The sequence below is a fragment of the Nicotiana tomentosiformis genome, chromosome 12, assembly GCF_000390325.3.
Source record: "Nicotiana tomentosiformis chromosome 12, ASM39032v3, whole genome shotgun sequence".
Taxonomy (NCBI): domain Eukaryota; kingdom Viridiplantae; phylum Streptophyta; class Magnoliopsida; order Solanales; family Solanaceae; genus Nicotiana; species Nicotiana tomentosiformis.
The window spans coordinates 81009575-81081663 of record NC_090823.1 but is presented as its reverse complement, the minus strand read 5'-3'; the positions used below and the strand labels follow the sequence as shown (position 1 = coordinate 81081663).

At 38.9% G+C, this 72089-nt stretch overlaps 1 protein-coding gene across 1 annotated transcript; it reads right to left on the bottom strand.

The window, feature by feature from the left end:
- Positions 1–36236: 36236 nt before the first annotated feature.
- LOC138902934 (uncharacterized) lies at positions 36237–59599 on the bottom strand. The gene is made up of 5 exons (XM_070190837.1): positions 59430–59599; positions 42041–42125; positions 41545–41938; positions 37633–38115; positions 36237–36562 (listed from the first exon to the last, which is right to left on the bottom strand). Exons 1-5 carry the CDS (start codon positions 59597–59599, stop codon positions 36237–36239), a joined length of 1458 nt encoding a protein of 485 aa, XP_070046938.1.
- Positions 59600–72089: the final 12490 nt, after the last annotated feature.

Here is a 72089-nt window from a genome sequence, read left to right as displayed (position 1 = left end):
AAAACTCGCATTTTGCAAACTTAGCATATAACTGACGGTCTCTCAGAGTCTGAAGAACGATCCGAAGGTGCTGCTCATGCCCCTCTCGACTGTGGGAGTAGATAAAGATATCATCAATAAACACAATCATAAAGAAATCCAAGTAGGGCTTGAACACCCAGTTCATCAAATCTATGAATGTTGCTGGGGCATTTGTCAGCCCAAATAACATCATTAGAAACTCATAATGCCCACACCGAGTCCGAAAAGCTATCTTAGGGACATCAGATGCCCTAATCCTCAACTGATGGTAGCCAGATCTCAAATCAATCTTCGAAAATACCTGGGTACCCTGAATCTGATCAAATAAATCATCAATCCTCGGCAACGGGTACTTATTCTTGATGGTGACTTTGTTCAACTACCGATAATCTATACACATCCTCATCGATCCATCCTTCTTCTTCATAAACAACATAGGTGCACCCCAGGGCGAGACACTAGGTCTAATGAAGCCCTTATCAAGCAAATCTTGCAACTGTTCCTTCAATTCTTTCAACTTGTGCGGGGCCATGCGGTATGGTGGAATGGAAATGGGCTGAGTGCTCGGAGCCAAATCAATGAAGAAATCAATATCCCTATCGGGTGACATCCCCGATAGGTCTATAGGAAACACCTCTAGAAACTCACGAACAACCGGCACTGAATCCATGGAAGGAACCTCCGCACTAGAATCGCGGACATAAGACAAGTAAGCTAGACACCCCTTCTCGACCATATGCCGAGCCTTTACATAAGAGATAACCCTGCTGGTAGAATGGCCAAGATCCCTTTACACTCTAATCGAGGCAACCCCTACAAGGCTAAGGTCACCGTCTTGGCATGACAATCTAATATAGCATGATAAGGTGACAGGCAATCCATACCCAGTATGACGTTAAAATCAATCATATCGAGAAGTAGAAGATCTACATGAGTTTGAAGACTCCCAATGGTGACCACACACGAACGATAAACACGATTTACAACAATAGCATCTCCCACTAGTATGGACACATACACAGGAGCACTCAAAGAATCACGGGGCACAACCAAATATGAAGCAAAATAGGATGACACATAGGAGTAAGTAGATCCCAGATCAAATAGAACTGAAGCATCTCTACTGTAAACTGAAACAGTACCTATGATAACACCGTCAGATGACTCAGCCTCAAGCATGGCTGGGAAAGCATAACACCGGGGGTGGGCCCTACCACCATGAACTACGTCCCCGGGACGGCCTCTAGCTGGCTGGTCTCCACCTTTAACAGCCTGACCTCCACCTCTAACAATCTCGTCTCTACCTCTGGCTGTCTGACCCTACCTCTGGCTGGTTGAGCAGGTGGTGCAACAACTGGTGCCAGAACCATGGAACGAGAACTCTGATACTGTGAGCTACCCGATGTCTGAGGGCAAAATCTAGCAATGTGCCTCGGATCACCACAAGTATAACATGACCTTGACTGCTGTGACTGCGTACCCTAAAACTGACCGTGTCGACCTGAGTAACCACCATGATAACTCTGGAGTGGAGGTGCACTAATAGGAGCTGGTAGTGCACTATAGGCTAGCTGGTCGGAATAAGGCATATGAGGATCACGACCACCGGAGGCACCATGGGATGCCTGGAGTGCTGAATGAAACGGCATGGGAGGATGTCCTCTATCAAAAGTACCCCTTCCTCTAGATGAGGCACCGCTGAACTCACCAGAATGACGAGGTCTCTTGTCAGACCCCTGACCTCCCTGAGTAAGAACCATCTCAACTCGTATGGTGACATTAGCAGCTGCCTGAAAAGAAATCTCACTCCCAGTCTCTTTAGCCATCTGCAATCTGATAGGCTGAGCAAGTCAGTCAATAAACCTCCTCACCCTCTCTCTCTCGGCGAGACATAGAAGAATAGCATGACAGGCCAAATCCACAAAACGGGTCTCATACTGAGTAACAGTCATACTGCCCTGCTGGAGATGCTCAAACTGACGGCGATGCTCCTCTCTCAATATGATGGGCAGAAACTTCTCTAGGAAGAGCTGAGAGAACTGGTCCCAGGTAATAGCAGGCGACCCAGCTGGTCTGGTCAACAAATAATCTCTCCACCATTTTTTGGCAGAACCAGTCATCTGAAATGCAGCAAAATCGTTCCCATTGGTCTCTACTATACCCATGTTTCATAGAACCTCATAACAACTATCAAGATACTCTTGGGGATCCTCTGAAGTAGCACCACTGAAGTGAATTGGGAAGAGCTTGGTAAACCTGTTTAATCTCCACAAAGCCTAAGAAGACATAGCTAACCCATCACCGGTCTGTGGCACAATAACCGGCTGAACTACTCTGTCTGGATGAGCTGTTGAAGCCTGATACTGGGGAGCTATTTGCTCCGGAGTGGGAGTAGTGGGAGTCTGGGCTCCTCCTCCAGCCTGAGAGACGGCTGGTGCCATTGGAAATGCACCAGTCTGGGCCACACTCTCCATAAGACCCACCAAACATACCAAAGCGTCCTAAAGTACTTGGGTGGCAATAAACCCCTCCGGAACCTAAGCTAGCCCGAGAGGAACAATCTGGGCTGGAACCTTCTCTTCAAGATCTATCTGAGGCTCCACTACTGGGGCTGCTGCTCGGGCTCTGGGCTGAGCCCTGCCCCTACCTCGGCCTCTGGCACGGCCTCGGCCTCGACCTCTGCCCCGCGTAGGAGCTGCCACTGGAGGCTCTGGCTGCTGCTCAGCTGAGGAAGCGGTACGTGTTCTCGCCATCTACGAGAGAATAGGAGTGGAAGAGTTCAATTAGTATTGAGAAAATAAAATCGCATGACAGAGAAGAATAGAAGTGAAATTTGTTCCTAAACTTCATAGCCTCTGGAAGATAAGCACAGACGTCTCCATACCGATCTTTCAGACTCTACTAAGCTTGCTCGTGAATCGTGAGACCTAGGCAACCTAGTGCTCTGATACAACTTTTCACGACCCGGAATTTCCACCGCCGGGACCGTGATGGCGCCTAACATTTCACTTGCTAGGCGAGCCAACGTTAGAGAATTATTTAAACCAATCCTTATTCCATTCAGTAAATAACAACAATTAGCTAAGATAAAATATAGTGAGTGCGAAATAATATAAAGACTGCATTCAATTACTACTACTCGGATCTGGAGTCACAATTCACGAGCATTCTAGAATTTACTACAAGTAATAGTTTGAGAAAAATACAATTGTTTGAATGAAAGAAACAGTACAACAGAAAAGATAGACAGGGACTTCAAGGTTTGTGAACGCCGACAGATCTACCTTGAGTCTCCAGATAGCTGGTCCAACAGCTAAAATCTCGATCAACCCGAGCCTGTACCAAAATATGCTCAGAAAGTACAGAGTACAATATCAGTACAACCGACCCCATGTACTGGTAAGTGTTGAGCCTAACCTCAATGAAGTAGTGACGAGGCTAAGGCAAGGCACCTACAAATCAACCTGTATAATTTAACAGTGTATATACAAATAACAGTAATGAAGAGCTAGACAGGAAATACCGGGAGGGAGAAACATGCTGAAGGAAATACGAGATAAAGAAGTACAACAGAATGATAACTAGAACAACCAATATACTATGAATCAACAGGAACAACGAATACAATAAAGAAAAAATGCACGGCATCACCCTTCATGCTTTTACTCTCAATCTCACCATAAAATCAATAGAAATGGCACAATATCACCCTTCATGCATTAACTCTCATAACATGGCACGACATCACCCTTTGTGCATTAACACTCATAATATGGCACGACATCACCCTTCGTGCTTTTACACTCACAATATGCAACGACATCACCCTTCGTGCTTTTACACTCACAATTTGGAATGGCATCACCCTTTATGCATTAACACTCTCCCTTACCATAATGCAATGAATAAATAACAATAGGGAGATAGAATAACAAGTACAAGCCTTACTTCAACATTTGGTTCCACAATATCAATCTTAACTTCGAAATAAAAACTCAATTATCACCAGAAGATACGTAAACATGATAAGAACGATTAATTTAACAACGCTAGTATAAACCCGTAGCCATTAAGCATGGGAAAGAGACAATATAAGAAAAATGAGAGAAACAGGGAAAACAAGTAAATTGGCCGCGCATAAGTACTCGTCACCTCATATATACGCAACTCACATGAATTTCATATAGCAAATAGTCTGAGGTTCCTAATTCCCTCAGGTCAGGGTTAACCAAGATACTTACCTCGTTCTGAAGGACACTCAATACTCAATCACAACTTTTCCTCTAGCATTCGTCTCCAAACTACTCGTATCTATTAAAAAATTGACTCAATAATATCAAATATTGCTAAAGGACTTAATTACATTGCATAAATTTAGATTTCCCAAACTTTACCATAAAAGGTCAAAAATCAACCTCGGACCCCGGCCCCGCTTGGTCAAAACCCGAGGTTCGGACCAAAATCTATTTACCCATTCACCCCCGAGCCCGGATTTATAATTGGTTTTGGAATCTGACCTCAATTTGAGATCTAAACCCCCAAATTTCCGAAATGCCTAGTTTCTACCCAAAACCCCTAATTCTACCATGAAAACTCTAGATTTTAGGTTGATAATTCATGAAATGTAATGGGTAATTGAAAGAAAATGGTTTAGAATCACTTACCAATACTTTGGGGAACAAAATGTATCTTGAAAATCGCCTCTAGCCCGTTTGGTTATTGAAAAAATGAATTAATGGCTTAAGTCCCGTTTTGGGACTGTTTTATGCACTGGGCGATAGTGTTCATCGCGTTCGTGAGGAAACTGTCGCGTTCGCGAAAAGCAGAATTGCCAAGCCTTCGCGTTCGCGAAGGCTACTTCCCCCTGGCCTTCGCGTTCGCGAGATCATGCTCGCGTTCGCGATGAAGGATTAGTGACTCCCTCCCCCAGGTCCCAAATGCTTTGAAGAAGAAATTTCAGCCTCACCAGTTTACTCTTCGCGTTCGCGAGAGTACCTTCGCGAACGCGAATAAGGACATACCAGAACACCTACTGCAGCAAAGTACCAGATTTTCTAAGTCCAAAACATCCCGTAGCCTTTCTGAAACTCACCCGAGCCCTCGGGGCTCTAAACCAAATATGCACACTAGTCTAAAAATATCATACGAACTTGCTCGCACGATCGAATCGCCAAAATAACACATAGAACTACGAATTTAGCACCAAATCAAATAAAATTTTCAAGAATACTTTAAAATTCCTATCTTCATATCCGGACGTCCGAATCACATCCAACCAACTTTGTTTCTCACCAAATTTCACAGATAAGTTATAAATATTATATTTGACCTATATCGGGCTCCGAAACTAAAATACGGACCCCATATCAACAAGGCCAAACGTTAACCAATTCTTAAAAACAATTAAATTTCAAACTTTTAATTTTCATCAAAAATTCATAACTCGTGTTGGGGACCTCCGAATTCAATTCCGGGCATACGCCCGGGTCCCATATTTCGATGCGGACCCATCGGAACCGTTAAAATATGGATCCGAGCCCGTTTACCAAAAATGTTGGCCGAAGTCAACTAAACTGAAATTTTTTAGCAAAAATTCTTATTTTTATCAGTTTTTAACATATAAGCCTTCCTGGCCAATACCCGGACTGCGTACACAAATCTAGAAGGGTAAAAATGAGATTTTTAAGGCTTAAGAGCATAGAATAGAGTTCTAAAATATAAGATGACCTTTTGGGTCATCACAAATAGCTAAATAATGATATGTCCTATTTAATTATAAATTATTGAAATACCATTTCAAATTTAAAAAAGATATAAGAAATCTTGACGCATGATTGTGGAAGAACAACGAGTTGATTGGCGCATTTCAATAATACTTGCCAAGAAAGTGATACAACTCATTATTAAAGAAAAATAAAAATGAGTGAATTTCATAGTACTATTAAATATTACATCTCATGAGAACATTCTAGATACTTTTTCTAAAATTAATTCTATATAAAGTCTTAAAAGTATATATAAAATTTATATATATTTATATGCCGGTTTGGTTCGATTTTTTTTCTCAATACCAAGCCAAATCAAACCAAACCTAGTCGGGTTTTTAATTGATTTGATTTTCTGTGGTTTGATGCGATTTTTCAGTTCGGTTTGAACACCCCTAATAAAACATAATAGTATAATTAGTAAATGTGTATGAATAATAGTTAAGATAAATAATCTTTCTTTATTGAATATTTACTCTATGTATGTGCAATTTTTATCTTCAAGAACAATTACTACTAAGGATAAAATGAGAAAAAAAATTTAATTATATCTTGTATTTCTAAAATAACAAATAATATGAGACATATATTTTTAGAAATCATGACTAATAATTTGAGACAAAAGGGATCTTACGAAAAGTGATTACATGAAATAACCTCATACTTTGTGCAAAGATTTGTTCAAAAGCCACGACAATGTTGGAAAAGAACACAGTATTATCCTTATAAATTTGTAGTTTCGGGAAGGCTAGTTCACCACACAAGAAGTAGGACACGAATTTCATAACCTGGATCAGTTTTCAAACTCCTTTTTTTTTAATACACATCAAACTCCTTAATCAAAAGCTTTATACATTATTTAATGGGTAAAAATATCACGACCCTAATTTTCCTCCTTAGGATGTCATGATGGCACCTAATCTTTACGACTAGGTAAGTATAACATGCATAAAGAAATAGCAAAAATAATAATAAGACTTCAAATTTAAACCATTTAAACTATTATATTGGAACTCAACAGTACAACTGTCAACAACTTCCCAAAATCAAGTGGAACAGAGTTATATACGAGTCCAACCATAAAGAAATTGTCCACTTCCGACCTTCAAATCCCCAATTTATTGTTTAGGAAGTTTCACAAAAATCCCAAATTTTTCCAACTCAAACACTAATTAAATGATAAAAATAATGATGGATTCAAGAATAATAAGCAAATTCGAGTCAAAAGCACTTACTCCGATCTAATCCTTGAAAATTTTCTCCAAAATCGCCTAAAACCAATCTCTCTAACTCAAGATATGGATAATGAAATAAAACCCTCGATTTCTTAATTTTTGCCCAGTGATATCCGCTTCTGCGGATGATTGGTCGCTTTTATGACGCCACTTCTGTGGTGGAAATCTCGCATATACGAGATTCACTCAAGTATTGACCTTCCACACCTGCAAAACCTGACATCGTACCTGCGGAGGCTCATCTGGGCAAAATCCTCCGCTTCTGCGGAACTTGCAGACCAACATAGGATCCGTTTCTGCGAACTCTTGGCCGTACCTACGATCACGCTCCTGCGCCTCCTTGACCACTTCTGCGGACTCGCAGATGCGGAGTCGATTCGCACTTGCGCTTCCCAGGCAGCCTCCTACCAGCTTTCACCCACACACAAAATGGCAGCTCCTGCCGCTCCGCACCTGCGGCCAAAACCTCGCATGTGCGGCTACACCAGAACTGAAAACCAACCGCACTTCTCTAAGTCCGAAACTCAATCCGATTTCAATCTGATTCATGCCCGAGGCCACCGAGACCCCATTCAAACATACCAACACATCCTAAAACGTGATACAAACTTAGATGAAGCTTCAAATCACATCAAATAACATCAAAATTATGAATCACACCCCAATTCAAGCCTAATGAAACTAATGAACTTTCGACTTCTAAAACTAATGCCGAATCATATCAAACCAACTCTGATTGACCTCAAATTTTGCACACAATTCATAAATGACACATCAGACCTATGACAACTCCCGAAACCAAAATACGAACTCGATATCAATAAAGTCAACTCTCGGTCAAACTTCTCAACCTTCCAAACCTTCAACTTTTCAACTTTGGCCAATTCAAGTCAAAATGACCTACAAACCTCCAAATCAATATCCAAGCATACTCCTAAGTCTAAAACAACCATACAAAGCTATCGGAACCATAAAAACCCCATTCCGTAGTCATCTACATAAAAGTCAAACTCTGACCAACTCTTTCAACTTAAACTTTCAAATTTGGGACTAAGTGTCCCTATTCACTCCGAAACGCACTCGGAACCCAACCAACCACCTCGACAAGTCACATAACCACAATTTAATATAATAGGCAATAAATTGGGGAACAAGGTTAAAATACTTAAAATGTCCGGCCGGGTCGTTACATCTTTCCCCTATGAAAATAAACGTTCGTCTTCGAACGAGTATAGAGACATACCTGAAGTGCTAAAAAGGTGAGGGTAATGGCTACACATATCATGCTCGTTCTCCCAAGTCGCCTCCTCGACTGGTTGACCCCTCCACTGAAACTTCTGAAGCAATGTTCTTTGACCTCAACCTTTTGACCTGGCTGTTCAAGATGGCCACCGGCTCCTCAATGTAAGTCAAATCCTTGTCCAATTAGACGGAGCTGAAATCTAAAATATAGGACGGATCGCTGGGATACTTCCGAAGAATGGAAACATGGAACACAGAGTGAACTGCAGATAAGCTGGGTGGAAATGCAAGCTTGTAGGACACCTCCCCCACTCTCTCAAGGATCCCAAAAGGACCAATATACCTAGGGCTCAACTTGCCCTTCTTCCCGAACCTCATCACACCCTTCATGGGTAAAACCCGGAGCAAAACCCTTTCTCTAACCATGAATGCAACATCACAAACGTTTCCATCGGCATAACTCTATTTCCAAGAATGTGATGTATGAAGCCGATCCTGGATCAACTCGACTTTATCCAAGGCATCTCGAATAAAATATGTGCCCAACAATCTAGCCTCACCCGGCTCAAACCATCCAATTGGAGAACAAAACTGTCTCCCATATAGGGCCTCATAAGGAGCCATCTGAATACTCGATTGTTAGCTGTTGTTGTAGGCGAACTCTGCAAGCGGCAAGAACTGATCCCAAGACCCCATCCCCCCCCCCAATGCATATCACAAGCACATAGCATATTCTATAAAATCTTAATAGTGCGCTCGGACAGCCCGTTCGTCTGGGGGGGAGGGGGTAAAATGATGTACTCAACTCAACCCATGTTCCTAACTCATATTGTACGACTCTCCAGAAGTGCAATGTAAACTGCGTGCCTTGGTTAGAGATAAAGGATACCGGCACGCCATGAAGTCGAATAATCTCACAGATATAGATCTGAGGCAACTGCTCCGAAGAATATGTAGTCATCACCAGAATGAAATGAGCCGACTTGGTCAACCTATCCATAATCACGCATACAACGTCAAATTTCTTCAAAGTCTGTGGGAGCCCAACAACGAAGTTCATGGTAACACGCTCCCACTTTCACTCAGGAATCTCAAGTCTCTGAAGCAAACCGCCCGGACTTTGATGCACATACTTCACTTGCTAACAGTTGAGGCACCGAGACACAAACTCTTATGTCTTTCTTTATTCTCGTCAAAACACTAATCCATGTCTGTTTGCTCAAAATGTTGACCAAAGTCAACCCAATTGAGTTTTAAAGCTCTATTTCACATTTTAATCAATTTTTTACATAAAAACTTTTCGAAAAAATTTATGCACTGCACACGCAAGTCGAGGAATGATGAATAGTGCTATTTGAGGTCTCAGAATACAAAAATAATTATTAAATTTAAAGATGATATTTTAGGTCATCACATTCTCCATCTCTAAAACAAACGTTCATCCTCGAACGAAATTAGAAAAGTACCTGAGCTTTGTGAAAATGTGTGTATATTTACTCTGCATATCCGAATTGGACTCCCAGGTAGCTGTATCAATTGATTGACCTTTCCATTGCACCCGAACTAAAGGATAACTCTTAAACCTCAACTGTCGGACCTGCCTGGCTAGAATAGCTACCGGCTCCTCTTCGTAAGTCAAATCCTTGTCTGATTGGACTGAGCTGAAATCTAAAACATAGGACGGATCATCATGATATTTCTGGAGCATAGACACATGGGATACTGGATGAACCGCTGATAAACTAGGTAGTAATGCAAGCTTGTAGGCTACTTTTCCCACCCTTTCAAGAATTTTGAAGGGTCCTATATACCTTGGGCTCAACTTGCCCTTCTTTCCGAACCTCATTACACATTTCATAGGTGAAACCCGGAGCAATCCTCTTTCTCCAACCATGAATGCAATATCACGAACTTTACGGTCAGCATAACACTTTTTCCTAGATTGAGCTGTGCGAAGTCGATCTTGAATAAATTTGACCTTATCCAAGGCATCCTGTACTAAATCGGTACCCAACGATCAAGCGTCTCCCGGTTTAAACGATCAAACGGGTGAACGACACTATCTCCTGTATAATGTTTCATATGGAGCCATCTGAATGCTCGACTGATAATTGTTATTATATGCAAACTCCGCAAGTGGCAAGAACTGATCCCAAGAACCTCCAAAGTCTATAACACAAGCGCGAAGCATATCTTCCAATATTTGAATAGTGCGCTCTGATTGTCTGTGTGTCTGAGGATGAAATGCTGTACTGAACTCAAACCGCATGCCTAACTCATGCTGTACAACCTTCCAAAAGTGTGAGGTAAACTGCGTACCTCGATCTGAAATAATAGACACGGGCACACCGTGATAGCGAACAATCTCACGAATGTAAATTTCAGCTAACCGCTCTGAAGAATAGGTAACTGCCACTGGAATGAAATGTGCTGACTTGGTCAACCTGTCCACAATGACCCAAACTGAATCGAATTTTCTCTGAGTCCGTAGGAGCCCAACAACAAAATCTATAGTGATACGCTCCCACTTCCACTTAGGAATTTCTAACTTCTGAAGCAAACCACCAAGTCTCTGATGCTTGTATTTGACTTGTTGACAGTTTAAACACCGAGCTACATATGCAACTATATCTTTCTTCATTATCCTCCACCAATAATATTGCCACAAATCTTGATACATTTTGGCGGCATCTGGATGAATATAATGCCGGGAACTGTGTGCCTCTTCAAGAATTAATTCACGAAGCCCATCCACATAAGGCACACAAATACGACCCTGCATCCGCAGAACTCCATCTTCCCCCACAACAACCTGTTTGGCATCACCGTGTCGCACCGTGTCCTTAAGGACAAGCAAATGAGGATCATCATATTGTCGCTCTCTGATATGCTCATATAAAGAAGACCGAGCGACTGTGCAAGTTAGAACCCGACTGGGTTCTGAAACATCTAACCTCACGAACTGATTAGCCAAAGTCTGAACATCTGCAGCTAACGGTCTCTCACCAACCGGAATATACGCAAGGTTGCCCATACTTACAGCCTTTCTACTCATAGCATCGGCCACCACATTGGCCTTTTTAGGGTGATACAAAATGGTGATATCATAGTCTTTCGACAGCTCTAACCATCTTCTCTGCCTCAAATTGAGATCTTTTTGTTTGAACAGATACTGAAGGCTATGATGATCAGTAAATATCTCACACGAGACACCGTAAAGGTAATGCCTCCAAATCTTCAGCGCATGAACAATGGCTGCCAATTCCAAGTCATGAACGAGATAATTCTTCTCGTGAATTTTCAACTGCCGCGACGTATATGCAATCACCCTGCTATCTTTCATCAATACTGCACCAAGCTCAATGCGAGATATATCACAATACACTGTATAAGATCCTGAGCCTATGGGTAGTACTAATACTGGTGTTGTAGTCAAAGCGGTCTTGAGCTTCTGAAAGCTCAACTTACACTCGTCTGACTATCTAAATGGGACACCCTTCTGGGTCCGAAGGGTGCAATTTGGTCAATGGAGATTCTATAGATGAAAACCCTTCCACAAACTGGTGATAATAACCTGCTAAACCCAGGAAACTCCGGATCTTTGTAGCTGAAGTAGGTTTAGGCCAATTCTGAACTGCCTCAATCTTCTTAGGATCCACTTTTATGCTTCACCAGATACTACATGCCTCAAAAGGCAAATCGAGTCTCACCAAAATTCACATTTTGAAAATTTAGCATATAATTATTTATTCTTCAAAGTCTGAAGCACAATCCGAAGGTTCTGCTCATGATCCTCTCGATAGCTGGAGTAAATCAAGATGTCATCAATGAACACAACCATAAAAGAGTCCAAATAAGGCTTGAACACCCGATTCATCAAACCCATAAATACTGCTGGGGCATTTGTCAGCCCAAATGACATCACTAGTAATTCGTAATGCCCACACCGAGTCCGAAAAGCTGTCTTAGGGACATCAAATGCCCTAATCTTCAACCGATGGTAACCAGACCTCAAGTCGATCTTTGAAAATACCTTGGCACCATGAAGCTGATCGAATAAGTCATCAATTTTTGGCAGCAGATACTTGTTCTTCATAGTGACCTTGTTCAACTGCCGATAATCTATACACATTCTCATCGACCCATCTTTCTTCTTCATGACAACACGGGCGCACCCCAGGGCGAGACACTAGGTCTAATGAAGCCCTTATCAAGCAATTCTTATAATTGATCCTTTAATTCTTTCAATACAGAAGCCAATATCTTTGTCGGGTAACATCCCCGGTAGATCTGCAGGAAATACATTTGGAAATTCACAGACAACTGGAACTGAATCCAAAGAAGGAACTTCCGCGCTGGGATCGCGAATATAAGCGAAATAAGCTAGACACCCATTCTCGACCATATGCTGAGCTTTCACATAAGAGATAACCTTGCTGATAGAATGGCTAAGAGCCCCTTTCAACTCTAGTTGAGGTAACCCTGGCATGGCTAAGGTCACCATTTTGGCGTGACAATCCAATATAGCATGATAAGGTAACAACCAATTCATACCCAAGATAACATCAAAATCTACCATGTAAAAAAGTAGAAGATCTACGCTAGTCTCAAGAGTCCCAATAGTAACCACACATGAACGATAGACATGATCTACTACAATAGAGTCTCCCACCCGTGTAGAGACAAACATAGAAGCACTAAAAGAATCACGAAGCACAATCAAATATGAAGCAAAATAGGAGGACACACAGGAATAAGTAGATCCTGGATCAAATAGAAGTGAAGCATCTCTATGGAAAACTGGAACAATACCTGTGATCACGACATCGGATGACTCGACCTCAGGCATAGATGGAAAAATATAAAATCGGGGTTGGGCCCCACCACTTTGAACCGCGTATTTGGGATGGCCTCTAACTGGCTGGCCTCCACCTATAATGGCCTGACCTCCACCTCTAATCGCCTGGCCTCCACCTCTAGCTGCCTGACCCCTACCTCTAGCTAGCTGAGCAGGTGGTGAAGCAACCAGTGCCGGTATGATGGCACGAGAATCCTGCCGAGATCTGTTGCTCGACAACCTAGGTCAATACCTCCTGATGTGACCAATGTTCCCACACTCATAACACTCATCCGGCTGCCGTGGCTGTTGAAGCTGACCTGAACGGGTCGAATAACCACTGTAGTGACTCTGGCATGGTGGTGCATTGATAGGAACTGAATGTACATTAAATGTTGGCGGCCCAGAGTAAGGCATAATAAGACCGTAACTCCCTAAAGCACCGTGAGATGCCTGAAGTGCTGAATGAAATGGACCGGGAGGATGACCCCTACCAAAATTACCCCTGCCTCCAGACGGGGCACCACTGAACCTACTGAACTAACGAGGCCTCTTATCAGAATCCTTCCCTCTCTCCTGTGCAAGAACCATCTCGATCCTCCTAACAACGTTAGCAGCCGTCTGAAAGGAAATCTCACTTTCGGTCTCCTTGGCCATCTGAAGCCTGATAGGGTGAGTGAGTCCATCAATAAACCTCCTCACTCTCTCTCCCTCAGTAGAAAGTAAAAGGAGAGCATGACAGGCTAGATCCACATAACGGGTCTCGTACTGAGTAACGGTCATACTGCCCTACTGGAGACATTCAAATTACCTGCGGTAATCCTCTCTCAATGTGATAGGGAGGAAATTATCTAGAAATAGCTGGGAGAACTGCTCCCAAGTCAGTGTAGGCGATCCAACTGGTCTGGTCAACGTATAATCTCTCAACCACTTCCTGGTGGATCCCGTCATCTGAAATAGAGTAAAATCGGCCCCATTGGTCTCAACTATACCCATGTTCCGCAACATCTCATGGAAGCTGTCAAGATAATCCTGTGGGTCCTAAGAAGGTGTACTACTGAAGTGAACTAGAAAGATTTTAGTAAACTTGTTCAACCTCCGTAAAACCTCAGAAGACATGGCGGGCCTATCACCAGCCTGTGCCGCAACAACTGGCTGAATTACCCCAACTGGCGGGGCTGCTGGAGCTATATTTTTGGGAGCCATCTGCTCCAAAGCAGGAGTATTGGGAGTTTATACTCCTCCCCCAGACTGTGAGACGGCTGGTGCTAATAGAAATGTACCATTCTGTGCCACGCCCTCCATAAGACTCACCAAACGGACTAGAGCGTCATGAAACACTGGAGTAGCTATGAATCCTTCCGGGACCTGAATTGGTCCAACTAATACAGTCTGAACTGGAACCTCCTCCTGAAGATCTACCCGAGGTTCTACAACGGGTGCTGCTGCTCGAGCTCTAGACTGAGCTCTACCTCTGCCTCTGCCTTGTCCTCTAGCGTGACCTCGACCTCGACCCCTACCCCTGGTCATAGTTACCACTGGGGGCTCTAGTTCCTGTCCATCGGTAAATGTATTACGTGTTCTCACCATCTGCGAGAGAATAGTAATAGAATGGTTCAATCATCGATGATAGAATAAAATTGCACGACAGGATAAGAAAGAAGTGATATTGTTCCTAAACTTCATAGCCTCTGAAAGATAAGTACAGACGTCTCCGTACCGATCCTTCAGACTCTAATAAGCTTGCTCGTGACTTGTGAGACCTAAGTAACCTAATACTCTGATACCAACTTCTCACGACTCGAAATTCCCACCTTCAGGATCGTGATGACGCCTAATATTTCACTTGCTAGGCAAGCCAATATTAAAATAATTTTTATCATTTTTTTAAAAATAAATAAATTAAACAGGAGTTCATTACTAAAATAAAGTGCGAAAGACCATAACAAACGAACCACCCAAATATCTCCCTGAATCTGGTGTCGCAAGTGCACGAGCTTCTAGAATAATACAAACAAGAGTCTGAATAAAATAAAGCTGTCTGAAAGAAAACACACAGCTAAAATAAAGTAGAAGGGGACTTCAGAACTGCGGACGCTGTGCAATTATACCTCAAGTCTCCTCTGGGTAGCTAAAATCCGAGCAAGTCTATGGTACACCGCTGGGACCAACTCCAAAATCTGCACAAGAAGTGTAGAGTATAGTATGAGTACAACCGACCCCATGTACTCTGTAAGTGCCGAGCCTAACCTCGACGATGTAGTGACGAGGCTAAGGCATGTCACTTACATTAACCTGTATGCAATAATAGTAATAATAACAATAATAGAAATAAAACAGGTAACTCATTTCAACAGTTGAAGCCAATTCGGCAGTCATAACTAATTATTAGTTCAATCAATTCCTGTTCCGGCGTGCAACCCGCTCCAACAATATAATTCTTCAATAAATTTTTATTGTGGCATGCAACCCGCTCCAAAAATATAAACTTAAAATATAATCCGTTGCGGCGTGCAACCCGATCCCCTAATATATTCCTTTTCATTTCCGTTGCGGTGTGCAATCCACTCCAACAATATAATTTTATAACTCTTAAATATAATAAAAATACTCTCATAAATACCATATTCAGTAAGAAATTATTAGGCAACAAGGCACACAATATTTATAAATTATTTAGGAAACAAGTAATGACAAGTAGTGAATAATTGTGGAAATTAGGGAAAAAATAGGCAATTTCATATTTAATACGCTAAATGTCAAGTAGCAATTAAGACACATAAATCAAATAAGCATTTAACAATTATTGCATGAATTCAAGAATTAATATTGACAAGGGATATGAGAGAAATAATTATTATAACAATTAATTCGTGTCTTAAAATAATTTATGATTTTTAAATAATTATGTAAATAATTAATTTGACGACGTATAGACACTCGTCACCTCGCATATACATCGTCCACATGAATTTCACATAATAAATATTGCAAGGGTTCTATTCCCTCAAGTCAAGGTTAACCACGACACTTACCTCGATTTGCAACCAAATTCAAGATTCCAATAAACCTTTGCCTCGCGAATTCGAGTCCGAAATCCTCAAATATAGTCATAAACAATTCAATATACTCAATACAAATCATAGAAATTAATTCCGAATGAAATTACTAATTTTTCGGACTTAAATCCGAAATTTATTTCAAAAATCAATAGTGGGACCCACGTCTTGAATCCCGAAAAAACTTACGAAATTCGAACATCTGTTCCGATACGAGTTCAACCATACAAAAATTATCGAATTCCGACATCAGATTGACATTCAAATCTTAATTTTACATTTTTTGAAGATTTTATAAAAATCTGATTTTTCTTCCATAAATTCACGATTTCATGATGTAAATGAGTTTGGAATCATAAAATATAATCAATACAGGATAAGGAACACTTACCTCAATATTTTCCCGTAAAAATCGTCCAAAATTTGTGTCACGACCCAAAAATCTCATCTATCGTGATGGCGCCTATCTCAATACTAGGCATGCCAACAATCTAAATAAACCACCATATCTTTCAAGTTTGAGAACAAAATACTTAAATTCAGCGGAAGAAACTCACAATTTCAAATATCACACTCCCAAAACCCGATGTCACTAAGTACATGAGCATCTAATATGAATACAATGTTTGACCGATAAAAATTACTATCCAAAAGTATAGAACAATACAATAATTGAACAGGAAAGAGAGATAAGGTCAGCAGACGCTAAGCAACTACCTTGATAGTCTCCACTGATCGTACTCTGAAATCTAACAGTCTCCGTATCCGGAAGCACCTGGATCTGCACACGAGGTGCATAGTGTAGTATGAGTACAACTAACTCAATAAGTAACAAGACTAACCTCTAGGCTGAAAGAAATGATGAACTCCGCAGGTACAGTCCAGTAAAACTAATGGTACAGAAATGTAGGTATATTTTCAAGTTCAACAGTTAAACTCAGTACAAGTGAAATAGATTAATACTCCATGATATGAGGAATATGACATCTCAGTAGCAAGACCTCATGTAGATACTGGTCACCAATTATTCGGTCACTCGGTACAGTTTATGGCCAGTCCAGTACCAGGGTGTTCCAACTCGTATATATATACACATCGACTGACAGTCAGTCATTCAGTACCGTATAAGGCCAATCCAGCCCTGGGGTAATTTATCCCCAAATGCAAATGATACAAACAAGATCCATGTACATGTAAATTCATTACAATATAAATAAGTAAGGCAAGTCCATCCCCTGGGAAAATCCATCCCATATATATATATATATATATATATATATATATATATATATATATATATATATATATATATATATAAGCAGTAAGTAAGGCGACTCCATGCCCTGGGAAGTCCATCCCGAATATATATGATTATCTACGCTCACTGGGGGTGTGTCCGGATGGGCTCTTCAACCCAAGCGCTATAAATCAACCGCGCTCACCGGGGATGTGTGAAGACTCTCGGAAGGGCTCCTTCAGCCCAAGCTCTATATAAAGCTGATATGGCCTACTGCAGGCGGGTAGTCCCGATCCGTATAATAATAAAACTAATAAGTCCTGTTGTAGGCGGGAAACCCCGATCCGTTTAATAATAAGCTAATAAGGTCTGCTGCAGGCGGGCAACCCCGATCCATAAAATAGTAAATCCAATAAGGCCTGCTACATGCGGGCAGCCCCGATCCATAAAATAGTAAAGCCAATAAGGCCTGCTGCAGGCGGGCAGCCTCTATCCACAACAATAATAATGTATAAATCCATTTTGGCCTGCTGTAGCCGGGTATCCTCGATCCATTTAATAATAACATATATATAGTAAATATGGCATGTTGCATTGCGCAGCTCAATCCCATAAATATCCTCACAATGGACAATTATTACTGAGTGTGAAATGTATATTTTCAAACAATTAATTCAACAACAACACGACCCCATGGGTCCCAAAATATTGGCACGTAGCCTAAACACGATCTTTAATAGGAGCCTCCGCTCAATTTCTCTAACACATAGAGAATGTTCAGATAATAACATGATTTATTAATTTTATAACTTCACAGGATTTATTCAAGACACAATTTCTGTGGTGTACGTCTACATGTTCGTTACCTATCGTGTGTGTCACCTGCAAACAATTCATATCATACCAAATTAGGTGATTCATACCCTCAAAACCAAGTTTAGAAATATTACTTAGCTCAAACTGTGTAATTCTTTACTCCAGTATACCTTTGCCCGTGAATTTACCCCCAAATGGCTCGAATCTAGCCACTATTAAATTGATTCAATCAGCACAAATTATTGAAATTAATTCCATATCAAAAATACTATTTTTTTCACAAAATCCAAAATTACACTCAAACAAATCTTGGAACCCGATAAAAGTTATAAAATATGAATGCTCATTCAACCACGAGTCCAATCATATAAATTTTACTCAAATCCGACATCAACTCGACCCTTAAATCTCCAAATTAAACCAAGAGGGTTTTCATAATTTTCCAACTTAATTCACTAATTAAATATTAAAAATAACCATGGATTCGGGTAATCTAACCAATATTAAGTTAAGAACACTTACCCCGTTATTTTTCTTGAAAATCTCCCAAAATTCGCCTCTTTCCGAGCTCAAATCCGTCAAAAATGGAAAATGGGATGAAGTCCTATTTTCAGAACTTAAATCTGCTGCCCAGTCATTTACCCTATGCGATCGCAGCAAAACACCCGCGATCGCGAAGCACAAAATTTTTCTAGCTCTTTTTTACTCTATGCGATCGCGGCCATTCTCCCGCGATCGCAAAGAACAAATTTTCCAACAGCCTTGTCCAACTTCTTCCGGATAGCCTCTAGTATAATGGTTATAACTTTTTGTACAAAACTCCAAATGACAAATGGTTTATATTTCAGAAAACTAGACACAAAGGACTACAATTTTTATTTTTAGATCATCTCCAAATTCCTTATAGATTACGAGATATAAGCTTCCAAAGTCGGGTCAGTGCAACAGAATATTTCCTCTACGCGATCGCGAAAGGTCATCCGCGATCGCGATTCACTGGCCATTTTTTCTCATTTTATGCTTCGCTATCGCGGCCAATTCCACGCGATCGCATAGCACACTGCTGTAGCAAAAAACTAGCAGCTTTAAATGGCCTAGAAATGGTCCGAAACCACCCCGAAACTCACCCGAGGCCCCCGGAACCTCAACCAAATACACCATCAAGTCCCAAAACATCATACGAACTTAGTCGAAGCCTCGAATCACATCAAACAATGCTAAAACCACGAATCGCACCTCAATTCAAGCCTAATGAACTTTGAACTTTCAAATTCTATATCTTGTGTCGAAATACATTGAATCAATCCAGAATGACTTCAAATTTTGCACACAAGTTATCAATGATATAATGACGCTATTCCAATTTTCAGAATCAGATTCTGACCTCGATATCAAAAAGTAAACCCCCCGGTCAAACTTTTCAAAAATTTAACTTTCGGCATTTTAAGCCTAATTCCACTACGGACCTCCAAATAATTTTTCGGACATACTCCTAAGTCCAAAATTACCATACAGAGCTATTGGAATCATCAAAACTCTATTCCGAGGTCATTTACACATAAGTCACTATCCGGTCAACTATTTCAACTTAAGTTTCCAACATGAAATTTATTCTTCCAAGCTAACTCCGAAATACTTTAAAATCAGAACCGACAATTCATGCAAGTCATAATACCTCGTAGAAAGTTATTCAAGACTTCAAATAGTTAAAATGAGTGTAAATGCTTAAAACGACCGGTTGAGTCGTTACATATCGCCTTACCAGAGCTCAAAATCATAAATGGTAGGAAATGCGGCAAAATCCCATTTTCAGAACTTAAGTTCTGTTTTCCCAGGTTTTTCCCTTATGCGATCGCGGACAATGTTTCGCAATCGCGAAGCACATTTTTAGGCTATCCAGCTTTTGCTCTACGTGAATGCGGCAGTGCTCTCGCGAACACGAAGCACAACTTCTTAACCTTTCGCGATCGCGGACTACCTTATGCGATCGCGTAGCATAAATTTTGTTCTTCAGCTTCTGCCTCATTCCTTCTTCGCGAACGCGGCTTGGCCCTCGCGTTCGCGGTGACTTAGTTATTGTAACTGTGCAATCACGGACCTCACTATACGATCGCATAGTACAAATTTCACCCGTGACCATTAAGTCTTCGCGATCGCGGACACAGTCACGCGGTCGCATAGAAGGAAACCAGTAGCAGCAGCTTCAGCAGTTTCATGGTTTCGAAATGCGCCGATCATGATCTGAATTACATCCGAGCCTTCAGGGTTCCAAACCATATATGCACACCAGTCCAAAAATTTAATACGAACTCGCTCGCGCAATCAAAATACCAAAATAACACCTAAAACTACGAATCAGACACCAAATTAAATAAAATTTTTAAGAAAAGCTTACAATTTTTATTTTAACAACCGGACGTCCGAATCATGTCAAACCAGCTCCGTTTCTCACCAAATTTGGCAGACAAGTCATAAATATAGTAATAGAGCTATACCGGGTCTGGAACAAAAATACGGGCCCGATATCAATAAATTCAAACATTAGTCAAATCTCTTAAGTCATTAAACCTTTGAACTTAAAAATTTTGGCAACATGTGATAACTCGAGTTAGGGACCTCCGAATTCAATTCTGGGCATATGCCCAAGTCCCAAATCACGATACAGACCTGTCGGAATCGTCAAAATACTAATCCGTATCCATTTGTTCAAAATATTGACCAAAGTCAACCTAATTGTGTTTTAAAGCTCTATTTCACATTTTAATCAATTTTTCACATAAAAATTTTCCGGAAAAATTTACGCACTGCACACGCAAGTCGAGGAACGATGAATAGTGCTATTTGATGTCTCAGAACATAAAAATAAATTTAAAGATGACCTTTTGGGTTATCACGCTTCTTACCTTTTCTAACCTTCAACTTTTTAACTTTTACCAATTCAAGCCAAAACGGCCTACGAACCACCAAATCAATATACAAACATACTCCTAAGTCCAAAATCACCATAGGAAGCTAATAGAACAATCAAAACTCGATTCCGGTATCGTCTACAAAAAAGTCAAACTCCGGTCAACTCTTTCAACTTAAGCTTCCAACTTTGGGACAAAGTGTCCCAATTCACTCTGAAACTCACCCGAAACCAAATCAACGATCCCGACAAGTCACATAACCACAATTTAACATAGAGGATGCAATAAATAGGGGAATGGGGCTAAATACTCAAAACGACATGCCGAGTCGTTACAAAATAATTATTTAATTCACCATTGCTTTAAAAATCAACCCCTCCCCCAACTTTGAATAATAGATATTCTCCCTCTTATTCTCAATTGGCTTTTTTCAAATACCTATTTTACTCTTTATATTATCACAATTTCTCTCTCTATATATATCTCTCTTTAATTATCATGATACTTTTCTCTTTTCTAAAATATATGTTTTGAAAAAAGAACCTATCCAATAACTAAAGCTCATTTTCAAAATATAAAATTAGATATAGTAATAAGCATATAATTTAATGATATGCTGATAGTAAAAATAATTAGCGGAATAAAAAAAATATATAAATATTTGCTCGTAGCAGTAATTTATTAAATATCAACTAAAACTCAAATACTATTTATACAATTGAGAATAAAAAATGGTGAGAATCTTACATATTCCCAATGTAGGTAATACAAAATTTTAGCTATTAAAATAAAGGTAAAGTTTATAATTTTTTTTAAATATTATCTATTTGTATTCTAAATAATTTTAAATTTTAAGTTTAGAAATTATTTCATTAGTGACAATTAAAACTCAAAATACTATATACAAAATAGAGATAAAGTGCAGGGGTGGAACTACAGGGAATTAAAAGGGTTCAATTGGACCCCTTTGCCAAAAAATTGAACTGCGCAAATAGGGAGAAGTGAACTTTTTAGTTATATATAAATTATTAAATATCCTTGACATTAGAGAAAATATAATATAATATTAAAGGGTGTCATAAGTTCAAATCCTCGATATGGTATTTTTTTAAATCCTCTTACAATTTTGGCTCTGCCAGTGAGATAATAATATATACATATATATACACACACTTAGTGCGTGTTATATTATACTAATAATTATAAAATAATTCTAGAGTTTGTAATAACGTTTCAAAATGAATATTCTATTTATTATTTGAACAAACTTAAATTATAATTTATAATACACCATGTGTCCTAATTTATGTGAAGGTATTTGATTGAGCGCAGAGTTTAAGAAATAAAGAAAGACTTTTGAAACTTGTGATTTAAAACAAACCATAGAAATTTATGTGTTTAGAAATTATCTCATTAAGGGTACAAAGAGAAATTTAAAGTTGAATCTTCTCTAAATATAGAAGGTGTCATTTTCTTTGACCTGACTAAAAAGAAAAAAATATCACATAAATCGGGACGGAGAGAGTAAGATATAACACAATTTAAATTATAGGAAAAATCATAAAAAAAGATATCATATATAATAAAATAGTATAACATAGAGGAGGGAACTAAAAATAGTATGGGCAAAATACGCATTGTGTAGGATATAAAAGGGAGATGTCAATTGTTCAAAGTTTGATGTTTGAAGTAAAGTTAGGGGCGTAAATAATTTTCACCTATTATTTAATATTTGCTGTCATAATACAAATGTTTATGTACTATGATTATTTTTTTCTGCACTTTAAATGCAAATCTCCTTTTCCTTCTGATTTTCTTCTTCCGTCAACTCTCCTTCTCTCTGGCCTTTCTTAGCTAAATTCAATTAAAACATTTCAAGATTGTTCACCATCCCGTTGGGGAACATGAAATAATGATGATTCATATTTTAAATTAAAAACATTACAAACATAACTTCAGTTCTTATGTTAGATATGCATGTAAGATGGAGTTCTTGAAATTAAGACTTATTTCAAAGGTCATGGGCTTCTTGTCCTTTTTCCAGGTTTGAACTTATAAAAATGAAATTCAAGATAATAATTTGAAGTTTGAATTTATTCAATTGACCTTAAACTTAGGAAACTTTGGACCGGTAAAAGTTCGACACCCCAACATCTTATGCTAGAGTTTTACAACTAGAGAGTATCGAAGTCAGTACATGGTCATAAACTTTTTTTTTTTTTCTATTTTAGCTACTTTATATTTGTTTATTTTTTTTTCCATAATAAAAAGTGACTAAATGTTGATCGAATTCAGAATTTCAGATGGTGATAATTTTTAATTACAGGTGCAGAAAATGACTATTTTGCCTATTTTTTCCCTTTAGTACCAGTTTCTTAATAAGATGAGCTTGACCATAAGCCCATGTATTCATGGTTTCGATATTAAGGAAGTTCTTGGACTTTATAATGCAATGAAAAATAATTAACCTATATAGTCGTATATATATCCATCCATTTAAATTAAAAAAGCCGGCGAATGATAATCAGTATATTGAACAAATTTTAGGTTCATGAAATTCTCATTTACTTGATGAATTCAGTAAGAAGGAGGAGAAATAACAAGCCTTGAGAAATTCCACATATCTTGAGTTAGGGCGTCTGAGTAAAGTTCTTTTTTTTGGGGGGTAATAAAGTAATGAATTTTCAGCTAAGATGAAAGTGAAAGAACATTCACTACTTTTTCTTAGTAGTGAATGTACGCAAACCTTACCCCAACTCTGGGGTAGAGAGACTGTTTCCGATAGACCCCCGACTCCCTCCCTCCAAGAACTCCCCACCTTGCTCTTGGGGTGACCCGAACTCACAACCTCTTGGTTGGAAGTGGAGGGTGCTTACCACTAGAGCAACCCACTTTTGTTTAGTAATGATACAATTAACACGATATGATATTGTATAAGAACCTGTAGTATCTTATAACTAATGTCAAAGGCTGTGAAGGTGTGTAGAACCTATTCCTTATGTTGCGAAGGTAGTAGGGGTATTTAATAAAGGGGAGAACCAGTTTAGAATGAGTTAGAATTGTTTAAGTGAAGTAAATAACTTTAGCCGTAGATGCCCTAATTTCAAATTGTCATAACTCCCAAGGTGTAATGAATTGAGCTATGAATCATATACCAAATGAAAGTTGTGACGCCCCGATTGGTCATTTTGAGTACTAGCCTTTATTTCCATATTGCGAGACCTCCATCAGCTTTATTTGATATTTCTTAATTGTGTGCGTGGTCCGCGTCTTTTTCCGAAAAGTTTTTATATAAAAATAGATATTTGACTTAAAATGGCATTTGAGTTGACTACGGTCAATATTCTTGGTAAACGGCCTCGGATCGATATTTTGACGATTTTGGTAGGTTCGTACTGTGATTTTGGATTTAGACGTATGTCCGAAATTGAATTCGGAGGTCCCTAGAATGATTTGGCTTGTTTTGCCAAAAGTTATCAATTTGAATGTTTGAAATTTTTTTAGGTTTGACCGTAGGTTGACTTTATGGTTATCGGGTTCGTATTTTGGTTTTAGAACTTAAAATAGGTCCGTATTGCTATTTAAAACTTGCCTACAAAATTTGGTACAATTTGGAATTGGTTTGATAGGATTCAGACACTTAGTTGTGATTTTAGAGGTTCTTGAGTTTTCCTTTAAATTTTATGCGTTTTGATGTCCGGTTTGTGGTTTTAAATGTTGTTTTGGTATTTTGATTGCGCGAGTGAGTTCATATGATATTTTTAGACTTGTGTGCATGTTTGGTTTGGAGTTCGAGGGGCTCGGGTGAGTTTCAGAGGTGCTACAGAATGAGTTTGGATAGTTTAAGGACTATTGGTGCAATGTTTGCTTCTGGTGTCTGCTCGCTTTTGTGAATAGAAGTTCGCATTTGCGAGCAAGGCCTGGGATGGGTGACCTTGCATTTGTGAGTAAAAGGTTTGTTTTTGCAAACTGTCACTCATATTTGCGATCACAGGCGATCAATTTTTCTTAAATTCGCGTGTACACCAACAAGAAGGAACATGATAGGGTGGGCCTAAGGGGATAAATCCATATCCATATGTAGCACGGCCAATTTAACGTGCTACCACCACGGCGTAGTCACATGCTCAATATCATAATATGCCCGGTGTGGTCAAAGGTATAACAACGCAATCCGCCTGGTGTGGTCACACACATAACAACACAATCCATCTGGAGTGGTCACAGACATAACAACACCGTCCGCCTGGCGTGGTTAGTGGCATCCAGTCCAAATCATATCACATAAGAAATTATACGAGAATACATGTATATGATGAATGAATATCAGATTTCATGCTCCTGGACTAGTATAAATAGCATGCTAAAGTGTAGGCATGTATAAAGTGTGCTATCATAGCTCAAATTGGGAAATTTCATGAAAAAAAAAAGCAATTGTCGAGTTCATTCCGGGAATTAGCCTCTACGTGACCTCAAACATGGATCAAATAGTTTACAACAAGGTTACAAACAAGAGAAATATCACGCCTTAAAGCTTAATAGTCAATACAACAAAAGTCAATCTCGGCCCTGCTTGGTCAAAACCCGAGACTCGGAAAAAATTCTGATTACCCATTCACCCCTGAATCTGGTTATGTGATTTGTTTCCAAATCTGACCTCAATTTGAGGTCTAAATCTCAATTTTACAAAATCTCTAAATTCTACCCAAATCTCAAATTTCTATTATGGAAATCCTAGATTAAAGGTTAAAATCAATGGGTGATTATGAAAAAATATCAAAACTAGTTAAAAATTACTAACCAATGAATTTGAGATGAAAAACCTCCTCAAAATTGCCTCTATGCTGAGCTCTAGCTTTCAAATATGGTGAAAAGTTGTCAAATCCCGTCTCTTGACACTTTAAATATCTGAGCGTTAGGTGTTCTTCGCGTTCGTGAAGCACCTGATGCGTTCGCGAAGAGTAGTAGCCCTTTGGCCTTCGCATTTGCGAGGCTATCTTCGCGTTCGCGAAGGCTTCTCCCCAGCCAGGAATTCGCATTCACGACCCATGGTTTGCGTTCGCGAAGAAGAGCAAACAGTCGTCCCCCCGCAATCCCTAAGGCATTGCGTTCGCGAGATGCCTGTCGCATTCACGAAGGGCAAGCCCCCCCACTGCTTTGTGGTTGTGATTGGCCTCTTGCGTTCGTGAAGAGAAACTATCCCCCAACCCCAGTTTCCCCTTCGCGATCGCGAAGCACAAAGCAACAGACACCAGAAAAAATAATTTTACAAGTCCAAAACGATCCAAGAACTATCCGAAGCACACTCGAGCCCCTCAGAATCCAATCTAAATATGCACACAAGTGTCATAGCATCATACAAACTCACTCGCATGATCAAAACACAAAAATAACATCTATATCTACGAATCGGATATCAAAACACATGCAATTTCAAAGAAAACTCAAGAGCCTTTAAAATCACAACCAGGCATCCGAATCCTATCAAACTAACTCCGCATTGCACCGAATTTTTCACACAAGTTTCAAATACCAAAACAAATCTATACCAAGTCCCAAAACCAAAATCGAACCTGTTAACTATAAAGTCAACCTACAGTCAAACCTAAGAAATTTTCAAACATTCAAATTGCTAACTTTCGAGCAAAACAAGTCAAATCAACCTAGGGACCTCCGAACTCAATACCAAGCATATGCCAAAGTCCAAAAATCACAATACAAATCTACCAGAATCGTCAAAACACTGATTCGTGGTCGTTTACCCAAACTATTGACCGTATCAACTCACGTTATTTTTAAAGCCAAAATATCACATTATTTTAAAATTTTTATGTAAAACTTTTTGGAAAAAGACACGGACCATGCACGCAAATCAAGAATCACCAAATGAAGCTAGTGGAGGTATCGAAACACGAAAATAAGGGGGGTTAGTATTCAAAATGACCTATCGGGTCGTCACACTTTATTTTACTTTTAAAGTATTCCTTTAATAAAATACTAAAGCCAACAACAATGGAAGCATCCAAGACAAGTTTGCGTGAGCTATTTAGTATTATGTGATATAATATTTAATTTAGAATTAATGAACTGTACATGTGATTAGTGAGTATCATTTACAATTCTTACTTCTATTACCTTGCTGAGGTTAGTTATGATACTTGTTGAGTACATGGGATCGGTTGTACTCATACTGCATTCTGCACTTAATTGTGCAGATCCAGGTGTTGGATCGAGCCACTAGTAGCTGAGACTTATTGTTGAATTATCTTGGAGAGACGAGGTAGAACTTCCTCTCGTCCGCGGTCTTAGCGTCTCTTTTCATTTTGTATTGTTGTCTTTCATTCATACAGTATTGTTATTTGGGTATTTTAGACTTGTATTTTCGTTTTAGAGCTCATGACTCTGTATTTACCAGTTATGGGGGATTTATTATGTATCGATGCTCTTATGTTATATTGAAAGCTTTAGACTTGTATCATTTTCGTCATTTCTGTTATCATGATTCGTTATTTTTATGTTTGACTTGCCCAGCAAATGCGTTAGGCGCCATTTGCGACCGATTGGTCATTTTGGATCGTGACATTCCCACAAGTTGCAAATATCAAAGCAACCTGTGAGAAGCATCAAATTAGGAAATATGATTCTGAAACTCATAAGGACCGGTCGGGTCATTATAGAAAAGAGGGTGAATGACAGGAATGACCTCATAAGGGGATGGTCTTAGTCAAATGTCTCCAAAATTGGTATATTGTAATACTCCACTGTCCCATTTTATGTGATGTTCTTTCCGTTTTAAGCTGTGCCAAAAAGAATGACGATTTTTTATATTTATAAAAAAAGTTAACTTTAAACTTTTCGTTTCACTATTAATGAGATGATTTATAGCTACACAAGAGAAAATCAAGTATAGACACAAATTACATTCGCTCTTCATAAACAAACTTGGGATTTGAGATCCTAGGTAAGATCGATTCAGGATCATGGGACTATAACACAAAATGTACTTCTAAGTAATTGCGCTAGGGATCTTATATAATCACTACTAGAAATTTGGCAAAAACCGACCAAGGTCGACCGACCAACTTTGGTCTATCAAAAAATCGACCAAAGTTGGTCGATTTTTCAAAATATTTTTTTTTAATTTTTTTTTTTACGAAGCCGACCAACTTTGGTCGGTTTTCTTTAGCGCAAAAATGCGGGAAACTATTTTTGAGTCCCGCAAAATTTATATTTCAAGAAACCGACCAACTTTGGTCGGTTTTTCAATTAAAATAAATAAAAATTGATATTAAAAAAACCGACCAAAATTGGTCGGTTAATTCGGCGGGTCATTTAAAAAAACCGACCAACTTTGGTCGGTAATTTTACTTTTTAATAAAACCGACCAACTTTGGTCGGTTATTTTTGTACGAAAATATAATTAAAGAGTATAAATCAAATAAAAGACAGTCTTAAAACAAAATGTACCAATGGTCTAGTGGTAAAATAGTATCTTGCCACAGTACAGACCCTGGTTCGATTCCCAGATGGTGAATCTTTTTATTACATAATTAAAATACTGACCAACTTTGGTCGTTTTTTTTGCAATATTTTTTTTTGAATTTAATTGACCGACCAAAGTTGGTCGGTAATTTCCGACCAACTTTGGTCGGTATTCCTTTCCGACCACAAAAATATCGTCCATACGTAAATGGTCGCGTTTTGGTCGGTTTTTTGCCATTACCAACCAACGTTGGTCGATTTTTTTGATTGGTTTTTACCGGGTTTCTAGTAGTGAATGAAGATTAATCATATAAAGAAGGGGATTCTTATTTGTACAAATGGTACTTCGAGCTTGGAACGAGCATGAAGATGAAGAGATTAATTATACTTCTATTTATGACTTATTTCAGATCAATAGTATCAAATTTTTCTCTTTCTTGAATTTCTAGTGTAGTCCAACAACATCACATGACATGGGACAAAGGAAGTAAGTTGTAATGGGGATATAAGGCGTGATGCTACTTCCCCAATTTATTTATTTTTAGTTCTTTCAGTGATGAAACTTATAGGGTTGGGGGCTGTTATTTTGAAAGAAAGAAAACAAAAAAATCTGCATTATGTCTACTTGACAACCTAGCTGGAATCTATCAACCCATTATAATGACCAGACCAATTCACAAACCAAAGCTTCAGAACATAAAACGTACATTTTTCTATTAAATTTGGAAGAACTTATGTCCCCGTTCAATTGTCTGTTCTAATATTTACAAATTGAATCCTATAAATGTACATCTTAGATTAGAATATGCATAATAAACACCAAAACACTCCTAGCAGTTCTCATAGCAATATCAAATCAAGTACTAGAATATGTTGAGCCATCTTCAAATGATCAAGAGACTCAAAAAAAGAGCAATGTGTGAGACCATTTGGAGCCATAGCGACAATTGGAGGCAAAGTAGTGTTTGTCACCGGTGCATCTGGCGGTCTTGGCCGTGAATTCTGCCTTGACCTAGCTAGGGCAGGCTATAGTGTCATGTCGGGTGGACCGGTTGGAGTCCCTTTTCAAATACTCATCTCGTTAGAGCTGTTGCTATTGAACTTGATGTTGCTGCTGATGGTCCAACTATTGAAGTATCTGTAAAGAAAGCTTGGTATGCTTTTGGCCATATTTTGTACTCTCATTAACAGTACTGGTGCTAAAGGTACGTACAGAAGCAGACCTAGAGTTTTAGGAGTGAGTTCAATTAAATTTATATACACACACACATATATATATATATATATATATATATATATATATATTTTGAACCCCATATTATAAATCTTAAATTTTGAACCCTTTTCAAAGAACTAAAAACTTTAAATCCACTAAGTTTAAATCCTAGAATCCGTCTCAACAGGTTATTTCTAGATGTCCAAAGAATTGAAGGAAATGCAATACTTCTTCATACATAACCCAACTCATGATAAAGAATGACTAGTGAACTTACAAATTAGAGTTCATGGTTAAAAACAAGTGTTCCTTTTCTGAATGTTTGGATAATCTAATATTCATCCCAAAAAGAACTATGGAATTTGGTAAAGCTCCTTTTAACTCCATCTTTTGAATCTACTTTTGTGTTTAATTATCTATATTATTATAAAGGTGAAAACCTTAAAAGTTAAAAGTTAAATTACTAAAATATCCTTTTAAATAACCTAAATTCCCCGCCTATAAAATTATTTATTTATTACTAAATAATAGTATTAATTAAGAAGAAGAAAATTAAGTGTCTTTTATAAAAGGTTGTGTCCTTTTAATGAGTAACAATCCAACCGTTGGCCAACAAAAAGAAAGTAGCAAAGCCAAATCGAAAGTCCAGGAAGCGGGATTATGTTTCAAGAGTTAAATCATTTTGCCGCCATTGGGAAAATTGTTCTCGTGTCATTCCATTGGTATAGAGAACCTTATTCGCGTTAAGATTCCCATGATTTTCTCCTGGACTCTTCACATACAAAATTGGTCGGTGTCCACTGTCAAATTCTTGGGGTATCTCAACGCTGCCAAAGGAAACATATTATCAACTTTTTAGATTTTCGTGCATATACATACACTAGGATTGATGTTCACAATTTTTACACTTCAATTTCTGTATTCACGTCAACTTGAACCTGTGGCAAAAGTAAGTTTACTAGATACTCTTAATCTTATGCTTTTTTATGCGGGTTTGTTTCGACGTATGTTTTTTTTTTCTGTTTGTTAAAAAGAAAATTCTAAGTTTTTAAACATATTAAATATAACCTTTTATGTTTTAAGGCTCGAGGGGTGCTTCAATTCTTTCTTTGTGAACTGTATATGGTTATAAGGACGTGTATTCAATTAAGTACTATTGCCAAAACTGATATTTATGTCAAACATAGTGTTTAGGACATTCACATAATATATTTTATTTATTCTTCATCATAAAAGACTGAGCACCGACAAGACTAGAGGTCATAAATGAACTACTTAAGCATGAACTCAATTAAACAAAAGCATGTAATGTGTTAATGTTTTAATCATGCTCTCCAATAAATTTTAAACGCTACAAAGGCATGATCAAGTGGAGATCAGGATATCTAATATCATTCTCAATTTACACAAGCTTGAATATATTTCAATTGTTTAAGGTAAATTTAATATCCAATAACCAATGAGTTGTATGACGAAATAGTCTTCCGCAATATAAATAGCTCTAGAATATAAATGAAATTGGATGAAAGATATCGTCATATAACTTGTAACTCAACTATTCTCTTCTTCTTTCTCTTGCAGTCAAGATTCTTATTATATTTGAGAAAGATGAAATTACACATATATCTTCGTTAATTCTGTAAGTCCCTATTCTATCGCTTTTACTTTGTTACATTCCTCAAGTAAAATTAATGTAGGTAATATACTTCTTACAAATTGGGACAATACATTTTTATTATATTTGGATCGTTTTAGAAAAATAAAGGGACAATGCAACACTAAAATCTCTCATTTTAATAAATATATTAATTCCTTCTACGCTTTTTTCTTATCTAATAATTATCAAATTTTAATTCATTTTTCACCTCTTATAAGTATTTGTTTGTTGAGTTTGTGTTTGTATTATCTAAGTCCAATGTAGTTAAATGGGGGAGAGGAAGGAGAGTTCCTTGTCGTGATAAACTTTATGTGAAGAAAGTATTATCGTTATATGAGGAAGATATCAAGCTCTAAAAATTTATTAAAATATTAAAAATAAATCATTTGAATAGTAAATGTGATATATGGATCTTTTCCTTAACTCTATTTATTTGATTTCCTAATTTTCATAACTAGACTAAAAAGACTCACTATGCAATTCAATCTTTCATTTCCACTTATGCGATTTGGACTATAACACTTAGATGTATAATAAAATATCACTTATATGTGTATATGATAGAAGTTAAAAATTATGTGCATCACATGTACATTAAAATAGAAAAGGAGAGACTTGGATATATTAGAAAAGAACAATCAATTCTGAATAGACAATTATGCCAAAGCACAATTGATAATTCTATGTGGTTAAAGGATATAGAGAAGATAAAAGTTGATCAAAGAATGTTGCTTCTGATATTGTCTGTTCGAGAAATCAAATTTCAAAAGGGAGATGTACCAAAATTTAATTGATAGCGTGATGACTAGAAAATAGAGTTAGAGTTTGTCAAAGAGTATGCCTTTTGACTTATTCATAAAAGTTCTAAAGGTTACGCGAGAATGCTAGCTTATCTATTTAAATTTGTTACATATAACTAAGTAAATATTTTTCGAACATGCACTTACAATTTTTAGTATATATATTTTGTAATAAATGATCTGGAATACACGTGCAACGCACGTGCAGCGAGACTAGTAGGTGGAAAAAAACCACCACTCGATATGTAACGATCCGACTGGTCGTTTTGAGCTTTTGCATTCCATTCAGTGGTTTGAGACTTTGAGTAGTTTCATATTATGTAATATGACTTGCGTGAATGGTTGATTTCGATTTTCGAGCGATTCGAGATTTATTTGGAAGAATGTTTCTCATTTTAGAAGCTCTAAGTTGGAAAATAATTCATGATTTAATCCGTTGCGGAGTGCAACCCGCTCCAACAATATAAACTTAACATAAATTCGTTGAGGCGTGCAACCCGCTCCAACAATATAAGTTAACAATTCTTAAATGTAAAAATACTCCAATAAATAACACATTAATAAGAAATTATTATACAACAAGACATATAAAAATTATGATTTATTTAGGATACAAGTAATGACAAGTAGAAATTAATTGTGAAAATCAGGGAGAAAATAAGCAATTTGATATTTAATATGCTAAATGTCAAGTAGCAATTAAGACACATAAGTCAAATAAGTATGTAACAATTATAGCATGAATTCAAGACATAATATTGGACAAGAAATAAGAGAGAAATAATTAATATAATAATTAATTCATAATTTAAAATAATTTATGATTTTCAGATAAATATGCAAACAATCAATTTGACGACGTATAGACACTCGTCACCTCGCCTATACGCCATTACACATGAAATTCACGTAACAAATAATTCAAGGGTTCTATTCCCTCAAGTCAAGGTTAACCACAACACCTACCTTATTTTGTAATTTCAATTGATCACTCAACCACGACTTTCCTTTCGAATTATTTTCCAAACCAATCAAACCTAACAAATTATTTACCAACAATTCAATTTGAGCTCTAGAAATTATTCACAATTCAAAAGAGACTTAATTTAAGTCATTTTCGAAAAAGTCAATGTATGGCCCACTTTTTGGAACCCGGCAAAAAATAAAGAAATCCGGACACCCTTTCCGATACGAATTCAACCATATTAAAATTATCGAATTCCGACATCGGATTGTCTTTCAAATCCTAAATTTTCGTTTTTTCGAAAGTTTTACAAAAACTCCAATTTTTTTCATCTAAATCCGAAATAAACGATAAATATAAATATGGATTTATGATATATAATCACTTTTGGACATAGAACACTTACCCAAGTCGAAGTCGTGAAAAACCCCTTTGGAATCGCCCAAATCCGAGACTCAAAACTCAAAAATGAGTAAAAATGGCTAACACCCGATTTTATGTGTTCTGTCCAGCATTTCCGCATCTGCGGATAAATTTTCGCATTTGCGAGACAAGGCTCGTATATACGGAACAGGGTAGCCAAGCAGAAGACCGCATCTGCTGACCTTCACATCGCAGAAGCAACTGCGCAGATGCGTGAAGGGAACCGTAAAAGCGCGAAAGATCGCATCTGTGATCATGGCACCGCAGAAGCGGGCATCACACTTGAGTCCCAAGCTTCGCAGAAGCGAAAATTCTCCCCTGGCCTAAAAGTCACAAAAGCGACATTGCCTCATAAGAGATCACACACCTGCGGCCAAAATTGTGAAGGTGTGACATACCAGAACCAGGCCTGTGTTCTTGAACAAAAATGGTCTGAAACTCGTCGGAAACTCACCTGAGCACCTCGAGATCTCGTCCAAATATTTCAACAAGTCCTGTAACATAATACAGACTTACTCGGGGTCTCAAATCACATCAAATAACATCGAAATTATAATTCACACATCGATTCAGAAAGTTTCAGTTTACAAAACCCGTGCCGAAACGTATTAAATGAATCCGGAATGATTTCAAATTTGGCACACAAGTCATGAATGGCATAACAGAGCTATTCCAACTCTCAGAATCTCAATCCGAGTCCAATATCGATAAAGTCAAATTCACGGTCAAACTTGATAATCTTTAAGCTTTCAAATTTTTAATTTTTAATAAATGACGATAACTCGAGCTAGAAACCTCCAAATTAAATTCCAGGCATACACCTAAGTCCCAAATTACGATACGGAACTACCGGAACTTTGAAAATACTGATTCGGGTCTGTTTGCTCAAAATGTTGACCGAAGTCAACTTAAGTTAGTTTTAAAGCACAAATTCATATTTTTATCAATTTTTCACAAAAAAACTACCCAAAATATTATACAGAGTGTGCACGCAAGTCGAGGAAATCTGAGTTGTGCTATTTGAAGTCTCAAAACACAGAAGTGAATATTAAATTTTAGATGACCTATCAGGTCATCACATTCACCACCTCTAAAACAAATGTTTGTCCTCGAACGGAATTAGAAAATTACCTGAGCTGGTGAAAAAGTGTGGATATCTAGTGCGCATGTTACACTCGGACTCTCAGGTAGCTGCCTCAATCGACTGACCTCTCCATTGGACCCGAACTTAAGGATAACTCCTAGACCTCAACTGTCGGACCTGTCGGGATAAAATAACTACTGGTTCCTCTTCATAAGTCAAACTTTGTCCAATTGGACTGAGCTGAAATCTAACACATGGGGCGGATTACCATAATATTTTTGGAGCATAGACACATGGAACATCGGATGAACTGCTGATAAACTAGGTGGTAGTACAAGCTTGTAGGCTACTTCACCCACCCTTTCAAGAATTTCAAAGGGTCTGATATACCTAGGGCTCAACTTGCCCTTCTTTCCAAATCTCATTACACCTTTCATAGGTGAAACCCGAAGTAATACTCTTTCTCCTGCCATGAATGCAACATCACGAACTTTACGATCGGCATAACTCTTTTTCCTAGATTGATCTGTGCGAAGTCAATCCTGAATAACCTTGACCTTCTCCAAGGCATCCTGTACCAAATCAGTACCCAATAATTGTGCCTCTCCCAGTTCAAACCAGCCAACTGGCGAGCGATATCGCCTCCCGTATAATGCTTCATACGGAGCCAATTGAATGCTTGACTGATAGCTGTTATTATAGTCAAACTCCACAAGTGGCAAGAACTGATCCCAAGAACCTCCAAAATCTATAACACAAGCGCGAAGCATATCTTCCAATATCTGAATAGTGCTGACTATCCGTCTGTCTGTGGATGAAATGCTGTACTCAACTCAGCCCGCGTGCCTAACTCACGTTGTACAGCTCTCCAGAAGTGCGAGGTGAACTGCGTACCTTGATCAGAAATAATAGACACGGGTACACCGTGAAGGCGGACAATCTCGCGAATGTAAATCTCAGCTAACCGCTCTAAAGAATAGGTGACTACTACTGGAATGAAATGTGCTGACTTGGTCAACCTTCCCACAATGACCCATACTGCATCGAATTTCTTATGAGTCTGTGGGAGCCCAACAACAAAATCCATAGTGATACGCTCCCATTTCTACTCAGGAATTTCTAATTTCTGAAGCAAACCACCAAGTCTCTGATGCCCGCACTTGACTTGATGACAATTTAAACACCAAGCTACATATGCAACTATATCCTTCTTCATTCTCCTCCACCAATAATGTTGCCGCAAATCTTGATACATTTTGGCGGTACCCGGATAAATTGAATACCGAGAACTGTGAGCCTCTTCAAGAATTAATTGACGAAGCCCATCCATATTAGGCACACAAATACGACCCTGCATCTGCAAAACTCCATCATCTCCGTGCCGCACCGTGTACTTAAGGACAAGCAAATGAGGATCATCATACTATCGCTCTCTGATACACTCATACAAGGAAGACTGAGCGACTGTGCAAGCTAGAATCGGACTAGACTATGAAACATCTAACCTCACGAACTGATTGGCCAAAGTCTGAACATCTGCAGCTAAAGGCCTCTCACCAACCGGAATATACGCAAGGTTGTCCATACTCACAGCCTTTCTACTCAAAGCATCGACCACCAGATTGGCCTTTTTGGGGTGATATAAAATGGCGATATCATAGTCTTTCAACAGCTCCAACCATCTTCTCTGCCTCAAATTGAGGTCTTTTTGTTTGAATAGATATTGTAGACTTCGCTGATCAGTGAATACCTCAAATGAGACATCGTAAAGGTAATGCCTCCAAATCTTCAGCGCATGAACAATGACTGCCAATTCTAAGTCATGAACAGGGTAATTCTTCTCATGAACTTTCAACTACCACGATGCATATGCAATCACTCTGCCATCTTGCATTAATACTGCACCAAGCCTAATGCGAGATGCATCACAATAAACCATATAAGATCCTGAACATGTGGGTAATACCAACATTGGTGTTGTAGTCAAAACAGTCTTGAGCTTCTGAAAACTCAATTTACACTCGTCTGACCATATGAATGGGGCATCCTTCTGGGTCAATTTGGTCAGTAGGGATGCTATGGATGAAAACCCCTCAACAAACCGGCGATAATAACCTGCCAAACCTAAGAAACGCCGGATCTCTATAGTTGTAGTAGGTCTAGGCCAATTTTAAATGGCCTCAATCTTCTTTAGATCCACTTTTATGCCTTCTACCGATACAACATGCCCCAGAAATGCAACTAAGTCTAACCAAAATTTACATTTTGAAAATTTGGCATATAACTGGTTATTCTTCAAAGTCTGAGCATAATCCAAAGATGCTGCTCATGCTCCTCTCGACTACTAGAGTAAATCAAGATATCATCAATGAATACAACCACAAAAGAATCCAAATAGGGCTTGAATACCCGGTTCATAAAATCCATAAATGTATTTGGGGCATTTGTCAGCCCAAATGACATCACTAGGAATTCGTAATGCCCATACCGAGTCCGAAACGATGTCTTAGGGACATCGGATGCCCTAATATTCAACTGATGGTAACCAGACCTCAAATCGATCTTTCAAAATACCTTTTCACCCTGAAGCTGATCGAATAAGTCATCAATTCTTGGCAACAGATACTTGTTCTTGATAGTAACCTTGTTCAACTACCGATAATCTATACATATCCGCATTGAACCATATTTCTTCTTTACAAATAACACTGGTGCGCCCCAGGGCGAGACTCTAGGTCTAATGAATCCCTGGTCAAGCAAGTCTTGTAACTACTCCTTCAATTCTTTTAGCTCCGGTGGGGCCATACGGTATGGTGGAATAGAAATGGGCTGGGTGCCCGGAGCCAAATCAATACATAAGTCAATATCTCTGTTGGGTGGCATACCCGGCAAATCCGTAAGAAATACATCAGGAAACTCACGGACAACTGGGATTGAATCCATAGAAGTAATATCCGCACTGTGATCGCGAATATAAACCAAATAAGTTAGACACCCCTTCTCGGCCATATGCCGAGCCTTCACGTAAGAGATAACCTTGTTGGTGGAATGGCCAGGAGTGCCTTTCCACTCTATTCGAGGTAACCCCAGCATGGATAAGGTCACTATTTTGGTGTGACAATCCAATATAGCATGAGAAGCTGAGAGCCAATCCATACCCAATATGACATCAAAATCAATCATATCAAGAAGTAGAAGATCTATGCTAGTCTCAAGACTACCAATAGTAACCACACACGAATGATAGACATGATCTACATCGATAGAATCCCCCAATGGTATGGACACATACACAAAAGCACTCAGAGAATCACGAGGCACAACCAAATATGAAGCAAAGTAGGAGGACATATAGGAAATAGTAGATCCTGGATCAAATAAAACTGCAGCATCTTTATGGAAAACTGGAACAATAACTATGATCACGACATCTAATGACTCGGCCTCATGCCTAGTAAGAAAAACACAAAATCGGGGCTGGGCCCTACCACTCGGAGCTACATCTCTGTAACACGACCCAAAATCTAACCATGGTCGTGATGGAGCCTATCGTGTTACAAGGCAAGCCTACTTCCCAAAATATTACTACTAACCCGATTATAGGGATTTAATAAAACATTTCCAACATTTGAATTTTTCTTAAACTAAATCAACTCTAAATATAATTAGAAATACGGAAACGAGCCCCAAACATCGGGGTGTCACTAAGTCATGAGCGTCTAAACTTATAAATTAAGATATATAAACTGTCTAACTGTCCAAAAGAAGAAATGACAAAAGGAGTAACAAGGTCCTGCGGACGCTAGTAGCTACCTTGCAATCTCCACAGATAGCCGGCCTGAACTCAACGATCACCGCGCTGTAACTCACATGGATCTGCATATAAAGTGCAGGGTGTAGTATGATTACAACCACCTCAGCAAGTAACATAAATAACTAAGAAAATGAGCAATAGTGACGAGCTAAGTAAAACAGTCCAATTATTCATTTTTATAATTTAAAAATAAACAGAAAATAAACAGGTAAATTCCATAACTCAGTAAATGCCACAAAGAAGTTTAACAGATAAATGTAGCAACAACACAAATAAATATAACCTCACAGCAGTGTCACTTCATCACTTATCACTCGCACTCAGCACTCAACATTCAAAACACTCTGCGCTTACTGGGGGTGTGTACAGACTCCAGAGGGGCTCCCAAATCCCAAGCGCTAAGCACATACAACTCACGTGCCATCATATCAATACCTGGATCCGCACGGTCAACTCACGTGCTACACGGACAACCCACGCGCTATGGTATCAATACCTGAACCCGCATGGTCAACTCACGCGCTACGCGGATAACTCACGCACTATGCTATTAATATCCTCACAACTAGGTCCTCGGCCTCACTCAATCATTTACCTCACTAGCCTCACCATCATCAACAAATAAGGGAACACAGCCCACATCAAGTATCACAGCATATTAGCAAATAATAGAGACTGAGGTAAACATGTACAATAATTTCTATGACTGAGTACAAATAATGTGAGCATGAATAAAGCCTAAGCATGATCTCTAACATGAAGGCAGATAATTTCAACAACAAGTAACTACGTAAACACAGATGATGGCCATGAGGCCTCACGGGACGGACCAAGTCTTAATCCCTCGAGGTATACACCCACACGCCCGTCACCTAGCGTGGGTATCACCTCCAAACAGTCACACGATATCAAATTCTCGGGATTTATACCCTCAAAGCCAGAATTAAAACTGTTACTTACCTTAGCAGCATAGAAATCCTACTCCGGGATGCCCTCGTCTCTAGACTCGGTCTCCAAATACTCCGAATCTATTCACAATCAGTACAATACCATCAATACGCGCTAATGGAATGAATTTCATAAGAAAAGCTACAAAATTATATCACAATCCGAAATTGGCTCAAACCCGGCCCCCAGTCCCACATCTCGAAATTAGATAAATTTTACAAAACTAGAAAGCTCATTCACTCACGAGTCTAACCATACCAAATTCATCAAAATCCGACATCGTTTGGTCCTTCAAATCCTTAAATTACTCTCCAAAAATTCCAAGCCCTAACCCCTCATTTTCACTAATTACAATGACTAAATAACGGAAAATCATCATATATATACAAGTATTAGGTCTCAAGCAACTTACCTCACTGATAGCCCTTGAATCACCCTTCAAAAATCACTCCAAAAGCTCCATAAACCGACTTGAAAATGGTGGAAATGAACCAAATTCGCGAAGGGTTCTATTTATGGTTTCTGCCCAGGTTTTTCGCACCTGTGGGCTCTTTTTCCGTGCCTGTGGGAACGCACCTGCGGTCAAGGTGCCGCATCCGCGAACTCCACTTAATTCCCCAACTTTCGCACCTGCGCTCCAGGCCTCGCACATGCGGGCTCACATGTGCGGCCAAATCCTTCGCGCCTGCGCTCCAGCCTGGCTTCACATTTTTCCACATCTACGCAGAAAATTCTCGCGCCTGTGAAGGTGCACCTGCGCTTTTTCTCCTCTTCTGTGAAGCCTACCCAGCATATCCCTTTCCGAATTTGCACCCCAGGTTTCGCACCTGCGGGCTCGCAGATGCAATCTCCAACTCGCACCTGCGCAACCTGCCTAGCCCGGCATTGCCCGCACTTGCGAACTCCCTACGTGCACCAGCGGCCTCGCACCTGCGACTCTTTCTTACGCAGGTGCAAAAATAGCAGTAGCAGCAGCTTCAGCTGCATTTTCCAACTTCTACAAATCCGTTAACCACCCGGAATCACCTCGAGGCCCTCAGGGCCTCAACAAAAATACCAACAAGTCATATATCAACATAATAACTTAGTCAAACCTTAGAATCACTCAAAACAATATCAAATCACTCAAAACAACATCAAATCATCAATTACCCTCGGATTCAAGCCTAAGAACTTTTAAATTTCCAAATTCGGCAACCGATGCCAAAACTAACCAAACCACGTCCGAATGACCTCAAATTTTGCACACACATCACAAATGACACTACGAACCTACTCCAACTTCCGAAATTCCATTCCGACCCCAATATCAAATTTTTCCACTGCCGATCAAAATCGCCAAATTTTTAATTTCGCCAATTCAAGCCTAATTCTACCACGGACCTCCAAATCATATTTCGGATGCACTCCTAAGTCTAAAATCACCTAACGGAGCTAACGGAACCATCGGAATTCAAATCCGAGATCGTTTACACATAGGTCAACATCCGGTTGACTTTTCCAACTTAAGTTTCTACTTAAGAGACTAAGTGTCTCAATTCACTCTGAAACCACTCCGGTCCCGAACCAACTAACCCGATATAATATAATATAGCTGAATAACATAAAAAGAAGTAGAAATGGGGAAAACAGGGCTATAACTCTCGAAACGACCGGCCGGATCGTTACACTTTGGGACGACCTCTAACTGGCTGGCCTCCACCTCTAACAACCTGACCTCTACCTCTAGCTGTTTGACCCCTGCCCCTAGCTAGCAGGGCGGGCAGTGGAGCAACTGGTGCCGGTATGATGGCACGATAACACTGCTGATATCTGTTGCTTGACAACCTAGGGCAATACCTCCTGATGTGGCCAATGTTCCCACACGCATAATACCCATCCTGTTGTTGTGGCTGCTGAAGGTGAAGCTGACCTAAATGGGCCGGATAACTGTTATAGTGATTCTGGAATGGCGGTGCACTGATATGAGCTTAATGTGCTCTAAATGTTACCTACCCAAAGTAAGGCATAATAGGACTGTGACTCCCTGAAGTACCGTGAGAAGCCTGAAGTGGTGAATAAAATGGCTTAGGAGGATGACCCCTACCATAAGTACCGGAATGATGGGGCCTTTTGTCTGACACTGGCCCTCTCTCCTGAGCACGAACTAACTCAATCCGCCTAGCAATATTCATGGTTGTTTGGGAGGAAATATCATTCACTGTCTCTTTGGCCATCTGAATCCTGATAGTATAAGTGAGTCCATCAATGATTCTCCTCACTCTCTCCTTTTCACTAGGAAGTAAGACGATGGGATGACGTGCTAAGTCCACAAATCGGGTCTCATACTGGGTAACATACATACTACCATGTTGGAGACGCTCAAACTGCTTGCGGTATTCCTCTCTCAGTGTAATAGGAACAAACTTCTCCAGAAACAGTTGTGAGAACTGTTCCCAGGTAAGTACAAGCGAATCAGTTGGTCTAGAAAATACATAATCTCTTCACCACCTCTTGGCAAAACCAGTCATCTGAAACATAGAAAAATTGACTTCGTTGCTTTCAACTATTCCCATGGTCTGCAGCACCTCATGGCAGCGGTTAAGATAATCATATGGGTCCTTAGTAGGTGTACCACTGAAGTGAACTGGAAAAAACTTAGTAAACTTGTCCAATCTCAATAAGGCCTCAGAAGACATGGCGTGCCTATCAACGGCCTGTGTCGCAACAACTGCTGAACTATCCCAACTGGCGGGACTGCTGGAGTCTGGTACTGGGGAGCCATCTTGTCACGACCCAAAAATCCTAAACTGTCATGATGGCGCCTATCTCAATACTAGGCAAGATGACAATATCAATAACCCACGATTCCCTTTAAGTTTGAAAACATAATGTTTAATACAATACAAAAAATCTCGCAAATTCCGATACAAACACTCCCAAAACCTGGTGTCACTGAGTACATGAGCATCTATATATTACAAGTCTGAAAAACACGGTCTATAATAGTCTGAGACTAAATACAGTAAACAAAGAGATAGAGAAGGAGGGACAAGGTCTGCAAAACATGGCAGCTACCTCGGAATCAATGAAAAATTAACTGTGTGAAAGAATCAACACACACTGTATCCGTGATCACCTGGATCTGCACACGAAGTGCATGGTGTAGTATGAGTACAACCAACTCAGTAAGTAACAATAATAAATAAAAACTGAAGGTAGTGACGAGCTTCACAACTAAGTTCAAAGACAATACTTCCCAACATAAAATGGTAGGCATGCTTTCAAGTTCAACATTTAAAACTTAACAGTAATTTCATATCAAATTTGACTGAAACAGAAAATAATATTTTTTCGAAATTTCCAAAAATAGTGATATATGACAGCTGAAGTACAGTAATAATGAAATCAATGCCTCCTTTCAGAGTAACAGTCACTCAGTACTCCCATTCACTCTAACCTCACAGTCACTTTTTTCCTCACAGTCACTCATTCCTCTCAATCACTCAGCACTCGGCATTCGGCGCTCGCACTCGCACTCAGTAGGTACCTACACTTACTAGGGGTATGTATAGACTCCGGAGGGGCTCCTTCGGCCTAAACGCTATATCAAGCCAATCATGGCATATAATAATGAACATGCTGCGGCGCGCAGCCCGATCCCATAAATATCCTCACAATTAGGCCCTCGACCTCACTTAGTCATCAACCTCTCCAGTCTCTCGGGCTCAAGATGTCATGAAAATTAGCCCAAAAATAATAATATGATGTATCAATAAATAACAACAGAGACTGAGATATGATATGAAATGAATGAACATGAATGAGTGTGAAATTACAATTTGAGCATATAATTCAACCATAGAAATGACCCCAGTAGGTACCAACAATAATAACATATGTCTAAGTATGATTTTTAATACGAGTCTCGGCTCAATTTTCTCTAACACGTAGATAATATACGAATATCAACAGATTATTCAACTATACAGTTCCATAGAATTTGACCAAGTCACAATTTCTACGGTGTACGCCCACACGCCCGTCACCTAGCATGTGCGTCACCTCAAAACCAATCACATAACACATAATCTGGGGTTTCATACCCTCAGGACCAAATTTAGAATTGTTACTCACCTCAAACCGTATAATTCTTTATTCCGATATGCCCTTGCCACGAGAATTAGTCTCTGAAAGCCTCGTATCTAACCATAATTAATTTGATTCAGTCAATACCAATTAGTGTAATTAATTCCATAAGGAAATACTAATTTTCCAATAAAAATCTGAAATTAACTAAAACATTGCTCGTGGGGCCCACATCTCGGAACCCGACAAAAGTTATGGAATATGAACTCTCATCCAACAACAAGTCCAATCAAACATATTTCACCAAATTCTGACATCAACTCAACCCTCAAATCTTCAATTAAAGTCTTTGAATATGTCTACCATTCACAACCCAATCCTTACCCATTTGAACTCAATAATCTTGCTACAAACCTTATTGGTACAAGCATGTATATATAATACTCTTATACTCAAGAATCATACTCTTAATCCCCAATCTTTTACTCCAAACTCGAAATTGAAGAATTTGGAAAGAAATTCTTACCTCTTTGAAGCTCTAGCAAGATCCTTGTAAATTCTTCAAGCCTTGAACAAGAATTGATGAACAATTGACTAAGTCTTCACTTTCTCTCTCTAAGATGCTCTCACCACTCTCTAAAATATCAGATGAAACCCTTCAAAATGACCCCCAATAGTGTTTTAAAAGAATGGAGTCGGGTTTATAAAACCAGAAAAATGAAGCCCTGAAACACACTCTGCGGTCGCATATGCGACTGCATAATGCTCCTGCAGCCCGCATAATGGGTCACAAAAATGGCCTCAGGAACTGGGCAACGCTGCCTCAGTCTGCGATCATTATGCGGTCGCATAATGTACCGCAGAACTGATTTGCGGTCGCATAATGCGCCGCAGACTTTCCTCCATACTTGCCCCACTCCTGATTCACTCTGCGGACATTATGCGGTCCGCAAAGTGATTTTGCGACCGCATACTGGGCCGCATAAATCACATTTTTCCGGCAAATTGTTTTCTTTAATCTTCGGCGCATTGTTCAACCCAAAAAGTCTGAGAAATATTTGTACTAAATAATCTTCCTCGGCACCACAAAACCTTAATTTTCATAGCAAAATTTGTCCGGGGTCGTTATACATATGTCAACATCCGATCACCCTTTTTAACTTAAGTTCTAAACCTTGGAACTAAATGTTCCAAAACATTCCAAACCTCATCGAACCCGAACCAATTACCCCCGGCAAGTCAAATAACAACCGAAAAGCACAATTTGAGCAGTAAATGGGGAAACGAGGTTGTAATACTTAAAACGACCGACCGAGTCATTACACATTTACTCCGGAGCGGGAGTAGTGGGAGTTTGTGCTCCTCCCCCAGCCTGTGAGACAGCTGGTGCCATTGGAAATATACCATTATGGGCCACACCCTCCATTAGGCTCGCCAAACGGACTAGAGTGTCCTAAAGTACTGGAGTAGCTATGTATCCTTCCAGGACCTGAATTGGTCCAACAGGTACAGTCTGATCTAGAACCTCTGCTTCGAAATCCGCCTGAGGCTCCACAACAGGTGCTGCTACTCGAGCTCTAGACTGAGCTCTACCTCTGCCTCTACCTCAACCTCTGGCACGACCTCGACCTCGGCCTCTACCCCTGGCCATAGTTTCCACCGGGGGCTCTGGCCCTTGTCCGTCGGTAGATGTATTACGTGTTCTCGCCATCTGCGAGAGAATAAGAATAGAATGGTTCAATCATCGATGATAGAATAAAATCACATGATAGAATAAGAAAGAAGTGATATTGTTCCTAAACTTCATAGCCTCTGAGAGAAAAGTACAGACGTCTCCGTAACAATCCTTCAAACTCTAATAAGCTTGATCGTGACTCGTGAGACCTAAGTAACCTAGTGCTTTGATACCAACTTGTCACGACCCGAAATTTCTACCTTCGGGACCGTGATGGCGCGTAACATTTCACCTGCTAGGCAAACCAATGTTAGAATAATTTAACCATTTTTAACAATTAATCTATCATAAATAGTAATGAAATCAACAACTGAAATAATATCTGAATTTAGGTGAAGAAAACCAAAATAAATACGATGTCTAAATACCATCCCAGAACTGGAGTCACAAGTGCACGAGCTTCTAGAATAATACAAACAAAGGTCTGAACAAAAATAAAGTTGTATGAAAGGAAGCACACAACTAAGATAAAGTAGAAGGGGACTTCAGAGTTGCGAACGTTGTGCAACTATACCTCAAGTCTCCTTTGATAGTTGAATCCGAGCAAATCTACAGTACACCGTTGGGACCAACTCTGGTATCTGCACAAGAAGTGCAGAGTATAGTATGAGTACAACCGACCCTATGTACTCTGTAAGTGCCAAGCCTAACCTCCACGAAGTAGTGACGAAGCTAAGGCATGTCGCTTACATTAACCTGTACACAATAATAATAATAATAATAATAATAATAATAATAATAATAATAATAATAATAATAATAATAATAATAATAATAATAATAATAACAGGAATAATAATAATAATAATAATAATAATAATAACAGGAATAATAATAATAATAATAATAATAATAATAATAATAATAATAATAATAATAATAATAACAGGAATAAAAGTAATACCGGTAAATTATATCAATAACTGAAGTCAATTCAGCAGTCATAATCCCTCAATTAATTTCCGTTGCGGCATGCAACCCGCCACAACAATATAAACTTAGAATAAAATCCATTGCGGCGTGCAACACGATCCAACAATATAATATTTTAATTTAATTCTATTGCAGCGTGCAACCCGCTCCAACAATATAAACTTTCAATAAATTCATTGCGGTGTGCAACCCGCTCCAATAACATAAACTTTCAATAAATCTGATCCGGTATGCAACTCACTCCAATAATATAAATTATAATATTGGACAAGGAATAAGAGAGAAATAATTAATTCATGATTTAAAATAATTTATGATTTTCAGGTAAATATGCAAATAATCAATTTGACGACGTATAGGCACTTGTCACCTCGCCTATACGTCATTACACATGAAATTCACGTAATAAATAATTTAAGAGTTCTATTCTCTCAAGTCAAGATTAACCACGACACTTACCTTGTTTTAAAATTTCAATTGATCACTCGACCACGGCTTTTCCTTTCGAATTATTCTCCAAACCTAACAAATTATTACCAACAATACAATTTGAGCTTTAGAAATTATTCACAATTCAGAAGAGACATAATTTAAGTCATTTTCGAAAAAGTCAATGTGGGGCCGACTTTTATAAACACGACAAAAAATCATGGAATTCGGACACTCGTTCCGATACGAGTTCAACCATACTAAAATTATCTAATTCCGACATCGGATTGTCTTTCAAATCCTAAAGTTTTATTTTTTCGAAAGTTTTACAAAAACTCCAATTTCTTTCATCTAAATCTGAAATAAAGGATAAATATAAGCATGGATTTATGATATATAATAACTTTCGGATATAGAACACTTACCCAAGTCGAAGTCGTGAAAAGACCCTTTGGAATCGCCCAAGTCCGTGACTCAAAACTCAAAAATGAGTAAAAATAGTAAAAACTTTATTTTATGTGTTCTGTCCAGCATTTTCGTATATGCGGACAAATTTACGCATTTTCGAGACAAGGCTCGCATTTGCGGAACAGGGCAGCCAAGCAGAGGACCGCATCTGCAGACCTTCACGTCGCAGAAGCGACTGCGCAGATGTGCGAAGGGAACCATAGAAGCGCGAAGGATCGCATCTGCGATCATGGCACCGCGGAAGCGGGCATCGCACCTGTGTCCCAAGCTTTGCAGAAGCGAAGCTTCTCCCCTGGCCTCAAAGTCGCAGAAGCGATCACGCACCTGCGGCCAAAATTGCGCAGGTGCGACACACCAGAACCAGACCCGTGTTCTTGAACAAAAATGGTCTGAAACTCACCCGAGCCCCTCGAGAACTCGTCCGAATATTTCAACAAGTCCCGTAACATAATACGGACTTACTCGGGGTCTCAAATCACGTCAAATAACATCGTAATTACAATTTACACCTCGATTCGGACTTATGAGTTTATGAAATTTTCACTTTACAAAACCCGTGTCGAAACCTATTAAATGAATCTTGAATGATTTCAAATATGGCGCACAAGTCATAAATGACATAACGAATCTATTCCAACTCTCAGAATCTCAATCCGAGTCTGATATCGATAAAGTCAAATTCGCGGTCAAACTTGGGAATCTTTAAGCTTTTAAATTTCTAATTTTCAATAAATGGTGATAACTCAAGTTAGAAACCTCCAAATTAAATTCCGGTCATACGCTCAAGTCCCAAATTACGATACAGACTTAAAAGAACTGCCAAAACACTAATCCGTGTCCGTTTGCTCAAAATTTTGACCGAAGTTAACTTAAGTGAGTTTAAAGCACAAATTCACTTTTTATCAAATTTTAACATAAATGCTTCCCGAAAAATTATACGGACTGCGCACATAAGTCGAGAAAAGCTGAATAGTGCTATTTGAGGTCTCAGAACACGGAAGTGAATATTAAATTTAAAGATGACCTATCGTATCATCACAATATATGCTCGGATTTAGTTTTGGAGGTTCCTAGAAGAATTCGACACTATTTGTCGAAAGTTGACAATTTGAAGAACTTAAGAGTTCATAAGTTTGATCAAGATTTGACTTTGATGTTATTGGACTCCAATTGGTATTTTAAGACTTTAGAAAGGTCTATATAGTTAAATTGAACTTGTGTGCAAAGTTTGAAAGTAATCTGAAGCGTTTAAGTGTGATTCATACACTCTTTTGCAAGAATGAAGATTTAACAACTTTTCGGTTAGGGCCTCGATTATTTGATGTGATATTCCCGTGGGTGTTTTGAGTCCTTGGAAAAGTTTGGATGATGTATTTGTACTTGGTGGTATGATTGGATGGGGTCCCGAGGGGCTCGGATGTGTTTTGGATCGTTGGTCGAGAAACTAGTTTTGTTAAGAATTTGAAGTTTGACCGTGGTCAATATCAGATCAAGATGACCTCTTTTCGGTATTTTGAGTGCGCAAGCAAGTTCGTAGCGTGTTTTATGATTAAAATGCATATATGGTTTGTGTCCGGGAGGTTTCGAATGAGTTTTGGGTGCTAAAACGAAGATTTTCTTATTGTTGGTTTCTTTTTCCAGTGTAAATAATTACGAAAAATGCCATTGAAATTTTTAGATTTTTTTTAAAACTTCAAAACATCGTATCTCCCTCATTTTAAGGCCAAATTGGGTGATTTAAGAGGCTATCTTGGGCGTAATCTTGCAAGAATCGTATTGGGCTTATATGTCACGACCCAAAATCCAACTAGTCGTGATGACACCTAACCAACCCGTTAGGTAAGCCAATTACCAACTATCCCATTTCAATAATAATTATTAAAGCAATATAAGTAAATAAAGGTCTTAATCTTATACAATCCCCAAGAACTAGTAGTACAAATCATGAGCTTTTAAGAATAGAGTATACAAAGCGGAAATAAAATAAATACATAGTCTGTTTGAATAATACATAAACAGAGCTTTTATAAATCTAAGGATACCCTTAACAAGAGGCAGCTACAACAGGAACGCAGGTACATCTTCAGATCCCGCAATCATCGAGCACATCAACAACAACATCTAACATCTGCACGCAATGTGCAGAAGTATAGTATCAGTACAACCGACCCCATGTACTGAGTAAGTAACAAACCCAGTCGTAGGTTGAAAGTAGTGATGAGCTTCTACCAAGGTCAGAGTCCAACTTCCATAACTAACAATAGTTCATAACAATATTAAACAAGTAATGATAGAAGTAACATAAAGAATAAATGCTCAGCTAAATCATGACTTCTGAAAATAGTTCTGCCTTTCAAGTACATCAATGAAAACCCAAATCATTTACCGAAGTTACCAAAAATATGAATAAGTTTGAAAACAGTAATTTTTCCAAAATTCCTTTCAATAATAAATAAAATATCTCATTTTCTTTCCCAGATATCAGTGTAAAACAAATGCATCACTATGCCCATCTGTCAGCATGTGTGAGAAATCGTGAATAATGTGATACCGTACAGCATGAGGAAAACACATCTCTATGCATATATGTCATGTGTGCATGTCAATGCAATGTATCTCAGAGATTGCACTCATGTACTCACACTCTCAGAGTACTCAATCTCATTGTCTCGCATTCTCTGTCACTGTGCTCAGCACATTCAATCACTCAGCGCTATACAATACCTGTTGCGGCGTGCAGCCTGATCCCTGTTTATAGTTGACTGCGTTCACTGGGGGTATGTACAGACTCATGAGGGGCTCCTACAGCCCAAGCGCTATAAGCACGGACAACTCACGTACTGCACGAATAACTCACGTGCCATAATATAAATATCTGGATCCGCAGAGCCAACTCATATGCTGCACGGCCAACTCACGTGCAATAATAATATAAGGATCTGCACGACCAACTCACGTGTTGCATGGATAACTCACGTGCCATAATATAAATATCTTGATCCGCACGGCCAACTCACGTGTTGCACGGCCAACTCACGTGCAATAATAATATAAGGATCCGCACGACCGAATCACGTGCTGCAGGGCCAACTCATGTGCAATAATAAGGCCTGTTGCAGGCAGGCAGCCCCGATCAATATAATAGTAATAATATATATAAAGCCAACATGGCCTGCTGCGGCGTGCAGCCCGATCCCAAAAATATCCTCACAATCAGGCCCTCGACCTCCCTCAGTCATTAATATCTCCAGTCTCTCTCTCATGGGCTCACAATGTCATGAGAATAGCCCACAAATGAGGATATGATGTATCAATAAATAACAACAGAGACTGAGATATGATATGCAATGAAATGAATATGACTGAGTATGAATTTTTAACATAACCAATAATTCATAGCAATATGACCTCTGTGGGTCCCAATAATACTGGCACATAGCCTCAACATGATTTTTAATATGCTTTTCAGCTCAATTTCTTTAACTCATAAAATCGCATGGAAAATGCCAAGATTATTTAACTACAAAATTTCACAGAAACAATTATGTCACAAATTCTGTAGTGCACGCCCACACGCTCATCACCTAACATGTGCGTCACCTCCCAATAATTCACGAAATACATATATTCAGAGTTCATACCCTCAACTCCAAGATTAGAAGAGTTACTTACCTCGAACAAGCCGAATCCAATGTCGAGCAAGCTAAACAATGCTTCCATAAATTCCATTCTGCGCGTAACAACTTTCGAACGGCTCGAATCTAGTCACAATTAATTTGATTCAGTCAACCCAAATTATAAGAATTTATTCCATATTAAAATACTAATTTTTTTACAAAATCCGAAATTACACTCAAAAATCGCTCGTGGGGCCCACGTCTCAGAATGCGACAAAAGTTACAAAATATTAACGCCCATCCAACCATATAAATTTTACCAAATTCCGACATCAACTCGACCCTCAAATCTTCAATTAAAGTCTATAAAGATTTTTACCATTTTTAACACAATCTTTACCCATTTGAATTTAACAATCTTTCCACAACCTTATTGGTATGTATACATAATACTCTTATACCCAAGAATTATACTATTAGTCAACCATTTTTACTCCAAATCCAAAATTGAAGAATTGAGAAAAGAAATTCTTACCTCTTTGAAGCCCTAGCAAGATCCTTGTGAAATCTTCGAACCTTGAATAAGAATTGATGGATAAATGACTAAGTCTTCACTTTCTCTCTCTAAAATGCTCTCACCTCTCTCTAAAATATCAGATGAAACCCTTCAAAATGACCCCCAATAGTGTTTTATAAGAATGGGGTCGGGTTTATAAAACCAGAAAAATAAAGCTCCGGAACAGGTTCTGCGGTCGCATATGCGACCGCATAATGGTTATGCGGACCGCATATCGGTCGCATAATCGGTGTCCAATACTCGCAAACATCTATCTATGTATGCGGTCACTATGTGGCCCGCATACCTGTTTTGCGATCGCATAGTGACCGCAGAACAGTTATACGGTCGCATAATCGACCGCAGATTTCATCCAAACTGGCCCTCTTCTGCCTCACTTCTGCGGCCATTATGTGGCCTGCAGAGTGATTATATGGTCGCATAATGGACCGCAGAAATGTGTTTTTCCGTAAAATCTTTTTTTACTTTCCGATACATTGTTCAACCCAAAAAGTCCGAGCCGCGGCGAGCAAGCTCGCCACGAGAAATTTCTACAACCTTTGTACTAATTGATCTACCTCGACACCACAAAATCTTAATTTCCTTAGCAAAATTCTCCGGGTCACTACACATACGTCAACATCTTGTCAACCTTTTCAACTTAAATTTTAAACCTTGGAACTAAGTAATCCAATTCATTCCAAAACCTCACCGAACCCGAACCAATTACCCCGACAAGTCACACAACAATTGTAAAGCCCAAATTGAGTAGTAAAGGGAGAAACGGGGCTGTGATACTCAAAACGACCGGTCGGGTCGTTACATTATCAAACGTAAGTTTCGGGATCATCTAAAACTTGAATCGAGGTGGGACAGCTACTGCATTGTTTTTCTTATTTTGAAATTTAGTTGCTTTTTCTCACAAGGTTTTGGAGCTCGGTTTTGAACGATTTTGGAGGAGATTTTTACTACTTGGATTGGGGATAAGTATTTTTTACTCGGATTTATTATTATTTCATTATTCCAACCTCGATTTTAGTGTTTGATTAATAATTTGAATTGGAGAAATTGAGAATTTTAGTAAAAGCTTTCCAAAACATAAATTAATGGTTTGAAGACCGATTTGAGGTCGGAATTGAATGATTTTGGTATGGTTGGACTTGTATAGGAATGGGTATTTGGAATTTATGAGTTTTGTCGGGTTCTGAGGTGCGAGCCCGGGATTGATTTTTGGTTTTCATTAGAGATCAAAGCTTTATTATTCTGAAATTGTTTCCTATGGCTTTTATTTATGATACTAAGTTATTTTGTCACGATTTGAGCCTCCGAAAGTTGTTTTATACGGGAAGGGCTTCCTAGAGTATTGATTTAGCTTCTTTGAGGTAAGTATCTTACCTAACTTTATTTGGAAAAAACTACCCCTTAAGATTTGAGTTGATTGTACTATTTGAATTATGTGAAAAACGTGTACACGAGGTCACGAGTGTGTACACGAGCTTATATATGGAATTTGACCGGTGTAGACTTTTAGACTTCTTTCTTGCGTTTAATTGAAGTGGTTAGTACATGTTATATCTTGTATTTTTAAGTTTACTCTTACCTACTTTATTTGTTAATTGCAATTACTGGCTGAATTCATGTCTTATCTGTTACGTGCCTTAAGTGTTAATTGATTATTTGTACTCGTACTTTATTTATGAACTGTCATTACCTGCTATTTGACCTTGTGAGTCAACATGTAACTATTTTATCCGCTTGTGACCTTCTTTGTTTAGTTTCTTTATTTCGTTTAATTTTGTGATACGACGTAGTTGGTTGAAGTTTGTTTGCTTAATTTATATTCTTTGGGAAATTGGGTTGCACGCCGCAACGGTATTGAAATGATAGAAAGATATGATATGGAGCGATAAGGACGGATGATATGATATAGGTGGGATCGGGTTGCACGCCGCAACGGATTAATATGTTGTAATTTTTTGTGACAGTAAAGTTATTTTCGATTGTGACTCTCATGGTTCATTCTCTGTTGGAATGGTTTATCGGTTGAACGGTTATTGTCGTTTCTTAAATTATTTCACTTATATTTTTATCGTATTTGGTTGGCTGTCGGTATTCTAGTAATGGAAGGATAGAGACTTCTTATGTGAGTCATGCATTCTACGTGATTTGTTATGTTGATTTAACATGCCAATCTGTGCCTCCATTATTTCTTGGTAAATTGATTGTCAAGGTGATTTACGTACATGGGGTAAGTATCTCATATTCGATTGAGTTGTTGGTAACCTAACCGTTCTAAATAAACGAATTATTAAGGTGCTTTACTTATGTGACTTTCAAAATAAAACTCGCTATCTCGATGTTTTACTATTTTAAATAGTTATTACATTTTTTTTAACTTTAATTAGGTTTTCAAATTATTCATCACCCTATTTGATGTTTACTATACTTGAAAGTTGTCATCACATTTTACTTTTAACAAATTATATATTTAATTCGTTAATTTAACTGATGTTTTACTTTGTTTAAACACGATATTTCTACTTATTTTATTGGTTTCTAAACTAAACCTATCAGATACTCTATTTTGTATAACTTGTTCTTATCTTACTTTACTAGTTTTCTGGTACGCGCGTTGTGCGTGTTTCCAGTCTCTATGAATGCAAGATTTTAAAAGAGCATATAGTAGTTATTATATTAAAAATATATTTGAGTTAAATATTACTTAAAAGTTAAACAAAAAAGTGTAAGTTTTTAAAATTAATGATTGTTGATTACATTTAGCTAACTCAATAAAGGAAGAAGTTATGTAAATGTTCTTACATCTCTATCGATATACTCAACTAAAAGTTTAACCTAATTAATATAAATCACTATCATAAAAGTAGAATATAAAAATTACATTTAGATTAATTTATTCTTTTTCATTTTGGAGTTAGTTTTTTCTCTTATAAGCATGCATCCAGATTCTATATCTTGATGCATCCGAAAGATGCCTTCTTATGTAAGCAATGTATGACTAAAATTGAATTGCTTATCGTTGATTGATTCGAATGGATAGTATGTTAATATTATTTTAGAAGGAATCAAAATATGAAATACATGTTAAAAATCAGAATTAAAATTCTTTCATGAGTTTTTCGTTAATGCTTAGTTTCTATATGTGTCTACAGTCAGTTCTCATTTTATTAAAGGTAAGTTTGGTTTGATTAAAAATATTTAATCGTTTATAATATCTAAAATACATATATAAGAAAATAAAATAATTCGTTTAAATAAGAAACTGAGTATTTTAGTTTTTCATTTTTATTGTGAATTTAAACATTTGGATTTAAAATTTTGAAAACGTTGATAAGAGATTTTTAGTATGTACCATGGTGACTTAGATAAAATAATTACACATCTACTATTTGCATCTGCGATAATAACTTTAACGATTTAATATAGCACATGTATTTTTAAATTGCTAATTATACAATTAAAGTTATTTTTCACAAGAAATTTGGCAAAGACAATAAGTATAAATTCCTTACTTAACTTTTATGTTACAATTGCCAAAATATTCAATATATGTTGAGTTTGCTGCTCCCTTCGTTTCAAATTAGATGAGGTACTTTCCTTTTTAGTCTATTCCAAAATAAATGACACATTTCTAAATTTGGAAATAATTCAACTTTAAGCTATTTATTTTACCCATTTTACCCTTAATAAGAAGATTTTATAACCACACAAATGTCATGGCCCCACAAGCTTTTACCCCTTAAACTTTTAAGACCACACATTTCAATAGTATTTTTTTCTCTTTAATTTCGTTTCGACTCAAACTACCTCATCTAAATTAAAATGGAGGGAGTACTTATTAGCACATTACGGTTATATATGAGATGAATATTGCTTATTACATCAGAACTCTGAGATGTGATTAAAAATTCTTTGTGATTGTTTGTTGTTGTCTAGTTGTTTTGGAGTTGTAGGAGGTTTACTTAACTGAGACGTGGGGAATGTCCAACTCTCAATCAATTTTATTTTTATTTCTCGAACATAATTTTTACTTGGTAATAAAATATCTGTAATAAAAAAAATATATACATAATCGTCCTAGAATAATTATAATATTTTCAAAATAATTTTCAATCTTATTAGGGATATATAATAAATACTATTCGATCCATTCCTATTCGAATTAAATGCGCCTATCAAAAAAATTATAGTGTCGACGCGGACAAGAAAACTTTAACAACTAAACTTTTAGTATCTCAAAATCCTAAATATTAACAAAATTATTAAATAACTATTTTTTTAGTTAGAATTAGGCAAACTCTTATTAATTACAAAAAATTTCCTAAACTTAAAAAGAAAAAAGGTAAATTTTAATAATGCAAAATATAAATGCAGTTGAAAGACAAACTTCCCTAGTTTAGGCAAAATTGTATTAACTACAAAAAGAAGTCTCCTAAACCTAATTAGAAGGATAATGGAGAAATTTAGTACTCCAAAGTATAAATGGAATTAGAAAGGCAAACTTTCCTCGCGTGTAGTGAGCGTTTAGGTAAAATTTTATTAACAATAAATGACTGTTCCTAAATTGTAGAAAAATTAATTAAAAACTTATACCTAAATAATAATGAAATACTCAAATTACTATATTGTCCAATGTGAACTACATGTTTTAAAGGGTAAAAACAAGGCTAACACCATTTAGCTAAAGGCCTTCGTGCTTTTAATATAGTATAGATATTTGATTTCTAAAATAAACTCATTATCTCATTTGACGCCTTACTTTATTCCAAATTATTATTATAGTTTATTGGGTTTAAATATATCTCTCGATCACTTTAATTGATATTTGATACGGATATAATGTACACGGTAGCATGTGGGCTTTGATGTGCGAAGGTGATTGATAATGTGGGCACGAGATGCCACACGTGTAAGATTCGAAATTTTGGCTTATGATAAGGTTATGAGGAGTGGTGCCTCGGGGAAATTCTTTTTGTAATTTGTGCATTGGGAACGATTTGGTTAATTGAGTTGTCATCTGTTTTCCTTATTTGAGTTCACTCATATCTCATATGTATTCTAACTATGTTATTGCCTTATTACCTTGTTACTTCTTGTTTCCATTTGTGCTTATATTATTTTTATTGTTAGTTATAAATTAGTGACCCTTCCACTATTAGTCTTACATTGATGTTCTTTCCATTGTTAGCTTTATGTTATATCCTACACGGGTTTCTATGTCTAGTAGATGTCTTGATCTGACCTCATCACTACTCTATCGAAGTTAGGCTTGATACTTACTGGATACGTTGTGGTGTACTCATGCTACGCTTTTGCATATTTTTGTGCAGACCCAGGTATTTTTGATAGCATTGTCTCGGGGAGTTGTGTCTATGCGGCTGGAGACTTCAAGGTATTCTTGCTTGTCATTCGCAGGCCTCGGAGTCACCTTCGGATATTATTATTACTGATGTTTATCTTTTTTTTAATAAAGTATTGTATATAGAAATTCTAGTGTTTGTCATTAGAGCTTATGAATCTGCACTACCGGTTCTGGGGATTGTATAGCATGTGTTCAGTTTTAGTTTCATTATCTCATTCATCCGATTGATTTTGATATAGTTAAGTTATTTATTTCGGTTATATCACTTCATGTGCTAGGCTTACCTAGTCTTAGAGACTAGGTGCCATCACAATTCCTAAGGTGGAATTTTGGGTCATGACAAGTTGGTATCGGAGTTCTAGGTTCATAGGTGCTACGAGTCATAAGGATATTTATTAGACTCTTACTGATTGGTACGGAGACATATGTACTTATCTTCGAGAGGCTACAAAACTATTAGGAAATTCCACTTCTTTCATTCCTTATCGTGTGATATTGATTCAGCTTGAAGCGTATATCTTATATTCCTTTGTATCCACTCATGTATGATATTGCGCACTCGGTATCAGCTATGCGCCGACTGTTCGTGATGCTGCAGATGGTCTACGAGGGGGCCATGGATGCTCAATCATTGTCTCGAGGTGTTGTCGAGACTGAGGATGCGGATATATTGAGAGATCATTCAATTGTTCATGTGGGGGTGGAACGAGTTTTGGCATCTGGTTTATAAGCACAAGCTTGGGAAGATTTAATTGGATGCCTAATCGTCACGATCGTGGTAGGGGCATGAAAGGGTGTTGTTTTGAGGATAGTTGGTAGTTCTAGAGACTGTGTTTTGTATGGGACTTCTATTCAGTGAAAGGCACATTTTTTCATTCAAGGCACTTAAGGAAATGGGCTTGACTGTCACGAGGATGGACATGCACTTAGTAGGTGATCTGAATTGTCTTACGATGGGAGTTATATGAGCTATGAAGGTTGATATTATGGATCATCGGATGTTATGTCCTATGGCTTCGTGCCAAGTGGGGGAGTCTACTATCGATAATTAGATTGCATGGTCATGTGATATATCAGTCTTGGTATGAGGTATATATGTGGTATTAAAGGATTTCCCGAAATTTGTGTATGGTTAAGGAATGAGATTTGCATGGGATAGTGCTGGGACTTGCGGTATTTCTGTATCATTAGTAATTCTACATTTCAGCACCAGAGAGGTTAGAGAAACAACTTTAGATTCACGGAAGGTCTCTTTAGAGTAGGTAACTCGGTTGCAGTATTATGGGGTGTTTCAGAGGAAATACAATGGTTTATGAGCTTTCAGGCTACATGGTTCGTGTTAGTATCTCCTGCAGTGAGTTTTGGTTTGTGGTCATTGCGTACCGGCAAGGAGAAGTGTTAACCTGAAGAAAAGTCGAAGAGGATTCGAAGAAATGGGTCAGCTCGGTGGTGTTGGGTTAGCATAACAATAAAGGTAATTGGTTCTTTTGGGGTGGTAATGCCTTACCAGTGTTTTATGCCAGTACTCTTGGATTTGACGGTCTGCATGACTCGGTTGACTTAGAGGAAATTCAGTTATGATGTCTTGGTTATGTGCGAACGGGTTTCAGAGGGTTCATTCCAACTGGAAACTATGGAAAGGAAGCTCCTATCAAACAATTGGAATATCAACCATCTCAAGTACTTCAACTTCTGAAAAACAAGAAATGCCTTGTAAGTCGTACTCTTTTTTACCTCACTTGAGTTTTGTTCCAATAGAGTTTTCTTAAGGAGGTTCTTAACGAGGCGACGAGGGGGACACTTCGAGTTGGAGTACACGAAAGCAGACATAATTTTATTTCCCGACTGCTCAAGAATCTCCAAGTCGAACAATGAAGGGACTAGATATACTGGGACTAGGACTGGAATGCCAGCCATTACTCGAAACTTGTAACTCTCTCCAAATGTTTCCTAATGGCGAAATGATGTAATCGAAGAAACAATGTCGAAATAATAAAGATGCACATATCTTGAAACTGCTCTCCAAAACGGTACCTTCGATCAACTCGAACAACACCTATTGGCCCATGGCCACAACTTAGTAAGAGGTAAGTTCGACCTACTCGAATAACTCCTATTGGCCACGGCTACAACTTAACAAAAACGATACATTCGATCTACTTGAACAAAACCTATCGGCACGGCCACAATTTAATAAAAGGTAAGTTCGACTAGTTCGAACTCCTATTGGCCCACGGCCACAACATAATAAAAATGATACGTTCGATCAATTCGAATAACACCTACCAGCCCTCGACCACGACTTAATCAAAGGAACGTTCGACAATTTCGAATAACACCTAACATCCCTCGGCCACGACTTAATCAAAGGCATGTGCGACTAGTTCGAACAACACCTATCGGCCCTCCGCTAATACTCGATGAAAGGAAATTCTGACCTAAGTCAACAGTACGTTCGATCAACCCGAACAACACATATTTGCCCCAACCTAAAATTGAATAGAAAATAACAATGAAGAAAACACAAGTACAAAAGCAATGCACAAAGACATAAAAGGAACGAAACCAAAACAAATTGTTGTATTTCATAAGAAAGTTTTACAAAGTCATTCTAAGAAGCTAACAAAATATACAATACATAAGTTGAGCAAAAAAGACAAACATTCAATGGTCGTTGCCACCCTGATCTCTGCCATCCTCTCCTTCCCCTCCTCAACCGTAAGCAGTATCATACCAAGCACTGTTCGCGAGCTGCTCCATACCTCCCTCATTGACTTCCTCGGAATCAAGCTGAAGTATATCAGGATCAAAGTTGCAGGCAAGCCGGGCCTCACGAGATTTGACTCGAGCTTCCTCAATAGCCGTCTCAAAATCGCAGTGCGTCTTTTTCAAATAACGAATCATGTCCAATCAGGCTTCAGTGAGGATCCAATCTTCATACCTCTCTCGGGGAATATCAGGAATTTCAGAGGCATGAGACGTAGAGGGCTGCTCGACCATCCGGGCATTCTCGAACTTAGCAATAGAAACCCGCTCGAGCAGTCGGGCATTCTCGGCCTCGACAATAGAAACTCGCTCGAGCAGCTCTGATTTTCCTTATCCAACTCTCCAATTCTCTCCTCAAGATTGTCCTTTTTATCCTTGGCCACGGATAAAGCATTATCCCACTCAGAACGGAGATTCTTGTTCGCCAACTCTAGAATATCAACCCTCCTTCGAGAATCCATACCGGAGGACTCCGCCAGCTTAAGCAGCAGCTGCTTCTCGGTTACCTCCCCCTTGAGAGCATCCATCTCAAATAGGTACCCGTAAACTGACTTTGCAATTGAACCAATTGACTCTGGAGGTCGCTACATTAGGCCTCCACGCCCTTGCTCAGTTCGAGCTCCTCCTCTTTCCTTTTCAATGCCCTCTTGAGAACGCTGAACCTATCCACGGCCGCTATCAACTCCTCATCTTTCTTCTTCAACTCCTCCCTTAAGCCTGGCATGGCGGCCTCCTCGCGAATCCGCCTCTGGGCATCCCCGAACTTCTCGCAGAATTCATGGTTCTTACCCTTCAGCTTCTGGTAAATCTCTTTCCGTTTCTTCTCTCTCCGCACGCTTTTAATTTCCAGAATGATAATCTATAAATCAAAGAAAATCAAAATTTAAAACTTAGAAGCAAGTTAAAGCAAAGGAAAAGGAAGGAAAAAAATGAAGGACGACTACACTTACTCTAAGGGAAAGGACGGCAATGCTCTTCGACAGGGTGTCGTCAGTCAGTTCTTTGAGGGTCACACACTCGGCTTCGAAGTAGAGAGGACCGAGAGCATCCACGTCCTCGGTATTTTTTAGCAGATCACGATCCATTGGGATCGCGATGGTCCTTGAACCCCCTCTATCCTCACCTCAATCTGAGTGGTCCACTCATCAATCTCTTGAGATCCTCAGGGTCCATGTCAGAATCAGACTCGCTGCCCTCGTCAACGGTACCCTTTCCTTTGTCCCCTCAAAAGAAAAAGCATCCATATCCATCCTAAAAGAAGAGGCCTCCTCACGAGGCACAGAGCTGTCGCCAAGCACCCCCTCTGTGGCCATCTCTACCTCGGGGCGCGAAGACGCGGCCACGTTAATCTCTTCTAACTGAGGAACCTCAGAGGTCGCCCCAACGTCCTCCTCAACATATATCATCGTATTCTCTCGCACCATGAATTCATCCTCTGATAAGTCAACACCCGCGGGCATGTCTTCTCTGACATCCACGATGTTTCTCTTGTGGGGCCTCAGGTCCGCATCATGTGGAGAGACTTTATCATCCTTAGCAATGAGTGAAATCGAGGGAAGAGCGGGCGCAACAACTGAGTGGGGGAAGAGGCGGAAGGCGTAACGACCTTTCTCCTCCTGAACAAGGGCACACGAGCCTTGTTCCTTCTTGTCGCCCCCCTTACGGATCCTAGAGAAAACACAAAAAGCAAGCACAACGATGTAAACCAATACGAATATGATGACAATCAGAGAAAGGAAATCACTCATCGAAGGAGGGTCGGTTTGAACTTCTAAAAGAAGCTCGGTTAATCACGAATCCCCACCGTGCAGGGGAGAACTTGCCTAACCCAATCGGTGAGATGCGTCACCAACATAAGAGGTTGACCAGTGGCTGCAGAAAAAGAGGAGTTATTCGACGAGCATGAAATGAGCAAATATTTGAAAAGGTAAAAGCAAATGCACGAGTACTTACGAGTGTGGTTCCAAGCCTCAAGAAAGCCTGTAGCATCGGCTATAACGGACTCAGTCTTGACAAATAAATAGTCAAGCCAGAATTGTTGACTACCTTTATCATCCATCTTCACTACCAAATATGTCCCCCCACGATATCGAAGGTTCAGTATCGTTTCTCGATAAAAGCTGGGTGCGAATAGATGCACCAAGTGCCGCACCGTGACCTCGACCCTGGCCAGTTTGGCAAACTTTGAGAGCAACTTGAAGGATTTATAAACATACAGGTGAGATGAGTAGGGCAAACCTCATAGCGACGACAAAACTCCTCCACTAGCGGAAGGAAGGGGAAAGTAGCTGATGGCGAACGGGTAGGTATAAAGAGCACAATACCCAGGACAGTGATTGTAATGACCCAACCGGTCATTTTGACTTTTAAAATCCGGTTCCCCTAAACAAAACTCCATGTATATGCTTTTACTAATTTATAACTTGCGGGGATGGTTGGTTCGGGATTTGGAAGTGTTGGGGTTGAAATCAGAACACTTGGTTCCTTAGTTTGGCTTTAAAGGCCCAAGTTTGACTTCGGTCAACATTTTTGAGAAAACGACCCCCGGAATCGAGATTTGACAGTTCCAATAGGTTCATATGATGATTTTGGACTTGGGAGTATGTTCTAATTAGGTTTTGGACAACCCGGGAGCGTTTCGGCGCTTAATAGTGAAAATCAACTATTTAAAGGCTTAATGTTCTTTAAATTTGGTTTGGAGTAGGTTTTGGAGTAATTGAGGTCCGTTTGGAATTCCGAGCCTTAGAATAGATCTGTATGGTGATTTAAGACTTGCATTAAAATTTTGTATTCCGAGTAGTATAAGTATATTTCGGCACATTCGAAGTAAGTTTGAAGAATTTGAAATTTCTAAGTTGAATCAATTTGGTTTGAGGTATGATTCTTAGTTTTGATGTTATTTTATACATTTCAAGGATTCGAGCGAGTTCGTTTTATGATTTCTAACTTGTTGGTATGTTCGGGCGGGTTCCCGGGGGACTCAGGTGTTAATCGAACGAGGCTCAGATCAATTTTGGACCTTGGAGCAACAGCTGAAGCTTCCAGCCTCTGCTGCAACCGCACCTGCGCTTGGCCAGTCGCAGGTGTGAGCCCGTAGGTGCGTGAAAAGCACCAAAGAAATGAAAAACCTAGATTTGTATAAAAATGGGATTTTAACCACGAAAATGGTTATAGAATTGGATGGAAATTATATATTTGAGTTCTTGAGATTGTGGATAAGGTTTTCCTCCGAAAATATTTGGAATCCGGGCACGTGGGCTTGGGGTGAATTTTAGGATTTTATCATTTTGGGTTGGGTAATTAATTTAATAGCCTAATTTTGAATTATTGAGCATGTATTAATTATTTTATATAACATTTGGTTTCGGATTTTTCGGTATCGAATTGGGATTTTTACACGACATCGTGATCGGAAGTGGACTTTGAGACAAGATATGTCTCTTGTCTAACCTTATAAGAAGGAATTTACCCCATATGTGATTTAAATTAATAATTGTCGCTAATTGTGGGGGCTACGTACGCACGAGGTGACGAGAGTCTGTGCGTAGCTACTAATTTTGCTAAAGTCAGGGTAATTTAGGACTCAAATCATGAATTACCTATGATAATTGTATCCTTATTTAATTAAAGCAATAGAATTATGTTGCAAAATTGTTAGAGGAAATGGTAAACGATTGAAATCTCAAAAAATGTATAACTATATATTCTCATTCTGGAGGTTCATAAGAAAATGTCCTCCTTTCTTGTGAAGCGGGCCGAATGTCTCAGCAGTATAGATGCATATATGGATCGCGCCACACGTCCCTCGGCAGTGTACATGACACTCTGGATCGGACCGTACGACCTCGACAGAAATGGTTCCTGATAATAATAATTATACGATACTTTGATATTTTAATTGCAGCTTGTGAAGCTAATTGATAAATTAGAAATTATTGAAATAATTAATTAATTATTTTTGCTTGTTAATAAAATTATTGTTGTTCACCTGAAAATCATGTTTAATTAATTATATTCTATTATGATATTATTGACCCTTAGTGAGTGTCAAAGTCGACCTCTTGTCACTACTTCTTCGAGATTAGGCTTGATACTTAATGGGTACACGTTGTTTGCGTATTCATGCTACGATTGCTGCACTTTTTGTGCAGGACCTGAGACAGGTACTATCGGTGGACCTACTGGAGCATACCCCAGATATCCCAAGACTTAGTGGTGAGCTGCTTCTTGAATCGTTCTGCATCCCTTGAGTCTCCTCTTGTATTTTTATTCTGTCTATTTTATTTCATATAGTATTTAGAATTTTGTATAATCTACTAGATGCTCATACACTTGTGACACCAGGTCTTGGCACACACACTAGTAGAATTATGGATTTAATTATTTTACTAGGGATTTAATTTATCTTATTTTCTCATATCTTCTTAAGTTTTAAATTTTCGAGGAGTTTGATTATTCGGATAATTTTTAAAGAAATGAATATATGTTTAAATCATTAGTTGGCTAGCCTAGTTGGGATGTTGGGCGCCACCACGACCTATAGGTGAGTTTGGGTCGTGACAAAATAGTATCAGAGCACTAGGTTCACGTAGGTCTCACAAGTTATGAGCATGCCTAATAGAGTCTTGCGGATCGGTACAGAGACGTCTATACTTATCTTCGAGTGGATATAGGGTGTTAGGAAAACTACCTTTCTTCATCTCCCATCATGCAAATAATGTAGTACTAAATATCTTTCTCTTATTCTCTCACAGATGGTGAGAACGCGGCTCTAATAAGGTTTCAGACCAGGGAAGAGCTACTCCCCCTGTTGTTAGAGGCCGAGGGAGGGCTCTAGCCCGTGGTAGGGGACAAGGACATCCCAGAGTTGTTTCAATTATATCACCAATGGGTCCAGCAGAAAATCCTATTATTGAGAAATAGGGCGAGGTGCCCGTAGCAGAGCCAGCTCCGGTGTATTTCACGTCTGCACCGGGATTCCAGGAGGTCATGGGCCGTATGCTGCGGTTCATGGACACTATGACTCAGGCTGGTTTATTTCCGGCAGACCCAGCCATATCTCAGGCGGGCGGGGGAGCATATACCCCTACCACACAGGCTCATGGGCAGCAGCTGTTGTATATCAGACCCAGGGTGCACTACCTGTGGGTGGAGTCTAGCCAGTGGCAGCAGCTACACCTGAGCCCAGACCAGCTGCAGAAGCTATTGGACTGATGGACTAGAATACATCCTCCTGTCTTTGGGGGTGAGCGACATGAGGATCCCCAGGACTTCATTGATCGGTGCAGGGACAGACTCCATAACATGAGGATATTAGAGACTCACGGGGGTAGACTTTGCTACTTTTCAGTTGGAGGGCAGAGCCCGTAGATGGTGGAAGTCTTATCTTCTTGGCAGACCAGCACATTCTCCTCCCATGACTTGGGACAGGTTCACCCGTATTTTTCTAGACAGGTTAGAGCGGTTTCAGTTTGAGCAGCTCTAGTAGGGTTAGATGTCATTGACCGATTATGAGGTGAGGTTCTCTGAGTTATCTCGTTATGCACTTATGATACTCCCTACTGAGGCGGAGAGAGTGCGAAGGTTTGTTGCGAGTTTACATACTAGCATTCAGGCCACTATGGCCCGAGAGGTTAAGATGGAGACTTTTTATGAGTTGGTTGTGGAGATAGCCCGAAGGGTTGAAGGTGTGTGTCAGCGCAGCAGAGAGCAGGCTATGAGGGATAAGCGGTTTAGATATTTTGGAGAGTTTAGAGGTACTCCGTTTGGGGGTAGAGGTCAGTTCGTGAGAGGGCAGTCCAAGAGGCCCTCATATCCAGCACCACCGCCTCCTTAGGGTACCCTAGTGCGACCTTATATCAGTGCTATGCCAGAGAGTTCTTATCGCCCACTAGCTATTCAGGGTTCTTCCAGTGGGTATTCAGGTCCCTAGGGTCAGACTTTTAGTCAGCAACCCATCGCACCGAAAGGTTATTACGAGTGCGGGGAAGATTATGATATTACTATCATGTATCATCCGGGCAAGGCAAATATAGTTGCAGATGCCTTGAGTAGAAAGGCGGAGAGTATGGGTAGTTTGGCTTTCATTTCAGTAGAGAAGAGACCATAAGCTTTGGATATTCAGTCCTTGGCTAACAGACTTGTGAGGCTAGATATTTCAGAGCCCATCCGAGTTCTTGCGTGTGTTGTGGCCCAGTCTTCACTATTTAAGCAGATCAAGGCTCGCTAGTATGATAACCCACACTTAATGGTTCTTCGAGAAACGGTACTACGGGGTGGTGCCAAGGAAGTTACTATTGGCGCGGATGGTGTTCTGCAACTCCAAGATCGTCTATGTATTCCTAATGTGGATAGACTGAGGAAAAGGATTCTAGAGGAGGCACGCAGTTCTCGATATTCTATTCATCCAGGTGCTACGAAGATGTATCGTGACTTGAGGCAGCATTATTGGTGGCGGAGGATGAAAAAGGACATAGTCGAATATGTAGCTAGGTGTCTAAATTGCTAGCAAGTTAAATATGACCACCAAAGGCTAGGTGGCCTACTTCAGCAGATGACTATACCGGAGTGGAAATAGGAACGCATTGCTATGGACTTTGTAGTTGGGTTGCCGCGGACCTTGCGGAAGTTTGATGCAGTTTGGGTCATTTTCGACAGGTTGACCAAGTCGGCACACTTTATTCTGGTTGTGACTACGTATACTTCAGAGAGGTTGGCCCAGATTTATATTCAAGAGATAGCTCGGTTACACGGTGTGCCAATTTCCATTATATCAAATAGAGGCCCTCAGTTACTTCACATTTCTAGAGATCAATATAGAGTGAATTTGGGACCCGTGTAGAGCTCACCACAGCATTTCATCCGCATACCGATGGGCAATCGAAGCGGACATTTCAAATTTTGGAGGATATGCTCAGGGCATGTGTGATTGACTTTGGAGGTCAGTGAGATCGTTTCTTTCCTTTGGCCGAGTTTGCTTATAATAACAGTTACCAATCTAGCATTGAGATGGCTCCATTTGAGGCTTTATATGGTCGGCGATTTTGTTCGCCCGTCGGATGGTTTGAGCCCGGTGAGGCTAAGTTACATGGTACTGATTTGGTAAAGGATGCCTTGGAAAAGGTAAAGTTAATTCAGGAGTGACTTCGTACAGCACAGTCCAGGTAGAAAAGTTATGCGGATCAGAAAGCGCGTGATTTATCGTTTATTGTGGGTGAAATAGTTCTCTTGAAGGTTTCGCCGATGAAGGGAATTATGAGATTTGGGAAGAAGGACAAGTTGAGCCCAAGGTTTATAGGCCAATTTGAGGTGTTGAGACGAGTTGGGGAGGTTTCTTACGAGGTTGCTTTGCCTCCCAGCCTATCAGGTGTTCATCCGATTTTTCATGTATCTATGCTCCGGAAATATCATGCCAACCTATCTCATGTGTTAGACTTTAGCATGGTTCAGCTAGATAAGAGCTTGGGTTATGAAGAGGAGCTAGTTGCCATTGTTGATAAACAGGTTCGCTAGTTGAGGTCCAAGAAGATTACTACAGTAAAAGTCCAGTGAAGGGGTCAACCAGTCGAGGAAGCTACTTGGGAGGCCGAGGAGGACATGCTGAGCAAATATCCACACTTATTCAGTACTCAAGGTAAAATTCTAAACACGTTCGAGGACGAACGTTTGTTTAAGAGGTGGAGAATGTAATGACCCAACCGGTCATTTTGACTTTTAAAACCCCGTTCCCCTAAATAAAACTCCATGTATGTGCTTTTACGAATTTATGACTTGCGGGGATGGTTGGTTCGGGATTTGAAAGTGTTCGGATTGAAATCGGAACACTTGGTTCCTTAGTTTGGCTTTAAAGGCCCAAGTTTGACTTCGGTCAATACTTTTGAGAAAAAGACCCCGGAATCGAGATTTGATAGTTCCAATAGGTTTGTATGATGATTTTGGACTTGGATGTATGTTCGAATCGGGTTTTGGATAACCCGGGAGCGTTTCGACGCTTAATATTGAAAATCAACTATTTGAAGGTTTAATGTTCTTTAAATTTGGTTTGGAGTGGGTTTTGGAATAATTGAGGTCCGTTTAGAATTCTAAGCCTAATAATAGCTCCGTATGGTGATTTAAGAATTGCATGCAAAATTTGGTGTCATTACGAGTAGTATAAGTATATTTCGGCACGTTCGGAGTAAGTTTGCAGAATTTAAAAATTTTAAGTTGAATCAATTTGGTTTGAGGTATGATTCTTAGTTTTGATGTTGTTTTACACGTTCCGAGGATTCGAGCGAGTCCGTTTTATGATTTCAAACTTGTTGGTATGTTTGGGGCGGGGCCCCTGGGGCCTCGTGTGTTAATCGAACGAGGCTCGGATCGATTTTGGACCTTGGAGCAACAGCTGAAGCTTCCAGCTTCTGCTGCAACCGCACTTGCGCTTGGCCAGTCGCAGGTGTGAGCCCGCAGGTGCATGAAAATCACCGCAGAAGTGAACTGGGCACAGATGCACAGGTTCAACCGCAGAAGTGCATCGCAGATGCGATATACAAGCCGCAGAAGCGGATGGGGCCGGCTTAGGGGGAAGCCGCATCTGCGACGCATTTTCCGCAGATGCGCAGCTGCAGAAGCAGCTTGTGAGCCGCAGATGCGAAAGTGCTGCTCAGCAGAATGTATTAAAAATCAGGGCTCAACCATATTTCAGCCCATATTTTCCATTCTTGGGCGATTTTGGAGCTTTTTGAGAGAGGATTTCAACTAGCAATTTGAAGATAAGTTAATTCTACACGCTTTGAGTTAAATACATAGATTATGAGTAGATTATAACCTGTAAATCGTGAAAATCAAGGATTTAAATGAAAAACCTAGATTTGTATAAAAATGTGATTTTACCTGCGAAAATAGTTATGGAATTAGATGAAAATTGTATATTTGAGTTCTTGAGATTATGGGTAACGTTTTCATCCAAATATTTTCGGAATTCGGGCACGTGGGCCCGAGATGAATTTTAGAAATTTTACCATTTTAGGTTGGGTAATTAATTTAATAGCCTAGTTTCGAATTATTGAGCATATATTAATTATTTTATATAACATTTGGATAGTTTCGGATTTTTCGGAAACGAATTGGGATTTTAACACGACATCATGATCGGAAGTGGACTTTGAGATGCATCTATGGATCACATCGCACGTCCCTCGGTAGTGTATACGACACTCTGGATCAGGTCGTATGACCTCGGCAGAAATGGTGCCTAATAATAATAATTATCTGATACTTTGATATTTTAATTGCAGCTTGTGAAGTTAATTGATAAATTGAAAATTATTGAAATTTAATTAATTAATTATTTCTGCTTGTTAATAAAATTATTGTTGTTCACCTGAAAATCATGTTTAATTAATTATATTCTATTATGATATTATTGACCCTTAGTGAGTGTCAAAGTCGACCTCTCGTCACTACTTCTTCGAGATTAGGCTTGATACTTACTAGGTACACGTTGTTTACGTACTCATGCTACGCTTGCTGAACTTTTGTGCTGGACCTGAGACAGGTACTATCGGAGGACCTACTGGAGCATACCCCATATATCCTGAGACTTAGTAGTGAGCTGCTTCTTGAGTCGTTCTACATCCCTTGAGTCTCCTCTTGTATTTATATTCTGTCTATTTTATTTCAGATAGTATTTAAAATTTTGTATAATCTACTAGATGCTCATACACTTATGATACCAGGTCTTGGCACACACACTAGTAGAATTGTGGATTTAATTATTTTACTTGGGATTTAATTTATCTTATTTTCTCATATCTTCAAGTTTGAGGAGTTTAATTATTCGGATAATTTTTAAAGAAATGAATATATGTTTAAATCATTAGTTGGCTAGCCTAGCTGGGATGTTGGGCGCCATCACGACCTATAGGTGAGTTTGGGTCGTGACAGTGAACATGCACTTCGTCGTTAGCAGCGGGAATTAGCTCTATGTGGCCGGGGATGCTAAACTTGGCTTTGAAATAGCCAAGCGCTTAGACGTCATCGATGATTGAAATTTCTCAGTCATCCACCTCTGGCGGTCGTTGAAGATCAGGTTTAGCATTGGGATTCCGGGGGATGATCTCCTCCACTGAAGGGAGAGCCTCCTCTTTAGCGGCGGAGATGGTGTCTTCCCCATGAACGGGAAATACGACAGCTAACGGAATGGGTTGCTTCTCCTCATTTATATCAAAAGGAATGTTCGACATGGCTTTGGGAATTGAGAAAAATTAGGAGAATAAAACTGAAACTATAAAGAACATATATGAAGCAAGGGAAGAAAATTCGATGGAGAGTCCGAAGAAGATAAAGTTTGAATTCTAGTAAAACAAGCCCTATTTATAGAAAAGAGGGCAATGAATTCGAAACGGTTCATCATAATTGTCACTAGAATCGAAACGGCAGAGCCAATCAAGAGCCGCGCGTGAATCGATGTGATGCATCCGGAACAGGGGTCATCATGACGAATGACATCATGATGTCATTCCTTTTCCTTGACAAGATGGTTAAGTTAATTCACCCGAGAAATTTAATATTTGAAATATGCGGTATGCAAAACGCCATGTCGCCCATTTTTTATAACAACCATGACAGTTGTTATCCGCTCATTTAATTCGCCCACGAGGAAGACCTCAACAAGTGGAGGGACTAACTGTATGGGCTAAAACTACCATGATTGTATGTGGACCAGGTCGACATTAAGGAAGTCTTCGAAGGTTGCCACATGTGGTCAACAGGGGATAACTTGGCTTCGAAAGGTCGATGTCATGAGGAAAAAATACGTCGTCGACGAGGTCGATGTAACTCAACAGAGGACGAGGACGAGCATCTCTTTTATTAAAGCAGTAATTGTAGACATGTAATTTTTGACCCTCCCTGAAATTTTATACCATTTAGTGATTATATGTTAGTTTTAGACCTAATATCACTATTTTGATTATTTTAAACTTTTTTGCTTTATTTTATCTTAAATATGAAAACTACAAAAGATATTTCCCTTTAATTTAGCTAATAGGTATTTTGTTTAGTTATTTTTATTTTATCTTTCAAATTAAAAACTACTCAAAAAAAAGGTTGTTTGTTTTAAATAAAAAAATCGAAAGGCAAAAAAAAAAAAAGAAAAAAAAAGAAAGAGGTATTTGTCTTTTTGTCTTTATTAGCTTTGACTTTTATTTGTTGTGAAAAAAAAGAGAAAAGAAACGTATGTCTACAAAATTTATATATGTGTCCATAGTTCATGCAGATTGTTAAATTTTTCGTGTAGTATTAGACTTTGATTTTATCTTTACCATTTTTCTTTCTTTCTTTTCCTCTTTTTCTTCCTTCCAATAAAATTACTCCACAATTTTCCAATTCTTCCCACCAATTTCCTTCACTTGTCCATGATTAAAAAAAAGATTATCTCCAACAAATTTTATGTAATACATCGGCAGTGTTCTTCGTCAACACTATGTAATACATCTTTGAAATACCCTTCATCCAAGTAAACTATCGGCAGTTTCATTAGGTTCCATAGCCGTCTCCGTAGGTCTTCATCCCAGCTTCACTCCAATACCAAAAATAATGGAGTCTCACCACCCTCTACCATAGCTCTGTTCAATCACTCTGAATTACCAGGCTATACCGCTTTTCAAACGAGTCGACCAAATCAGTGGGTTTCGGTTCAAGAGGTTGCCTTTTGCGATTCCGGATTCTAGTCCCTTGCGGAACAAACACTCGATTTGCTGTGTAATCCGAACGTGTGGTTCTGTCGATTAATTTGATTGTTGCGGCTTCGTGAGGTCTATTTTCTAACTCTACCTAATCTTTGGTTTCGTTGCTCTTGTTGATGCTTGAATGGAATGTATGGTTGATTCTCTGTTTGCATTTTCATTTTAATAAACTTTGCCTTTGTCTTATTTTGTGGGGGTTAGCTTATCTTTTAGTTTATTTATTATTTATCTCATTGAAGAAAGTGATTATTGATATAATTAATTATACAGTAAGCCCATGGAAATAATAATAAATTAAAAGTTGCTTATGGCCGTGCTTAGAACTGTTAGAGCCTTTTCATTGTTTCAGGCACGTCTTTGGGGTTGGTTCGAATTAACAATTACTGCAGGACCGCAAGAATTAAACAAATAGGCAAATTTTAGGATCTCACTCGGGTCGGGAGACATATATTATACCGTTTAAGCTTGCCTTCCTTCGAGGTGAAGGTTGCCCCTTTAGTTGATTAATTCATCCGAGGATGCCCTGTAGAGTTTGTATATATTTTTATGCTCTTTTATACGGAGGAATGCCCCGAAGTAAATATAAACGGAGGCCGAATCTATATCGTGGAGGAAGCATAGTGTAGGATAGATCAGAACTCTTAGTATATTTTCTTTTAGTACTTTATTTTCTTTTCTCTTATTTTTTTTATTAGGTGGGGACGACCTCGAGTCGCTTTTGTGTTTATTTTTCTTTTCTGTGTTTTTACCCCAATTGAATATTTTTAAAAGCCAACTTGATCATGTACGCAACTGTACTAGTTCCGGGACTCGGGGAATGCCTAACCCCTTCTCTCCGAGTCAAATGAACCCCCTATCTAGAATCTCTGGTGCAGTCAGTTTTGGAGTCTTAACATGTTTTT

Bases quoted from the DNA above. Each gene is read 5' to 3' on its own strand.
- LOC138902934 (XM_070190837.1), bottom strand. From the start codon at position 59,599: ATGATTCGTTATTTGAAAAAGACGCACTGCGATTTTGAGACGGCTATT. The intron at 42,126-59,429 runs GTATGATACTGC...AGTTCACTTCAG, and splicing joins CAGCTCGCGAACAGTGCTTG to TGGTACACCTACTAAGGACC. The intron at 41,939-42,040 runs GTCAATTTTTCT...ACCTGGGAACAG, and splicing joins GAATAGTTGAAAGCAACGAA to TTCTCACAACTGTTTCTGGA.